General features: G+C 31.4%; 7 protein-coding genes across 7 annotated transcripts; 2 read left to right on the forward strand and 5 right to left on the reverse strand.

Annotated features, from left to right (window-relative positions):
* Positions 1-596: 596 nt before the first annotated feature.
* On the reverse strand, positions 597-13,008 carry LOC131855067 (uncharacterized). Its single transcript, XM_059206279.1, has 4 exons — positions 12,608-13,008; positions 11,732-11,913; positions 9,796-9,906; positions 597-726 (listed from the first exon to the last, which is right to left on the reverse strand). The coding sequence occupies exons 1-4, from the start codon at positions 12,764-12,766 to the stop codon at positions 597-599; spliced, it is 582 nt and encodes a 193-aa protein (XP_059062262.1). The 5' UTR covers positions 12,767-13,008.
* A 4,715-nt stretch (positions 13,009-17,723) lies between these two features.
* On the reverse strand, positions 17,724-23,379 carry LOC131855066 (uncharacterized). The gene is made up of 5 exons (XM_059206278.1): positions 23,202-23,379; positions 21,892-22,117; positions 21,122-21,319; positions 20,377-20,484; positions 17,724-17,856 (listed from the first exon to the last, which is right to left on the reverse strand). The coding sequence occupies exons 1-5, from the start codon at positions 23,377-23,379 to the stop codon at positions 17,724-17,726; spliced, it is 843 nt and encodes a 280-aa protein (XP_059062261.1).
* A 1,908-nt stretch (positions 23,380-25,287) lies between these two features.
* LOC131855045 (uncharacterized) lies at positions 25,288-30,535 on the reverse strand. The gene is made up of 5 exons (XM_059206258.1): positions 30,364-30,535; positions 29,021-29,234; positions 27,748-27,963; positions 26,097-26,201; positions 25,288-25,408 (listed from the first exon to the last, which is right to left on the reverse strand). Exons 1-5 carry the CDS (start codon positions 30,533-30,535, stop codon positions 25,288-25,290), a joined length of 828 nt encoding a protein of 275 aa, XP_059062241.1.
* A 1,804-nt stretch (positions 30,536-32,339) lies between these two features.
* Positions 32,340-38,308, reverse strand: LOC131855046 (uncharacterized). Its single transcript, XM_059206259.1, has 5 exons — positions 38,140-38,308; positions 35,060-35,264; positions 34,380-34,613; positions 32,905-33,015; positions 32,340-32,484 (listed from the first exon to the last, which is right to left on the reverse strand). The coding sequence occupies exons 1-5, from the start codon at positions 38,306-38,308 to the stop codon at positions 32,340-32,342; spliced, it is 864 nt and encodes a 287-aa protein (XP_059062242.1).
* A 1,663-nt stretch (positions 38,309-39,971) lies between these two features.
* On the forward strand, positions 39,972-43,185 carry LOC131855068 (uncharacterized). Its single transcript, XM_059206280.1, has 4 exons — positions 39,972-40,112; positions 40,563-40,723; positions 41,166-41,270; positions 43,071-43,185. Exons 1-4 carry the CDS (start codon positions 39,972-39,974, stop codon positions 43,183-43,185), a joined length of 522 nt encoding a protein of 173 aa, XP_059062263.1.
* A 4,888-nt stretch (positions 43,186-48,073) lies between these two features.
* LOC131855047 (uncharacterized) lies at positions 48,074-56,412 on the reverse strand. The gene is made up of 6 exons (XM_059206260.1): positions 56,379-56,412; positions 54,885-54,915; positions 54,706-54,781; positions 52,852-53,072; positions 52,052-52,159; positions 48,074-48,251 (listed from the first exon to the last, which is right to left on the reverse strand). The coding sequence occupies exons 1-6, from the start codon at positions 56,410-56,412 to the stop codon at positions 48,074-48,076; spliced, it is 648 nt and encodes a 215-aa protein (XP_059062243.1).
* A 2,607-nt stretch (positions 56,413-59,019) lies between these two features.
* LOC131855049 (uncharacterized) lies at positions 59,020-66,039 on the forward strand. Its single transcript, XM_059206261.1, has 4 exons — positions 59,020-59,163; positions 59,834-60,090; positions 64,106-64,222; positions 65,877-66,039. Exons 1-4 carry the CDS (start codon positions 59,020-59,022, stop codon positions 66,037-66,039), a joined length of 681 nt encoding a protein of 226 aa, XP_059062244.1.
* The last annotated feature ends 1,423 nt before the right edge of the window (positions 66,040-67,462 follow it).

Consider the following 67,462-nt stretch of genomic DNA (forward strand, 5'->3'; position numbering starts at 1 on the left):
CCTAACATACGTCTCGGCTGATGACGTCATCGCATATCATCGGAATATAAGTTATTTATCTCAAATGTGATTACTATGGTAAATGAGATGCCCACAATTTGATGGTGAAATCCAACGAGGCACATGCTTGGTGGTCTACCACCATCTCTCTTGGAGGAACAAAATACTATGCCTCCTGTAATTTAAATGCTTGCTGCCTTCTTGAATGGTGAAACCATTCAAGAAAAACACATCTTAAGCAAGATGATGGCCTCGGTGATCTATCGATTTAATTTACTTCCGATGTTCGCGGATTCGAGTTATCGATCGATACAAACATTTGTATTCATGAGTATGATTGTTTGTGTCGGTCTCCGTTTTTTTTATACATAGATAAAAAAAATCTATGTATTTATATCAGTCATCTAATACCTATAACACATACTCTGCTTAGGTTAGGACTAGATGGCGCTATGAGAATTGTTCAGGAATATTATTATTATTAATAACCAACTGAAATAACCATCTTAAGCGACTTTAAAAATCTCCCTCGGCAAATATTAATGAATAAAAAAAACTTTTGCATACTTATATTAAAATTATTTATTGCAACAAATCTATTTTGTTATAAGAAAATATAGCAGAGAGAAAGGGCAGTCGTTGATTTTGTCACAATAGTGTGGGTCCGATAATTCATCGTAGAGACAGCCCACTTCCCGCACGAACTCTTCCTCGAACAGTGGAGCCCTAGAAATAAAGATAATTTATTAAAGCCATCGCATGAAGGCAGTAGATTTTACGTCTGCAGTATATTTCATAAGCAGCGAGCGGAAATAATTAAACTATAAGCCATTTTTAACGAATTGGTCCGTCGATTGATAAAACAAAGATTTAAAAGATAAGTTTATAAAAGTCATTGTATGAAGGCCGTAGATTTTAGGTCTGCAGTGTATTTCATAAGCCGCGAGCGGATATTTTAACAATAAGATATTTTAATAAAGTTTGTCCGTCGATCGCAGATATAAAGATAATTTATTAAAAGCATCGCATAGAAGTCTATAGATTTCAGGTCTGCATTGTATTTTAATTTTCTAATTGGCCATTTCTACATGTTCATCATTGTCTACCTCTGAAGTCGATTAGCGTAAAATATGTCTATGTTTCATTACCTTTACATAAATAACTAACGTATTTTAACATATTTTCATTTGAAGATAGATTGTATCTCAAGTAAAATAAAAAATAAGTAATTTTTATCTCAATAAAAAACGAACGCAAAAAACGATTATTATAATTATTGTCTATTATATACAGGGCTACACTTTTGTATTTTATATTCTCCCTAATGATACACGCTGATATGGCAATAGTGAGAGATGATCGAATGAGCATTATGTTAAGTCAGTTGGCCAATTGTTGTTAGTTTCTGAACTCTAGATAAAAGATAGCCCTGACCGTCCTAGTAATAGTCTAAATTAATGCCATATTTGTTTAAGATCTGTTCTGATTTGTATATAAGTAAACAGACAGACGCTTTTACTTCATCATTACACAGTATAAAATAAAGTCGCTGTCGCTGTCTGTCCCTATGTACCTATGCTTAAATCTTTAAAACTACATTACGGATTTTGAAGCGGTTTTTTTAATAGATAGAGTGATTCAAGAGGAAGGTTTATATATATAATACCTGTACTGTGAGTAGCTATTTTATAATATTAGTAAGTGATATATTTTACATGATCTGCTTTTCGACCGATGGTGATTTGTATTATATAAGTTTTCTATGTATAATATGTATGTATTTACCAAAAAAAATATCTATGTATATGTATCAGTTGTCTACCCATAACACAAGCTTTAGCTAGCTTAACTTGGGTCTAGATGGCTCTGTGTGAATTGTCCTGAGATTATTATTATTAAAAAAGCAGAAATCCGCTATAGTCTTATGCTTTGCACCCCTTATATATGAACGTCTGTATGTAATGGCATAGTATTATTCTGTTACCAAACGCTGTAGTTTACGGACGCTCCGGAGGTCCCACTAGCCTTTTTTATACCCATTGTTAATGGATACCTATCTGTGTAGAGCCTAGGAAAACTGTAAATCTAGAAAGCATTGTATACGTAACTCGTTTGTTGCCAGTTTAATGATCCTTTTATTTTTAAATTACATTTCATATAAATTTCACGTATTAATATTTATGTTTATTCACTTTTTAATACAATACCGACAAAATTATTTTCATTTATTTATTTGTTTCCGTGACCAATAATTTACACTACATCTATTATATTTACAATTATTATTTAATTGCAAGAAGTTCAGGTATATAGTGTTATTGACTTAATTACTCGTTGCCGCGGCATGCTCAAATAAGAGATTTTTTATATATGTATATATTAATATTAAATCGTTATTTAATTTTAATTGTAAATAGGCGAGTTTGATTCATGTTTACTAATGTGTTTTCGAGAGATTTGAATTTTCTAAATTTCGAAACCACGTTAATATCCGAATGTTTCACTGTATTATAGTTATTTTGTATTACAATATTCTATTCTATTAGTGCTTGAGAAATGTCCTAAATTGTTTCTGAATAGATTTTTTATCATTTAATTCGTTACAAACTTTTATATCCTAGTTTCTTAAAGCCGGTTAGGGAAATCTAATTTATTAATATTTTTTAAGTAATTGGGAAGGCAAACAAGCTTACTGGTCATCTCATAGTAAGTGTTAATCTACTATATATACATAAATGGTCAGACAGCAAGTGCTCATACATTGTCATTCTAGTGATGTGAGAAGTCATGCCTCTTATGCTATAATTTCACTGCCCAATCAAATTCTATTATACCACATAGATCCTCCTAAATCATAAAAAGTTTTTGTGAGCCTAATGATCAATTAAAAGCAAACAAATCTATTATTTAATACTATCTTTTTTTATGCAGAATATCCCATTCGTACATAAAACACATTCTAGTTGTACCAATTTTACGCGCCATATCAATTGTGTCACTCCGGGAAAATAACAGTGTAATTCCGCGCATGTCAAATTAAAAGCGATTACGCGGGCGGTTGGCTGTCAATAGATTGTAACATGAATACTTTCACGGATTCTTAGCTGTGACATCGAGCTCGCTAGCTCACCATTTATTTTTATAAATCTTCTGTATAACATAATACTTTGATTGTTTAGAAAAATGTATTTAGTAATTTTCACATTGCTAAAATTTGTTAATAGAAAAAAACGCTAATCATTTGTTCGTAATGGAACTTCCACAGAGTAATTATATTTATTCTTATCTGTATATATATAATTGTAATAAAATTGTAAAAGGCGGTTGTCTATGCATTGTAGATATTAAAAAAAAACTCTTATTGGAGTTTTTATCAGCACACGAACGTTGTTACAACAGTTTTAAGAGTTTTTGTATATTTGTATACACACAGATCAAAATTACTATGTCAATTGTCAATTAAATGCAGTTTTTGGTAGAGAGCTAACTATATAATATATATATATACTAGCTGTCCCGGCAAACGTTGTTTTGCCTTAAAATAAAAAAATGATGATGAAAAATAGATGTTGGCCGATTCTCAGACCTACTCAATACGCTCACAAAATTTCAAACAGCACATTATTTTTTGCAAATCTTTTTAGCCTAATTGTCTGATTATTAATAGAAAGAACTTAATCATTCGTTCCTAATGGAATAACCACAGAATAGTTTTATTTATTTTTATCTGTATATACATAACATTATGTAATATAATTGAGTGAACATGTATGTATATACACGCAAGTTTCTAGATCAATCTTCTTGTAATGATGTGATTTGCGTTCTGAATGAGTGGTAGAATGAAAATCATGACTATTCAAAAGTGTTTCTATTATTTGAATAAAGGTTATTTCTATTTCTATGAATTTTATTGAGTGAATTTTCGAAATCTTACAGTATTTCAGTGCTGTGATCTTTCATTTCATTATGTCAGATGTGCATAACGTATATATTATGTATATTGTTCAACCCAAGTACGCGAGTAAAGTCGGAATGGGCCGTGAGTAGAATCATAAAACATATTAAACTGACATGATATGTATCACTTCATATTCTTTAAAGTAAGGAAATATAGTTTTCAGGCCAAGGAAAAACCGACACAATCGCATTTTTGAGCATAATACCAAAACTAGTTAGTTTATAATTTGAAATCTAATATTTCATGTGTTTCCATATCAGATTTCAAATTAACAATTTTTTTACCCAAGCTAGTCTTTTTTAAAAGTAACGCATATGGGTCTGTTTTAGTATCTCAATCTTATCTACTTCAGCTGCCAAGCACCTTTCTTTGTAAACTATATTTTAGTTGCAGTATTAGATAATAAAATTGCAGTTTGTTTGCCTTTATCAAGTACATTAAAAATAAAGAATGTAAGAAATTTTACTTTTGTTAAATCGGTTAAAATTAACGTCAACTGCAGAAAGAATAGAAATTTTCTTTAAACAACCCTAAATTGTGGTCAGGTTCGTGGCTGGGATGCCAGTGAAACCAATTACGTAAATAATTTATTAGTCTGGAGTTCTTGAGGTCTGTACAGCTCGGAGCGGTCCACTTAAACTCTAAGTGATGGGTTCCATAATTTTCCCATTGTATTCTGTGCAAAATATACCAAATGCAAGCAATAAATTATGCAATTATTAACTATTATTGTAATATACCATAATATGATACTATCATAAGGACCTCAGCCTCGTGTCAGCGTGATTTAGTGTTATTATTAATGTAAAAGATAATTGAAAGGTTAGCAGGGTAAACATATATATTGTTTTAATTATGTCTTCAAAAAAATTAATTCATAAGTATGATTCTTCGTATCGTTCTGGGTATTTTCTATGCATATTATGTATATATTTATGAAAAAACAATCTAAGTATTTATATCAGTTATCTAGTACCCATAACCCAAGCATTGGTTACCGTGGGACTACATAGCGCTGTGTTAATTGTCCAGTGCTTATTCATTTATTATTATTATTGTTAACAGGGATGAATGGAAGAGAAAAACATAGGCCATCCCCAAACAAATGGGATAAGCAAGAAAAAGAAATGAAAATTTTGTAAACTGTGTCTAAAAATAGAAATAATATATTTTGGCTATGATTAAAAAATAATTTAATTTTAAATATAAAGAGCAGATGCGAGTATTTCCTGTTACATAATAAATGTGTAGCCCCCGGTGCGCGGTGCGCTGCCGCGTCCTTAGGTGGCAGTATGATGCATTGTACTCCGCCATGGGATATTGCACTTATTTTCTATCTAAGGAAAGAATGTAACAAGGAACATTACTCATAATTGCTTCTAAAATACGTGTATATGTATAAATATGTATTGTATATTTCACCATTTAAGTACTATCTTACTAGTATTATAAACGCGAAAGTTTGTGAGTATGGACGGATGATATTTACTCTATCACGCTAATAAAAGTACTGAACACATTTTGATGAAATTTTACAAGCTTATACATCAGAAAATACATAAACTATAAATTTAAAAGTATTGCGAAATATAATGATAAATGGTAAGTAAGTGTGATGCAGAAGAAATTTTGCCTAGTTTTCTTAAATACGTGTGTCGCCCAATAGTGAAAATTCGACCATAAATATTTAAATAATATTTTTTACATTATTTTATTCTTTGATGCAAGTGTGTGTCAAATATCAATGACACACACTTGCATAAAAGAATAAAGGCATTATCAATGTTTTTTTTATTGACTTAAAGTATTTTTGTGCATGACTTTTAAAAAATATTAGCATTCCGTACTCTATCTATATATAACCTATCATCATTGCCTTGCCTTTATCCCATTATTTGGGGTCGGCGCAGTATGTCGTTCTCTTCCACTGCTCTCTATCGGTCGTCATATCTGAACATACTCTTCTTTTATTCATATCATATTTCACACAATCCATCCATCTTTTCTTAGGGCGTCCCCTCCCTTTACATCCATCCACATTCATATTATACAATTTCCATAAGACATGATCCTCTTTCCTCCGCATAACATGCCCATACCAGCTCAATCTGTTACCTCGCAACTTTTCTATAACCGGTGCAACTTTCAAACTTCCACGTATATACACATTCCTTATTCTGTCATTCCTGGTAACCCTACACATCCATCTTAACATTCGTATTTGCCACATGCACACGTCTTTCGTCCATCTCCTTTACAGCCCAACATTCAGATCCATACAAAGTCATCTATATATAACCTAACATCTATATATAACCTATATCTGAACGAAATCTCATTGTTCTGTTACGTAATTTTTATTAAAATAGTTAAAATAGTTTTTCTTCACGTATTAATATAATATTTAAAGTACCACCACCACCACAAGTAATAAAAGAGACGCCATTATAAAGTTTATAATAGAACTACATGATACTGATATGATTTATGTTATTGTTAAAAAAAAATACATAAGAAAAATTGTAATTTTAAATCCTAATAAGACAATATAAAAACACAATTCTATTTTTTGTAAATAGATTTCTAATATACTATACAAAACACCCAGAGTAATACAAAAATTGATACTTAAAAATGTTTATACCGGCGACGAAACGAACCCGCGACCATCGAAAATAAAGCGGTCTGCTAAACCGCTATATCACTGAGACCTTCAGATATTACCAAATTATATAATTAGATGAATATATACAATAATACATAGTTATTTTGTATATATAATAATACAAAATACATAAATGCTAATTACTTGCAGTATAAATAATAGAGTTGAGCTAAACACGATTTTCCGTTCAAATTACTATCAAGTACTACAATACTGAAATAATAGACAGGGAATTTAGTGATTAAAATGAGGCATGAAAATACACGGCGGCAACTCAATGCTGTGATATCGAAATACAATTAATCTGAACAAGTGGCAACACGTAGCAGGATTATAACGTTATTATACTGATACCAGGTAGAGACTGATAGATAATATATGGTATATGTAACTCTTTACATCGACGCTTGTTATGTTATTCTGATGTATCATCATTACATAGTATAAAATAAAGTCGCTGTCGCTGTCTGTCCGTCTCTATGTATGCTTAAATCTTTAATACTACGCAACGTTGTTTTAATAGATAGAGCGATTCAAGGGGAAGGTTTATATGTATATTACATGTACATCTGGGCAAAGCCGGGGCGAGTAGCTAGTAAACTATATTACTGTAAAGTTTCATATAAATCCATTTAGTAGTTTTTGCAATCAAATCAAAATATCCTTTACTCATGTAGGTCTAGTACAGATTCTTATGACATATGTAATCTACTGTCATTATCATTAGTCCACTGCAATCCACTGTTAGATATATGTAGGTGTTTTTGCGTGAAAGTGTAACAAATATCCATCTATCCAATTATATAAATATATAACCATATAAATATAACAATTATTCTCTGCACCACCCATGGTTGACTGGTAGATAATGCCGCATAGTGTTAAGTCCGCCATACTTTCAATTATGTGCATTTTTTTTATAGTGCATTAAAGTTTTAATAAATAAATAACCTAAAATGTTCAATTTCTACCATCATCATACTTTTATTTTTAATATTAATATTAATTTATAAAGTAAAACAACGTTTTTCCCGGTCAGCTGATACTAATATATTACTCTGGGACATGCATTCTATTTATTCTTTTGTTTAAAGAGGATATGTGCATATCGAGTTGGAAACTGAAAGTGCACCTTCCGCTTTTGAGGTTTACACACGTAATGATATAACAAGCATGAGAAAAGATTCTAATATAAGACTGTAAAAGCATAAATGGTATATTAATAAATATTATGTAAATTATGAGGTAAATTTAAATCGTATACACGTGTAATAGAAGAACATTTTAAAATACATAGGAATAAAATCATGAAAACAAGGTACTTAGTTAGGTACAAGGCATTTAGATAACTAGGACATGCTGAGTCTTAGTTATCACTATAATGCTACCAACTACATGTATTTTCAGAATAGTGGAATAATAATAATAATAATTTTGTTCTTGCGAACAAACCTGATATCGTGGTGATGGATCGGGCACTCGCGAGGGTGTTTTTGGTGGACATCACCATACCGCATGACGAGAACCTCGTGAAAGCCGAAACCGAGAAAAAGAGAAAATATCTCGACCTGACTCACGAGGTGACCGAAATGTGGGGGGTGATGTCCACCGAAATCATTCCAATCGTTATGTCGGTGAACGGTCTTATCCCAACCAGTCTGGAACAACATCTCAGACGGTTGGGATTCCGAGGCGGCTCACTCCCGGGAAAGATGCAGAAAGCGGTGCTCTTAGATTCTGCCCGCATTGTACGCCGGTTTCTCTCCCTGGGGCCCTGAACCCCGGCCGACTGTGCTTCTGCCGGGGATAAGTTGCCATCTCCTCTCCTTAAGAGAGAAGATGAGATTTTTTTTTAAGTTTAAGAAATAATAATAAGAGTGCGCAGCATAAACCGGCTCCTCCTGGAGCTGAAGCCGCCGCGTGCCAGCCGCGCCGCCCGCGCTCACTTCTGTCTGCGACACTTGCAACGCGATCCGGGCACACCGTACATTCTGCGCTATTTCTAACGCCTTATTAACCGTTTCCGCAATCAATTTCTCTTTCTCTCTTGTGTTTTCTAATCCCAATACAAAACGATCTCTCAAAGCGGTATCTAACTCTGTTGTCAACCCGCAATACTGCGCTAAATGTGCGACATTTAGCGCATTCGCACACGCTCTGCCTCCCATTCAGCCAAATCCTTTCCAATTCATTGTTCTGCTTTATAAAATTGATAACGTTCTGCAAATGTACTCTTTCTTGAAGCAAAATGAGTATCTAATTTCTCCAAGAGACATTTATATTCTTCACTTTCTACTGGCGTAGGAAATATTATATCCCTCGCTACGCGGTATGTGTCTTCCACCAAAGCCGTTAATAATAATGCACGCCGTTTTATTCCACTTTTATCATTCTCTTCATTAATATAATTTGCAATGCAGTATTGAATGAAATGACTTTTGAATATGCTTCATTCCTGGAGCGGTGTCAAAGTTGAGGATATCGCCGAACTTTACATTTCCGTAAATAGCCATTACATACATTTACAATACAATTTTACTAATGCAGATTTAATTACACACGTGAATTATTACTCATCGCCAATTTGTACTGTATTTAAATAAATAAAATACTAATTTGCGCTTCACATTTAATTAGGCCGTTCCCGCCATTTTTACAATCCAGACTATCAACTGCACAGAGTACGTTACAAATATCATAGACTATATTTATACTAAGTATATAATAATAATAATAATATATTTATTTTTCTCCACAAAATCATACATATTATAGAGTGCTGCAGAGCCTTTGAGGCATGTAAAATATATACAGATTTGTGGAGAACTGGTGCCTGTACTAGGCATCCGATGAACCTGTGTCACGGGTCACCAGGTCCCCCCACTAGACCTTACGTGTTAAAATTTATATGTAGGTACATTAGAAGAAGAATATATTGAATGATACAGAGAATATTATGTAAAGAATGCACAATAAAATTTAGTAGTACGTTAATAATGCAAAAGTATCCAACAGAGATTATATGATTATACCTTAGACATAGATTATACGTAAGACTATATATATTAGAACTGTATAGGTACTGCCGCTGTAGTTAGATCCTATATTTATTGAGAAGGAATTCTTCCTTCGTGTTACACAAATCTTTAAATATTTCTAAGATACTTACGCAAATATTGCCCTCAATATGTCATGAACTAATGATTTCCCTGGAGGCGCCAAATACAACTTCGCTTCGCATATGCTTTTGAGGATACAAGCGCGGCCGTTCAAGTTTTGGCTAAAAATAAAAATGATTATATAAATTTTTATAATAAACTAGCTGTTCCCGCGACTTCGTCTGCGTGGAATAGTGACCTTGGTTAGCTTTTTAGGCTAATTATTTTACAAACTTTCATCCCCTATTTTTTTTTCCCTCTTAAGAGTAAAATATATATAAATGCCAACTTTAAATGTCATATTATTTTTATTTAATCAACAGCCTAAAAAATAAGTTTCAGGCTTCTAGCTTTAAAATAACGATATTTCTACACAACCTTTCATCCCCTTACTTTTACGCAGTAAAAAGTTGCCTACATTCTTTTTCAGAGTCTACACTATCGCTGTACCAGAAATCATTTAAATTGGTTCAGTAGTTTTGGCGTGAAAGCACGAAAGAGACATTTACTTTTACATTTAAAACATTAGTAAGGATTATTGTACGGTAATTTATAACTGATTACCTAAAAAAATATTAACAAGAGAAATAGTGAGAATACTGAACTCTATACATACATTCGCGAATGGTAAGTTATATTTTAAATAAATTTCCAAAAACAATAAAATAGAATAACTAAAGACTATAAAAAAGTTATCTACATGGGTAATTGGGTATATTTGCCTCACCAATAAATTTTGCCGCCAACTAGCGCCCTCGTCTGATATATTCTGGTTCGCAAGATTAGTTATGACAATGAAATTTATGGATACTGTGACAACATTTACAAGTTACATGAATCGATAACGTCCGAGTGGATTGCTGAAAGGGAATTGTTAATATACTCAGGTTGACGTCCACGTGGTTCCTGGAAACCATCCTGATAAATTCATGGTGAATATACCACGAAGGGCTAACTGACCTGACCTCATGCTCATTTATCATCCTCTACTGGTGCCACGCCAGCGTAAACCGGTGCACCATTCCATTACCATCCATAAAAAAAGATATGGTTCCTCCTGGAAAAGATCCTGATAAATTTATGATGAATTTACCATGAAGGGCTAACTGACCTGACCTCATGCTCATTTATCATCCTCTACTGGTGCCACGCCAGCGTAAACCGGTGCACCATTCCATTACCAACCATAAAAAAAGATATGGTTCCTCCTGGAAAAGATCCTGATAAATTTATGATGAATTTACCATGAATGGCTAACTGACCTGACCTCATGCTCATCTTATCGTCCTCTACTGGTGCCACGCCTGCGTAAACCGGTGCAGCATTCCATTATCATCCATAAAAGAAGATAGCATTGGAGTCGTTACTCTATAAGTTATGATAACCGTCTATTTTCCGAGTAAGTACTAAGAAACAATAAAACTAGGTTCTAACTAATAATATATTAGGTTTAATCCAGACGAATGCCAATGACGCCGTTCGATTTACGCAATTTAAAGTAGAAATATATATAGAAATATATCAAATATCCACAAATCTACTGTAAATATTTTTCTATATATTTTTTCATTTTTATTCTGGCACGTACAATCATTAAAAAATACTTATATATATATATATATATAAAGATATGCATTAATACTAAATAAAACGCCATTGATTGTCGATCTTAACATAAAATTACTAGTAACAAAAATAATCGTTCGGCTATTATAGTTGAATATGATAATTAATAATATTGATTTAATATGCATACCGTATATTATATATCTATTACATATATTTATATTATAAATATAATAAAGACAAAATTTTAAAATTTCTCTCTTCTGTGTTAATTTTAAGACTAATTTTATATAAGTTGCAATTTAAACATTAAAATTATACATTAGATATATAATTACGCTTGTCATATCAAAAAAGGAGTTATAAAGTTATATTACTTACAAATTAATTGCATTCTCTATGCCCTCCCATAGCTGTCGTATCTGTCGATGATGTAACTTCCTTCTCAGATGTTTGAGTGTGAATTTCGAATCTGGCAGTGGGAACATGACATCTATTTCCAACGCTATATTCCAACCCGACGGTGCGTGAGTCATTATTGCTTTCACTATGGACATGGTGAGCTGTTAACATTTCAGATATTAATTAATTTATTAAATAAAATTAATATAAATATAAACGTGACAACATTTATTTATTATAATTTTATATATATAAATTAAAATAAGTATATATAAATAAGTATATAATTTCACACACACACAATAAATAATACACAATTAACTATTGTCCCATTAATATTCTTAAAAACAGATGCAGAATAAATATTGTGTGTATAACAATTTAAATTAGAATTATTTCACATTATGATATATATCCTGTTTTTGTAGTGGCATTGATAGTGTAGAATTTTTAAAATATGATTATATTTATATACTTATTCATATTTTAATATGAGGTATTGATAAATTATTATATCATTAAATTGGTTTCTATAATTGTATTTCTTTTAAATAATTGACGTACTCAATTAACTTAATTTTAAAGATAAACAAAAAGAATACTTGAAAAAACAGAATAAACGTATGATTTTACTGTGGCATGGATTTAAATTTAGTTAATATCATATTTTAAGATAATATAATAATAATTACAATTTGTCTTCAAAAACGACACATTTACACACATAATAATATGTATATATAATTTATGTAAAAATATATTACATTAATTATATAATGTCTTATATTCAATATTACATTTAGATAAACACCACACATAATTAAATATTATTTATTAAATATTAAATTTAATTACAATCATGTTGCTTTTATCTGGGAACACGAGATGTCGCCTTTTTCTTGACAAATCTACGGAATTCTTCACATTCGGACATGTTTCTTTGGTATCCACAGATTCACACACTAATGTCAGGACGCACACTGCAACCACCAGTAGTCCGATTCTGTCATGCATTGTGGCTTGTGTTTCATTTACATCTACGTAACACTATGAACATGTTGTACATAGAGTATAGTATCTATTGTAACACCACGTGGTGTCACGTGCATTCCATTAGAAGTTGTTCTGAACAGTGGGCTAATTATGTAACTTCGTTCGCAACGATTTTCGTATGTAACGTAGTGAAAATGACGTCATCTGTCAATAATGCGATCATATTGACGCCATTTGACGCTGTCAACTAGCATTGCAACGTAAACGCAATATATATAAAAAATATTTCTATCGAATGTCGATTTATATATACGTCACGTAATCGCTATTTTGCCGAAATGACAGCGTGGAATTGAAACGGTTTTTACATTATGAGAAACAATTTAGAAGGTGTTTCTTTTGGTTACAATCTTTAAAATATATATTATTTATCTTGTTTTGTAATTTTCAGTATTACATATTTTTTTATTATATTAAATATTACGTAGAAAGTCGTGAAAAGGTTTTAAATTTATTAAAATGGGAAAATTGTCCCGACTCACAACACGACATCAGTGTTGCCAATTCGATATTTTATTTTCGTTCCAAATCACATAGAATGTTGTATTAACTAGAGTAAATGTTTAATATAAAATTAGGGTTGATTATGATATTAATATGATTAAAAAACTATTTCAATGAATACGGTGCTCTGTGAACGGAATACAACGTTTATGATGCTCTGTGATTTGTTTAAAGTAAATAAATTTATTTGTTTAAAGTTTTTACAATTATGTACAAATTTAAAAAGATGTGCTGTATCATTTTAAATTTATATGGATACCTACGTACTTACCTAGGTATCTATAGCAGAAAAGAAAATTTAATTTGTAGGTTAGATTAATATTATTAATGATTATAAATAGTTTGTATAAAATATGCTTTTATATTCAAAATTATTAACCTTATTTTTTCATTAGAATAGAATAGACTTTCTTTATTTTATTTTATTAAATGTCTATTAATAAAATTAAAATAAAAGAACAAGTGAACGCTGCAGTATATTTTGTAATTTTTGAACGCAATAAAAATTGTTTCAAATCAATCAACTAGTGTATTAACCCAATAATTTAAAATGTATCCCTCTAAAGGTATAACTATCTAATGTACTGACTTTTTAAATTGGTCGGATTAACAATATTCCGCTGCAATTTCATAGTAGTGTTTTATCGATAGAAATGGTTTATGTTGCCGTCAGCATATTACTTTGCATTTCTTAAATTGAAATGATTTTATATTGCATCACAACTTCAACAGAAACAATTTCATATCGTGTTACATAATTAGCCCACAGGTCTTTGTTTATTAACGTTAGCGTGGTGTAGATAAACCGTTCCCACTATATATATAAATTATACATTTATATATATTTTCACTAAATATTATTATTTTATACAATATATATGTTTTTGTATTTTTTTAATATTTAATTTATGGTTGAAGAAATAAACAAAACTTAAAACTAAAAATAAGTTAAATTTTATTTGAAATTGAAATTAATTTTAATTATAACTATTCAAAATATACCTATGCATCAATTAATACATCTGTAAAATCACTATACCGTCTTTTTACAAAGAAACGGAAATATATATACTTGAAATAATTTAAGTACACATTTTATATTCCAGCATAAAAAATTTAATAGAAATAATATTTATACAAATAAACTGAATTCAACTTTTGTTGTCGTACACCCACTGAGAGAAGTTTCAAAAAAGGATGGATAAGAAACTGAAATTTAATTATGGCATTATTATACAATATTAAAATAGAATATGTATACGTACATCCGCATACGTATTTATTAAGTATGTAATTAAATTTATTTTTATATATTTAATTACATACTTTGCCTTATATATTTATTATATTTCCGTGAAAATAAACATCATCCCACAGAAATATAGGAGGTAGTAAATACAGTAATAATATAATCTAAAATGCGAATGAACTAAACTTACTATTTACTAGTTAATCCCGCGACTTTGTACAATACTGTTCGGAATAAACATATGTAGTTTGAAACTTTATTGTATCTAAACCAAATGGAATAAAAAACATAAAAATATTAAGTAATCTTGAATAACGGTTTTTATTTATTTTATTACAATTTTATACAATTAGAATGAGATCTTTTTATGTATATGTATATATTATAACTTTATTTCAATACAGATATAACAAAAGCTCAGACGAAAATTTAATCAGATATATCTTCCACTAGCTGATCGCGCTAATTCGCCTGCATCACACTTACTTGACTATTATCATTATATTTAATCCAATTTACTTTGTATCTTTTTAAATTATAGGCTATGTATTATTCTGATATATAAGCTATATTACTGTAAAGTTTCAAAATAATCCTTTATAATAGTTTTTTGCGTGAAAAAGTAACATTCACCCATCCATATTTATACTAACAAAATTTCGCATTTATAATATTAGAAGAAGTAAGATGTACAGACAGCAATCAGTTAAATTTTTATTATATGAAATATGTCATTGGACAAATCATAATATCCATACTAAAACAACCTTACGAAGAGATTCTTGAACTTGTTCAGTGACCCGGGATGTTTGATCAAAGAATTAGACTGCGACAGCCGCCTCCACTCATTAGCTTAGTCACGTTTCACACCGTCTTGGCATTTCTTCGTATTGCCATTCGACTTTCAATTCTCTTACCTTCATATTAGGTAATGATTACTTCAAAAAATATCACTCTAAATCTCTTGGATTGTATTGTTTTGCAGTAATACTTGCAAATCAGAATATTATATTACAAAATATTCGAAATTCCAGTAAGTGAATTGACGTCATTATATTTTTTTAAGCTATACATAAAAGAAACGTTTATGCCTCGAGGGAATTTTCTTTATCTTGTCCTTATTTTAGGACGCTTATTTTCGTAAGGAAATACTTTAATGTAAGTATATATAATAGCTTTTAAGGGCCATATAAATGTAAAACAACACTACGCTACTGAACTCTGGCTTTTACCTTAATCGACGTAATTTTTTTAATGTACCTACAATTTGAAAATATACTTACAGCCTCATTATACAGATAATATACTTTTAAACGTGTGTTTATGTGTGTCAAGTGACACGCCCTGGTTTTACATCCATATTTAAAAAAAATAGATAAAACTTTAACGAATTACACATCTAAATCTACCTTAGAGATCTATCTGTTGATGAATTGAAAGAGCTAGATAACTAGTTTAGTAGTTTTTGAAATTATCGTGAGGCGGACTTTCTTTTATAATATGGATTTTTTTATGTATGTAATGGGAATGACAACAACATATTCCTCTGTAGGTACATGAACTTTACCATGGGTATCATTTTATTATATTACAGTGATACCACTCATGCGTTGTTATTCCAGAAGACTAAGTTGTCATGCCTCTTCTCCAAATCTGTCACTACCTAATCTCACGCAAAAATACTAATATAATATAATCATAATAGCTGTAAACCAAAACACAGCGTACAAAGCAAACTGCTTGGTATCTGTGCAGCCTCTCTTCATATCGAGCCCCCTTCCAATTCAAACGGGGAAGGAAATTACGACGGCCTGAGCCAGAGTCAGACTAAACTCATATACGGCAGGCAGAGGTCGAGCTTCAGCTGCTCCATAAGTCCTTCCGCGGGTTTTGAGTGACACCTGCACACTCCCCCAATTTACAGTGTCACCGATTGTTCAAACTCTAAAAGGTAGAAAGTTCTAAAGGCCAGTTGCGGCATTAGAATAACTCGAAAAAAAAAAAAGATGAAATATATTGGACTGAAATTTCGTGGATGACATCACTTTTTACAGTATACCTCAGTTCAGAAACTATTACAATATATCTATAGGTAGCCGTTATCGTTCTCTAGCAAGTGTTTTGTTACAATACAATAGTTTCTACTTTCTATAAAGTTATTATACTGTTACTGCTTATTTTTATTATAAATGTAATGTACACAATACTATTCGTGCCAACGGTTTTACCCGCTATTTAATTAAAAAAATAATTTTTACGTGCTATTAGTTATTTTTCGCTAAGCGACGTTCCTGAGATTATAGCCTTCCACCAAACAACAAACAAACTGTTCAACTTTATAATATCCAAGCATTTTACATGCAATCACGCCTGAACAAAATTTCATCCCCTATTTCAGCCCTTTCCTGATAAAAGATAACCTACGTCAATTTTTTTTTTTTTTTTTTTTCTTACATTTGTTTAGGGATTTTTATCATAATATGATAATGCCAGTCCCATCGTATCTTATTACTAATCTTAAACAATGAAAATAAAAACTGGCGATGATACAGGATCAGATAGTATACCGTGGTACATACCAACATCAAGCCGATTCAGTCCAAATTTTTTTAAAAACAATCCCTTTTAACAGCGTCTCGGACACACTCCATTAATATGTGATGCAGATCTTCTATAGAAGACACTATACTATAGTATTGCATGTTTCGCCGATTTATCATTAAAAAGGCAAATGAATTTAATGGATAATGTCCGGAACGCAGCCTTAATGCTGTGACAATTAATTTCCTATTGTACTTAATGAAATGAAACCAGGGTACATGAGGAGGCTCACATTGTAAACTTTTATACCAAAAACTTTTTGACCTTTCATCAAAATAAGTTTTCCATATATAATGACTAATGCGTTTTAAATTTTCTAAAAATTTCTAGTGACTAGGTAAGATTTCAGTATTCTCGTCAATTTCGTGAAAGAATGTTCATGTCAAAATTTTATTTAAAAAAAATCTGACTATTCAATAATTATTAAGACCCAAATTTCAGTAACAAACAGACAACCCCATTCGCGCATGTAATATTAGATTAAATATAATATCATCCAGAAACATCAAGATTGAAATAACGAAACAGAAATAACAGCCGCGATATTCTCGTGTATTCTTTTTATTAGTTATCATACAATCGGAAACCGTGCATGTCTTCGCATTGTGGATACTTGCTCGCGCACTCCCCATCTGTCCCATGGGCGACATCGTATTGTCTGCTCGTAGAGATCGCAGACTCACCGCCTCGAGGCAATCTGAACAATAGAAAACACGCACTTATTTCTATTACCATTATACTCTATGATTTTGATTTCCAATTTTAAAAATAGAATAATGTTATTTAGATATTTTGTTAAATCAATTAATTTTATTTTAACACAATAATAATATCTAACAATAAACCATAATATAATTTTGGTTTCCAATTTAAAAATAGAATAATGTTGTTTAATTTTTTTTTAATTATGTAATTTCACTTTATCACTTAATAATAATAAAAATTCACACAACGCTTTATAGTATCTACCTATGTTGAGTCTAGTAATACACAATGTATTATTATTATTAATATAGTTAAACGTATAATTTTATGACAAATAAAGGTATTTACCTCTGGACGTTTCAACTAGGTTGTTCACAGTTTACAACGGCTATAGCATAAAATTATACGCATTAAAACCCATTTAACTATATTAATAATGCGTACTAAACGAGAAAATTTAAAAATAAGTAAGGTATTACTAGACAACCAATACTTAAATTCATATGAAACACCAATACAATTAATTACACTCTATAGTGAATAGATTTCTTTTGTGGAAAAGCGCTACATCCTTATAGTGTTACAGCACATGAGGTAAGACCAAGCTCAAATCTATTTATAGCAATAAAAAAACTCATTGTGCAAAGTATCGTACCCGCGACCATCGAATGTAAAGTGGTATGTTAAACCGCTACACCAACAAGGACATCAATTCAATAAAGTACCGATATTGTCTACAATATTCAGTAAAGAGACATAACGGAAGAATCCCCCATAGGTAGATAGTGATGCTCGAACAATTGTTAAGATAGTACCTAAACTTCATCCCGTCGCGGATTCTAGTCCTGAGCTTCGCAAAGTTATTAATTATTCATTGGAATAAACCCATTTTCCAAGCCTCATTGCACTAAGCCGCACCGTTAGAAGACAATATCACGGTAATAAAGTTCCACCTCTAGCGATCACTTACGTGAATTAATTGTATCAACCTAGAGACAAATAGTATATCATCTATTTTTACACAGAATTCTATTTGGACTTTAAAACTTTTTTTTTGAGTTAGGCTCCATGAAAATCAACTCTGCAGAGACATACTGCGTCACCAGCTGAGTTTAACCAACCCTAATATACCCTACATGAAAAACCTCATTGCTGCAATCTCTAGAAAGTTAACTCAGAAGGTAGATTCCATAATCTAAATGTACTCGGGAGGAAGCTCCTTTGAACCGCACTGTTCGAGAGTACTTAGGTTCCAGCGTGTGGGGATGAATTCCCTGTCGATGGCGAGCGGTGGCATCATGTCGAATAATTTTTCAAAACTTGCTTTATAAGCTGAACTTGAAGGATGATATATAGCAGTAGAATTACAGGGTATAAAGACAAAATATGTTAGACTTCAGGTACGTCATCGCATTATGATATAGCAGGTGTCACATAATAATATAACAATAATAATATCTCAAGACAATTCACACAGCCCCACTTAGTCCCAAGCTAAGCAGAACTTGTGTTATGGATTTAAACAACTAATATAAATATACAGATGCATTTTATTTTAAAATACATACATAATATACATAGAAAACATCCCGACTGATACAAGCAATCATACTCATGAGTAAATCTTTGTATCGTGCTAAGAATTGAACCCGCAATCATCGGAAGTAAGACGGTATGCTAAACCGTTAGATCACGAATGCCATCAAACTTATATCATGACGTTCTTGGTGCTATTTATATATAAATATAAAAGTTGGAGAGTATATATAAAAAACATTTAGAAACTTCTCATTAGGTGGGGCTATTTGCTTGTCTGCTATTGCAGTTAAAAATAATCAAATAAACATAATAAATTCTGAAATAAATCACATTTGAGAATACGTTAAATATACTCTAATATAACTATCGTAAGGTATAGAATGTAAAGAGTGTGGGAGAATCATTTGTTAGTATTATATCTCGCTTTAGGGCAGCGGGTTATGTTGTGTTTAGGGTATTATCAAATCGCTATTAGAACACGGCATTACCATCAGATCTGAGAAATTTACTATGTATATATCTGTAGGGTCATTTTTGATAGGCTGAAATCGGGATTAAATTAAAATAAGTTATTGGAAATGATATTTTGTTGTCATGTCCTTTTTATTAAAAAAATACAGTTAAACGTCAATTTCATCCATTCAGTGAGATAGGATTTAATACAAAATTCTAACTTTTTAAAAGAGCCAAAAAACTATTTTTTTAAACTTTTTACATAATAAGTAAATCCCAATAAATGTCGTAAAAGTAACGTTTTGTCCTTTTTTTACGATATTATTATTTGTAGTAATCTAAAGAATTAAAAAAATATATTATTATGCAAAAATTGCTCTAAGTTGACATTACAATGATTAAATTAGTCAAAGTTTTCTATGATTAATGATAATTTATAATTGATTAAGCCTTTAAGGTAATGGGAAATCAGCCTTCGTCATATAGGTATGTACAATATGTACAGTCTGACAATACTTACGTAAAAGTAGCCCTTATAATCTCCTCCAAAAAGGTTCCCTGTGCATTGTTTTTTTTGCCATATTCGCATAGAAACCGTAGAATACACTCTCTGCCATTCCAACCCAATCTGAAATATAGCATTCACTAATAGAATATAACTGGAGTATACGAGTCCAAAAAACCCACATTCACTTTTTGACTTTGTACAGTCTATCGGATACCTTTGCCTTACTATTACTTCGTAATCCAAGTTGCTGATTGAAAATTATAATATGATAATATATTGTAATGTAATATAAAATTTCATACCCTACATGGTACGAAGGCATGACACCTAAGTCCTAACGGAGTGAGGGATATCATGGCGATATATAGGAATAAGTACTATTCCCACAATAGTACTATTAATGTTTTATGCCTCTATTATTATATTTAGTTGATTATGTTTATGTAATATAGTGAAAAACATATTCACACGTATAGTTCCAATAGATACAAACTTATGGGCGAAGTAGATACGATAGATTTTTATGTTTTTGAAGGAACAATCAATCAGGCTCATCTGATGGTAATAACCGTAGCCTACTGACATAATAATATACAACACTACGGACATCACGTTATCATTATATCAGTTTCTTTAAGCTTCTTCCAATATATAAAGATTTCATGGTAATTTCTGTGAGTTTCATGTAGATGTAAAAGGCAATTGGTGTGTAGGATGAAAACACGAGGGATTCTTTAAACTCAAGATATGCACTCACCCGTCTAGCAGCGTCTCGAGTTTTTCATAAAGATCTTTTCGCCCCGCTCTGTGGAATTCTACGCTCGATTCCTCTATGTTGTTGAGGTAATCTCTCCTTTTTTGTACATTATGCATTTCGGCGATAGAAATCTTCATTTTATTTTCTTGTATGTTATCTACACTGCGCTTAGCGAATGCAGGATTCACAATAGGTTTCCTGGAATAAAATACATGGGTGAATGCGACAGAATTCCAGAACAGCAATTTTCCGGAATAGCTTAGGTGCGATTGTCTCTCTGTGGTTACATTTACAGGAATTTTATTCGATTTTTATATAATATGTAATATATATTTTCAATTAGTGCATGCTAGATTTTGTTTGTTATTTTTTTTATTTCTAAAGTCGCTAAAATAAGATTCTTGTATACATATATATTAGTGTTGGCTGTTTAAGTTACAAGGTAGTATGAACAATACAATATACAATACAATACAATACTTTTAATACAATTACAATCTTTCTATAGTCCTGTCTTCTGAACTTGAGTCAGTTGTATAACAAAAATAATATATAATTTTTAATTTAGCAATAAATATAAGTATGCAGAGTTAATTAATATTATTTTACAAAATAAGAGAACAAACGTATTCAGTTTCCCGCGCTAAACGAAGCGCCACAGATTATTAAAATTCACGCGGCGAGCCATTCATCATAACTGTATGCCCTTTAGTTCCATAGCAACAGTAGTTAACAGTCATTCATGAAACTGTTTTTGAATATTGTCTCACCTTTTACGAGTATATGGTGTTTTACCGATGACTTTACCATTTTCATCCAAATAGTATATGTGCTTGGAAATATCTTGCCGTCTATGAGCGTTAGAAACCTTCTCGTACTCTTTTAGTGCTAAAAAAAAATTTGGATCTGTAGGCAGCTCCCAGGCTAACGCAGCTGTGGTCCCAAACCACATCAAATGGGCAATAGGGAGGTATCCTTGATTTTGTGCACAAAAGACTGAAATAAATAGGCACTAGTGTAATTATACAAATATTAAATATTTTTAATTTCTATACGAGTAATCTTTACGGCAGTTGCTATTTTTATCAGTTATTTTGTCGATAGTATTATTAAAAATATACTCATATATATATTTAAACTTTACATAGTATGAATCAAAGTCGCCGCGGCTGTCTGTTCGCTTATATCTTTTAAATTACACAATAGATTTTAATACAATTTACAGCAATAGATATAGTGATTCAGGAGAAAGATTTATATGTATAATACATGCGTAAAACTTAAAGATTTGTAATGCTTCTGAAACCGACTCGGATCGCTAGTGTTCATATATGTACATGTCCGATTTTATAGTTGTATCATACTTTCTATAAGCAATTTAATAAAGCAATGTATATTGAATAAAAATAACTCGTATATTTTTTATTATATATATTGTACAAAATTATAATCTCCTTCATTGTAATACGGCGGGGGGTTATCAGTAGTAGATACCAGTGATCCCATAGCTGACCTCCACGTGGTCCCTCTAAGAACCAGTCCTTATTAATCCTTAATAAATTCTCTACTATGCGTTAATTAACGTGACTTTATAATCATCTAATCGTGGAGTGGAGGATACATGTAATCCGCCAACATATACCGCCGGCAGATGGCTGTACCATTCCATTATCACCCATAAAAAATAATCTATACATATAAATAAAATTGGAGTGTCTGTTTGTTATATAGAAATAACCGTTTTTTACTACATGCATATGAATATAAATACGATATATACACCAAAATAACATTATTTACAATTTTTGTCTGTCTGTCTGTCGGTCTGTTTGTTCCGGCTAATCTCTGAAATGGCTGGACAGGACTTTTAACCGCAATTTTTTTGGCAGGTTGCTAGCAGGTAGGTAGTAGAGTAACTTAGGCTACTTTTATTTTAGAAAAATAAAATTTTATTACATGCGGACGAAGTCGCGGGAACAGCTAGTCCCTAATAAATATGTGGATGTTATCAATACAATCGTTATGCCTGTAATTTTTCCACAACCTGTCTAACCACAAATACACTTGGTATATCACTTACTTAACTGAAATGAACTTCCATCAGGAAATGTCAAATATCTTTTCCTTCTTGACAATAATTTGGTATGTCCAAAACTTTCCAATTCTTTAGTATCAGTATAGTTTAAATTACACTCTTCTCCACTTACGCAGTCCAAGGTTACGAACAAAGTAATCCAAACGTACCACTTATTAACCATTGTGCTCTGGAAATATCCATTTTTTAATATCAGTATATAAAATTATAATCTATAACTTATACATAAATAAGATTATTTCAATCAATACAATTTTCTAATAATTATAAAGTAGAAATAGAAATGAAAATAATCTTTCGAATTAACTTAATAGATACATAAATTTAATAGAAGCATTTTAGAACAGACATATTTTTTAATTTTGTAAGTATACAAGTTTTAATTTACAGATTTTATTAAGAACATTTTAATTTCATTAATTTTAACAGTTCGAAATTTAAATCTGAAGTCACAACGTCATTAAAGACCTAATTTTGAAGAAAATATAATTAAAAAAAAAACTTTAAGAAAGTTATATTCTGTTTAATAATTTTTAAGTTATATATGGATTCTCGCTTACCTGTTTTTCCTAGATATTTGAAGATAGCAGTACAGACGTGTGACAATAGCAAGCACTTGAAACAAAGGGGGTCTTATTTACACAATTACTTGGTCCATACGAAAGACTTCTCTCTAAGATGCTAAATAGTGTACTAACACTAATTTGTAACAAACGGCTACATCAAATGAATAACCAATATTTGATGTGTTTGATCGACAGGTTTATAACGTTAGAATAAAAATATTAATTACATTATCGTTGTTATAAAAAATGCTTTAAAATATCGTACTTTATATTATTAGCCTAGTAATAAGAATGTAGTTCATGTAGTTATGAAATTATTGTTTAAAAGTTCGAAATTATAATTAAATTAGTTATTAGTACAGGTGTTAATAGTTATAATATATGATGTTTCGAGAACCTTTTACGTAGAACACAAATCAAGTTTAACTTATAACCTACTTTGTGGTCAGGCTGAAACATCTTTAAATATATTTTTATACTAGCTATACGCGTGACTTCGTCCGCGTGGAATTTTGCAACATTACTTTATTTTTCTAAAATAAAATATTTTTTCTACAACAAAGGTAGCCTAAGTTACTCTTTATTACATCAGCTACCTGCCAATAAAAGTCCCGTCAAAATCAATCCAGCCATTCCAAAATTAGCCGGAACAAACAGACAGATAAACAGACAAAAATTGTAAAAAAAGTTATCTTGATGTATTTACGGTACCTAATTATATTTACATGCATGTGTAAAAACGGTTATTTCAATATTACAAACAAACACTCCAATTTTATTTATATGTATAGATAATTATTATTTAATGAAAATATGAATGCAAAAGTACTTCTGTCTGTCAGTCTAATCTTTACCTTTTCGCCAATGAACGGCAGAACCGATCTAAATAAAATTTATATATAATATGTAATCCTTCTCAGGATGTTTCGGGACAACTCATACTGCGCCATCTAGTCCCAAGCTAAGCAGAGCTTGTGTTATGAGTATTAGACAACTGATAAAATATTATCAGTCTTTAATACATTATTTTTGTAACTAAATACATAATATATATAGAAAACACCCAGACCGATACAAACAATCAAACTCATAAATACAATTATTTGCATACTACGAGGAATCGAACTTGCGACTGTAAAGCGGTGTGCTAAACCGCTACACCACCGAGGCCGTCATAATATGATGTGTATTATAAAAAAAATATATGAAGCAGAGGATAAATGGTTTTCATTGATATAATTTCTAAGTATATATGTAAATATGAAATCGATTTTCAATTGCCGCTAAGTACCTTTCTTCGTAAAATGTGTTTTGGTTCATATTACAGGATAAGAGATAAGATCTATTCCTTTGGAATAATATAGTAGACACGTGATAACGTGATATCCGTAGTACTGTTCATTTATATAGGTCATAGTTAACGATTACCATAAGGTGGACAACCAGGTGGACATTCCAAAGACATAAAAAATTATAAATAAAAAAAAGTTTTTTTTTATATTTTATTATATTCTCAATTCAAAATTATCACATTCCGGGTACAAGGCCGCGCAGTCTTCTGCCGGCAAATGGGCTTGATCGTAGTCTCTGTGTTCGTCAAACATGAACTGCTTTCCTTTGGGTAATCTGTGAAATTAGATTATTTAGGTTACATGATACGATTATATAATTTATATGATACTAGTTTACAGATTCGGATTCGCACGGGTGCATTACAAATGATTGAATTTATTAGCTTTTTTTTCTATAATACACCTGATTTATACATATAAACCTATTTGAATGAATAAAATTTTCAAAAAAAATTGTTTATATTACTCTACAATATTAGTAATCTGCGAGTCAAAACCCCGTCGAAATAGATCCGATTTAGAAATTAACAAGAATAAATAAACAGACACTTCAATTTATTTACTTGTATAGACCAGCAACTTATCATATACGAGTGTCTATGATCTACCATTAAATGAAAATCCCATATTTTCATGATAATCATCGTTAATAAATTTGAAAAACAAATCAATCGAATTTCTTGACAGTTCTGCTCATACGAATTTGTAGCCTGCACTGGACGGTAGGAAAAAAAATTAACACAAAAACTTGTATAAGACGACTAAATAGTTCTGAAGTAACGTAAATAATATATTAAAAAATAATTTAATCATGTAATTAAATTATTTTTGAATAAATTATTTATTAAAATTACTTCTATAGAGTTGATATTACCACAGGAATATTATACATAAATGGCGCGGCGCGGCGTACACAGGCGAGTTTAAAATAAATTCCAAGCGAAACAACAATCCATACTCACGTGAAGATGACTCTCAGGAATTCCTGCAGGAATGTGCCTTGCTCCGCGGTCTGCGCCGCCTCGCATAGTTTGTAGAGCACGCATTGTCGGCCATCTTGGCCTAGTCTGTAAACAGATTTTATGTTTACACTAGTTGATTCACTTAGATTTGCACGCGTGGTTGGTCTTATATAAAGGTTCCAAAATTCATCTTTCTAAACTTACTGTTTGGTAGTTTATATATCATATTATATATTACATTTTGTATTGTCGTAAAATTAATATTTTCCAAGTCCTTTCCCAAAGGTGCAAAATTTAATTTTTATTGATTCTATTATGTATACATGTGCGAACTTAATGCCTGATGGCATTCGTTACCAGGCTACCATTGTGTTGATCATGTATAGTAAGATTTTAATAATTAATAAATATTTATTCTAAAAGTTTTTGACAAAGTAATATCAATAAGAAGATTTTATAAGTTCCCATATGTAATTTTTGTTATACGAATAATTTACCATCACAATTATATTGATAAATGGGATAGTTGATAATATGCTAAAAGCTAAATTTAATTCCATTGTTATGTAAACCAAAAATTTTATACTTTAAACAAATATTACATTTTAAATATAGTACAAGTATAAAGAGCTAATGTATATTTATAATATTTAAAAAGTTCATTATTTATTATAAAAACAATATTACACACGATATACATATGTACATATATGTATAGAATCCGTTTTGAACAATAGAGACTTAATATTCTCAGTTAATATTTAAAAAAGTGTCTTCGAATTGTCACACTAGTATACTATTTATTTTCCATCAGACACACAGACAAACACGGGAAAAATACATCAATTATGTTTTCTAACGTGAATATTTAAAAACAAATAGCACTAGGAATAGAATAGAATAAAGTATACACGGAAATACGAGATACCAAGTTCCAAGCGGGAAAAGTCGAGGAATTTTCTCCTAGAAAAGGTGGCTTTAAACCAAGCGAACCTCCAACTGGTGGACAATGAGGATATTAAAGATATCGTTAACGATAACGATATAGATATCGGTAACTAGAGAACAAATACGCTATTAAAATAAACGCGTTGTAAACATAAAATACTTTAAAATTAAATTTCAGAGAATGACTGCCAGGCTACTAGCAATTCCCATATCGATTACCAGTGTACTAAAATATGGTAAATGGCCATATAAGAGCACTAACAAGAGATTCAAAACAGATACCACATATCTCTGGATAACATTAAACACTATGTTATCCTTGATGCCAAAGACATAGACGGAGAAATATTATCCAAGGAAAAGTGATTCTACGGGGCAATTACGACCCTTAGTAATGGTAATAAGGACTTTAAGAGAAGGTTCAAGGAGAGAGAATACCTTTCCTATCCTTTTCCTAATTTCTACTCCTATTCACGCCTTAAACGACCGGGAATGCACTTGTAATTCCCTTGGTGTTGCGAATGCTCATGGGCGGCGGTAATCCGGTAATCCTTTGTATTAAGATGTACTGAAACTGGTTCGCCCATTATGCTATAAAAAAGTACATCGGTTTCTATTTTTATACTGTTTGTCCTTCTAGTCTAAATCCACCTTTAAACGTGCATTATTGGAACGCTTTCCGATTCAAATGCTCTCTACTTACGCCGTAAATAGAGCTTCTAATTTCTCATACAATTCCACCCGACTGTTCCTGTGGAAGTCGACGGTGTTTGCGTCCAAATGGTTCTTTTTCAAATAATCTCTGCCGAATTCTTTTCCGTGCATTCTCATCCGGTCTATTTTGATTTTCAGTTTTTCCTTGTATGTAATTTGTTCGTCGACGCTGCGCTTAGCGAACGCCGGGTATATTATTTGTTTTCTGGAACAATTTTCGCAATCACAACTCTGAGTTATATACGAACGAGTAATTTGCAAATGCAATTGTGCGATTTTAAATCTATTTGATATATTGTGTTTATTATATTTATTTTCATTTCGTATTAAATAAAATATAATTATATTGAATTTAAATAATAAACTAATTAAATTAGTTTAGCAAATGCCCGGTTTATTATTTGTTATCTGGAACAATTTTCGCAATCACAACTCTGAGTTATATACGAACGAGTAATTTGCAAATGCAATTATGCGTTATTAAATCTATTTCATATATTGTTTTTACTCTATTTATGTTCATCTGGTATTAAATGAAATGTAATTATATTGAATTAAAATAATAAACTAATTAAATTTGCGTAGCGAAAGTCGGGTTTATTGTTTGTTTTCTGGAACAATTTTCGCAATGACAACTCTGAGTTATATACGAACGAATGATTTCACTTGAAGATGGCGCTGTGATAATTATCAAGAGTTATGTATTTATTTATTTATTGTTATTCTGAATACCTCGCCGTTCAGATACGAAGTGGCGGCATCGGGTAGATACAGGATTATATTAAACTAGTTGTGCCCGCGACTTCGCATGTTATAGTAACCTTGGTCTAATAAAGAAAAATATTCAATAAGTCTAAAATCAAAAAAGTTATTGAATAAAGCTTTATCATTCTGGCTTCAAATATGATGAATTTACATACAAATTTTCATCCCCTATTTTATTTTACCCTCCTAACATTTTTACAAACTTTGAATGTCATATTTATTTATGTCTAATTAATAAAAAATAAGTTTTAGGCTTTCCTTTAAAAATGACAATACTCTCATACAAACTTTCATCTCACTTACAACCCTATTTAGCCATTAAAAAGTATATGTTTACGTCCTTTCTCAGAGTCTAGGCTATCTGTGTACCAGATTTAATTTAAATCGGTTTACTAGCTTCGGCGTGACAGCGAGACAGACAGACAGTCACTTTCGCATTTATAACATTAGTAAGGATAACAAACCAGAGTATGGAGGGTACTAAAATAGTTTCTTACCTCTTATACGGCACCTTCCCAACAACATGTCCATTCTCATCTAGATAATTTACGCTATTAGCCACATCTCCTCTCCGTAATGCTTCTTTGTCGAATTTCTTCAACATATATATAAATTGTGGGTCTGTGGGCAGAGACCAGGCTAATGCCGCTGTGTTGCCATATAAAAATATATCACCTATAGGTATTATTGCTGATGTTTGTACGCAGAGAACTGAAAATATAAATATTACAGTATCATTATCTCATTCAATAACTTCGACTTTGACGGCCTCAGTGGTCTAGCGGTTTAGCACACCGCATTACTATCTATGGTCCTAGGTTCGATTCCTCGCATTGTACAAACATTTGTATTTATGAGTATACTTGTTTGTATTGATCTGGGTATGTACTATGTATATTATGATTGTATGCATTTAAAACATGTATCTATATATTTACATCAGTTGTCTAATACCCATAAGACGTTATCTCCTTATCTTGGGACTAGATGGCGCTGTGTAAATTGTACACGTCTATTATTATTATTAATCCTCTAAAATGACCATGCGTAAATGATATCGTGATAATGTGATATCCGTAGTACTGTTCATATTTAGGCGACGGTTACCATTTACCATCAACAGTCAATCTGTTAGATATTTCACAAAAAAAATTGAGGACTAAACTTCATCTTCCAATAAATACGAGTTCATCAATAAAAACAGTTACAACATACAAAAAAAAACAAATATATATTGATGAACCCATTACCAACAGAAATTAAAGCGAGGAACTAAACCGCTAGATTGCAGAGGTCACCAATATACCAAAATCTATTTTACTCCTAAACACTATGTTAGCCTAAGTCGTCTTAAACTTAATCAAATCAAATCATTTATTTGCAGAATACAGTGCTTATAGATGTTTACAATATTAAATATTATGTCCAGTGTATTCAGCCTGCATACAGGAGTCCAAATTTTTATATATTATTATATTTATGTCATTATATTAGTCAATGATTAAATTAAAATAAACATGTCACTGGAATATTAAACATGTTATTATTAAGATTAAGATTCAGTTTAGTGCAAATGCATTATTTTTTTTACCACAGACAAAAGATTAGTCTGTGGTAAAAAAATAATGCAATCTTATTCGTTGTTTATTAATTGAATAAAGTTAAAAAAAACATAACACGTTTAACAAAATATAGTATTCAAAGAGTGTAATTCGTTAAATTTAAACTACGAATAAATAATTTGTGTTCATTCCTCGCTCGAGAGTCCACGAATAGATGTCTTAATTACTCTACAATGCTTTAAACGGAGTAATGCCCGTTAATGATATTATTTACTTACCCAATTGGAATGAACTGCCATCTGGAAATATCAAATACCTCTTTCGTCTTGAAAGCACTTTTGTCTCACTTTCTTCGGAATTTATTGTACAATTACCATTAAGACAGGTTGCTTCACTAACCACTATTTCAAACAATAATAGTAATATAAGAAATTCAACAGTCAACTGCATTTTCATTGCATTTGAATTTCGAACGAAAGAATCAACACAAATTAATTCAAATATTTTATATCACTGGCAACTTTGTATATTAAAAAAAAAGTATAATTCAATTTACTAGCTACACGTGTTTCATAAATGAAAATCGAATTTCGAAATTCAAAATTAACACATAGTTGACTGGTGGAAAACGTGAAACGTACTGCCCCAACCTCATCCCGTTCTGGGCACGTGAATGTGTATAAATGAAACATCAATTAACATGCTCCGTGTCAATGTATTTACAGTTATATTCGTGCTCCGAATTTGTACTTGGAAAACAAAAAAAAAAGAAAAATATTACATATATATTTTTGTAAGGTATTTCATAAATTATCAGGACTTTCAGCAGAATAAAATTTGGTTTCATCAACTCTTTTATTACACTGTATGGATTATATGTCATTCTTTATTCAAATTTTAATACTGTACCTACATAGTTTTGTATTATAGATAAATTTCATTACAATAAATTTATATGTAAAAACATAATGTGCAATAGAATTATCGTCGACTGTGCAAATACGAATTCTCAAGTATTTTGGTCACATTAGCCGGAACGAACACTGTATGAAGCGGCTAATTATCCAAAGTTCGGTTGAGGGCAGACGTTCTCGGGGTCGATCACCAACGAGATGGATTGACAGTATAAGATCGGTTACACAGCAGTCCATGGTACAATGTTCTCGTGCAGCCAAAAACCGTACCAAGTGGAGGCAAATTGCAGGAGCTCTTTCGCCAAGGATCACAACGATGCCATATCACAAAATATAACATCATGAAAGCCACGACCACTCTGCTAAGAGTGAACGACTGAAGAAGAAACAATAGAATACAGAATAGTACTCCAAGATGAACAGAAAGCAAATCAAACCAGTTCAAACCAGTTTTAACCCATACTTATAATTTCACATACCCAATCAGGCAACAGTGACAATCGAAATTCTTTAATTTCGATTGTCACAACAGTCATATATTTCTGACAGATATTTATTTTTAGGTATTATTTATGTATATTATACATACAAGGTACAAATGTTTCACCAAAACCAATTTCAATTAGATTAATCTTATATATTATATATATAGTATACTATATAATATATAGTATAATAACAAATATCAGATTTATACGTACCTAAACCAAGATACACTTACCTTGGAAATTTGATATCGTTGATTAAAAAAAAAACAATTTTATAATGAGTTTGTAATTTTTATAAAATTATCTTTAACTATTTACTTACCTAAAATGTATCTTTGTTAATTATTTATTATACTTCCAAATTACAAACATATACTTAAATAAACAAAGCAAGTTGAATCAAATACAGCCATACTATATTTTTATATACATTAGTAGCAAAAAAAATTTTAATTACATTATCACATGGCAAAATGAAAGTAACGAAAGTATGATATCTGAGTAAAAATAATCTATAAATATAATATACAGTACTAATACATACGCTTTGTGTATTTGTAATGGCAAACAAGGCTCATGATGAATGGCAATTCCAATTATGCTATGACATTACGTGACGCCTGTGTGAATGTCCATTTTGAAGGACTAAGAAGTCATTCCTCTCATCCTGTAATTGCACTGCATTACCATGCAATGGAGTAACATCTTGCAATCTTGCGTTATTCGACTGAAATAGGTAAGACAAAGGTACTCTCCCATACTGATAGGTAAAAGTACCTTGGTAAGTTCAATAGTTAAAACATATTATTAAGATATTTGGTGTCTAATACACAAGACAGTAAGATCTTTAATTTAATAATTATATTTAACAGTTTTTATGGCAGCTTCTTTAGGGTCTTCTGGGCATTCAGGGTACAGTTTCTCGCATGGTTCCGTAGAAGTTAATGCTGCATCGTATTCTTCATATTCCTCATCTTGAATGGGTGATTTAGGCAATCTGTTTGTTGATAAAAAAAATATTACTCTATGCTAGAACTGACTAGAATATTACTGGCAACTTTAACTATTAAAAATAACATCACATGACCCATAAACGAAAATCAAGCTCAAATAAAGTTATCGAAAATGCATGTCATTGGGGGCTTTATTTATTAAAAGAAAAAGATTTCAAATTATTATCTATGCATGTTCTATAAAAGGAAATCGAAATTCGAAATTCAAAGTTAACATATAGTTGGCTGTTGAAAAGGGTAGTACCATAGTAGAAATATTAATAAGTATCGAAAATTTATGTCATTGGCGACTTAAGACATTTAAAAACAATAACAAGATTTCAAATTACTATCTACACGTGTTCCATAACCGAAATCGAATTTCGAAATTCAAAACAAATAGAAGTATAAATTCAAACTCTTACGTAAACACAGCTCTCAGAATCTCTTGCAAGAAAGAGCCCTGCGGGTGATGTTGGCTCTGACCAACTAAACACAGTGTTTTCAACATGCACTCTCTGCCGTTTCCGCCAAGTCTACAAATTAATTAATAAACAATTAAAACTTAAAAGAGAAACACGAATAGTGTTTACTCCTTTTTATATAATTAGAACCGTAACATCAATTGTTGATTAATTGGAATATACAATTTAAAATTAGTAACAATAAGATATAAGAAAATTTAAGAAAAATAAATGAGCGTAATATTGTACTTTTGTTACAATTCATATTGTGAAAATATTTTGAAGTTTATATTGTTTAATAGTATAATCTTCTGCGTTTTCTTTCTATCTGCCAAGTTATTTCTCAAAAAGTCATAGTACTAATCTTATTGATACTTTCCTAAAATTAAGGATCTTTATATATATTTACATTTATAACATATATAGCTGTGTTTCATCCGCGTGAAATTTATTGTATGTGTTATTGTGATGTAGGTATAAGTTATATTATGGCAAAGTTTCATTAAAGTCCATACAGTAGTGTTTGCGTAAATCCATCCACACTCACAAACTTCCGCGTTTACAATAATAGTTAATAATAATAAATACATGATTTTATTATTTATTACATTTTTATAAATTACAGATGAATCGACTAGCAATATAATATGGACTCTATTCTCCGCATTTAGCCCTATTGTGCGTGAAAAATCGACTAGGACACTGCTACTAAAATTAATCTAAGATATAACTAAATGATTATACGTTTTGATATTTATATTAGGAAAGTGTATAAATCGATCGATTTTATCTTTAGAAATAGAATCTTTATTCAAATAAACTCATTACAAGCACTTTTGAATAGTTTACATAGAACCACTCATTCGGAATGTAGATTCATCACAAGAAGAATGAGCAAGAAACTTATATGTTGCTCTTTTGAATAGATGTTTTTTTATATAAATAATTACAGTATAAAAAGTAAGAGGCATGCGATAATCAACATAGAAATTGCTACGCACTCATTATTAGTGTAATCAGATAATATTGTATTTCTATTTCTATTTTCTATTTCCATAAATCGATTCATTTTATCGTTATTCGATGAACTACGTTTTACCTGTGTAACATTTCTTAAATCTACGCAATTTCTAATAGTTATTTATGTATGCGATCTCCTTAGAATTAGAACTTAGGAAAATAAATCTTATAATTTTATAACTTTTTGTATAAAATTATAAGATTTATTTTCCTATTTGAACTGGTTGCTATTAGTTTAGGTATTGTTCTTGTATTTAACAACTAACGAAATTCAACATAAGACTTGTAATATCAATACAATTTTGTTTGCATTAATTAAAATTGAACCTTTATATCAACGTCTTTAAGTAGACTATTGTTAATGGTATATTTGGCGTATAATGTAAATAAATGGGTACTCTTAAAAATACACACACCCTTGTAACATAGTCTCTATTTTTTTATATAAAGTGCCGCGACTGCTCCTGTGAAACTCAACGCTCTTTCCTTCCATGTGTTCGCTTTTCAAAAAGTCGCGTTTGTTTTTCAAAGCATGCATCTGTTTTCTGTCTATTTTAAAATTTTCTCGAATTCCTTTTTCGAATTGGCGCGCTTTTATACCGCCAAATTCTATGCTTCGCTTTGCAAATGCTGGATTCACTATGAACTTCCTGTAAAGTGTAACATGCCAGTATTATTTTATGCTGCATAGATACTTGTTATATACCTTTTTTTAATAGTTAATCATTTGGACATTGGACTAAATGGAAAGTATAAATAATTAACCATAGAAAGGTCTATAAACTGTTACTTTTATTTTAATTCTGATCTGTGCTCTAGGTAAACGATGTCGAAAAATCCAACACTTTTGTGACATGTAGAAACTAATTCAGTTTTAAAATAATTTCGTTTATAATAATGAGAATTAGTAAAATTTATGTGCATAGCAATTTTATCCATTGATTAGTTCCAGCATTCAGCAGATGAGCTTTCAGCTATCGAGTTTTTCTTTGGCTATATAGAAGAGCTAAAATAAATACTATAATTAAAGTAACAAATTTTTTTTTAAGATCCATGAACTATGATCTTAAAAATATACCTACTTTTACCTACTTACCTTTTGTAAGGTCTTTTATATATGACCCTTCCCTCTTCATTCGTATAGTAAATGGACTTGGTATCAACCCTTCGATGCAAGGGGTCGGCGTGATGCATGAAAGGAGAGTACGGATCCTGTGGTAGTTCATATGCCAGCGCTGCTGTGTAGCCCCACAGAACTATATCTCCTATTACATTTATATTAGGAAACGTGAGGCAAAATACTGAAACGACAGAAAAATATATGAATAAATAACTAACATGCTTTATTATTATTATTATTATTATTATTATAACACTTTATAGCACCAACATATAAACGACATGAACAAAATTACAAAACATAAAAAAAAATAAAAACTAAGTACAAAAGGCGGTCTTATCGCTAATGCAATCTCTTACAGACATCCTTTGGAAAGAGAGTATTTACAAAAAAAAAATAGAGTAGGTGGCGCATGAGTGGAAACATAAAAATTATATACACTTATGTAAACAAAATATAGTACATACACAAATTTACATATATATACATACATATGAATACATAATAATATAGTATACATCAAATAATTATACATAATCAAAGATTATATGTATAAACCAGAAAAAAAAATGCTTTATACAGTTATATATATTTCGAAATTGTAAAAGAATTATATGTTGCTTAGAAACTTGTTATGTTTTTGTTGTAGCTTACAACAAAAACGTAATAAATTTAAATCGAAGCAACATGTAATTGAGCTGATGTGGACATGTTTTGCGGAGGTATGAGGATCATGTCTTAAGGAAAGTGTATAATATGAACGTGGATGGATGTAAAGGGAAGAACGCCTAAAAATGATGAATGGATTATCTGAAAGATTATAAATAAAATGAGAGTATGCTCAAATATGATCAGAAGATCAGAGAAGAGAATGACATAATGCGTCGACCCCAAATAATGGGATAATGCAAGGCAGTAATGACGTTTTTGTTGTAGCTTATGTACAAGATTATGAATAACAGAAAGAAAGAAAGATAAATTTATTACAGTAAATTTAAACATCCCATACACCATAAAGTCATATTGTCCAGCAAATATGAAACAGGGGTTTATCTAATGAGTGTATTGAGATGTGTGTATAGTGACTAGATCCACTAGTGGAGGATAATAAGATGAGGATGACCAAATTCATCATCTATATAATTTTTGACGACCTCGGTGGTCTAGCGGTCTAGCACACCACTTTACTTACGATGGTCGCGAGTTCGATTCCTCGCACGGTATAAACATTTGTATTCATGAGTATGATTGTTTGTATTGGTCTGGGTGTTTTCTATGCACATTATTTATGTAGAAGCTTGCTAATGTTATAAATGCGAGACTGTGTGAGCATGGTAGGTGCATGGAAGTTTGTTACTATATCACGTAAAAACTACTGAACTAGAGTATCTTATACATCAATATTATGCGAGTGAAACCGCGCGCACAACTAGTTTAAATATAATATAAGCAGTTTTAATACTCATATTAAATACATAACATTGAAATTCATTTAAAGTATCTACTACATGTAAATAATCTTATTTACATGTTATTTCTCTGTAAATAAGTATTTCTTGTTTATCGATAACATGGCACAGAGTAGCTCCATTTGTACAGAATCTTATCTAACAGTTGTACCTATTCAGTTGTTCGTACACGTGCAGTTCATTTGCAATTCTATTGTAGTTGCTTAAGATCAAGACACCTTTAGGAGATACATATATATGTATTTATGTTAAGTAAATCGATAGTCTTGAGCGTTGTGGCCTTGTGATTTACTATTACCCCGAAAAGGTAGTCAGTTCAAATCTGGCCGACATTGAAATATCTTTTTGCGGCTAATTATATTTCGTACTAACTCTCTGGTGATTGCGTTGCGTTGGATTTATCAAAGAAATGTGGACATGTTAAGTATCACAGTTTAAATCTGGGTGACACCAAAAAGTCTTTATGCATCAAATTATGTTTCATACCTCTCCAGTGATGGAAACTGTCGGTGTTATCATCACCGGAGAGTTAACCATAAATTAATCCGACAGCCTCACCCCCTTCACGTAGAATTTATAAAAGAAACATGGACATGTCATATGAACATGTAATGGATATCACAGTTTAAATTCTACTTGTCCGATGATTAAAACCGTCCGTGATTCCATCACCGGACAGTTAAACATAAATTAATCTGACACCCTCACCCTCTTCACATTGGATTTACCAAGGAAACATGGACATGTGACGTATCACGTTCACCCTGACATCAACAATTGATCAAATCAAATCAAAGCAAAAATAATTTATTCGTGTAGGACATGTTAAAGTGCAACATGCAAGTTTCTTGCTCATTCTTCTTGTGATTATACAGTTTTGCGAATGAGTGGTAGATAAAAAAATTGTGATGACTATAAAGGATTTTCTATTCTATTCTATTCTATTCAATATTCATAATGAAATTGTTTAATATATACTGGAGAGATTTCAATATTTATACATATTATTTATCGCAGCCCATGGGACTTTAAAGGAAGTGTGAAAACAAGAACTAGAAACAAAATAAGTATTAGAGATGAATCAATATTACTTTGTTTCTGTTTGGCACCTACTTTTAAATGTCACACTTCTCAGAGTACTTATATTACTGTATAGTCAGCGCTTATGTTAATCAAAATGACTAATGGATATACAGGCTGTTTTACTATATAGATGTTGTTTTGTTACACTGCACATTTAATTTAATATAATTGAATTAAATTTGAATCTGCGACCATCCAAAGAAAGACGGTATGCTAAATCGCTAGAACTAGAGAACGTTAAATGTCACTACAACGCTTTATGCTCTCTGGATAACTTACAAATTTGAAAATTAAAGTGTTGTAGCTATTAATATCCATTCAGTTTTGTAAAAAATATCGCTTAACTTATATAAAAAGAATGTTTGTGCAATCTAATGCGGTAGCAAAAATAATGTCTATGAAGTCATATATCGGTATGGGACTTTACAATAAAATATACTAAAGATAAATGAGTATATATCAGGTACATGGTTATGGAATTTGTTACGCAATGATTTATCTTACCTAATTGGAGAGAACTGCCTTCTGGGAATATAATAAATCTTTTCCTCCTAGATAATAATTCACCGTTATCATGAAGTGTGACGTCACTATTATTAACTAAATCTATTGTTCTAATTTCAAACATTAGTAGAAATAAACAGAAAAATGACCTTCGATTCAGTCTGGCCATTTTAAACGCGTGATTATAAATTATTTTAAAAATGGAATGACTTCATTTCTTTTAAAAAATTATAGACTATGATACACGTTGGTTGAAGTTTTTCAATAACGAATCGCATATCCTCACCGTAGCTCAGGAAACCGTTAATCACGATTTACAAATAGCAGCTTAGAAACCGTTATAAGATTTGTACAGGTCGATGTAAAATTAGACCGGGCTGTTAAATTCTATAGATTTTTTCTATTGAATTGTAATTACACATCTGTAGATATAACTGGGTTATTATATCAGCTAATTGAAGTTATAAAGATGTAAAAAATCTTTGAAAGAAAAGATGTAAGAGATCAAATTTACTTAATACATTATTTACATATAATGTTAAAGCAATATTTCCGATAATATATCCGAAATGGAGTAATTATTAAGAGGATGGAGAATACTAAAAGTCCATTTTTCTACAACTTTTCAGTTACAACGGGAGAGTTATACATATACTATACTTGTATATATAAAATAGTCAGTTGTGTGAGTTACTCACTTCTACCTCTATACATAGGTACTAGACACTTATTATTAGTTAACAAAGAAGAAATGGGCTAGATTATAAATAAAACATTCCTTTCCCAGTCAATACTAATAATCTATCTATATCATCGTAAATGAAAATTAATTAATTCTATTGTATAATTTGTAAATTAATAAAATGTTGCATGCCAAAGCAATGGCGAAATATGTGTACAATTTTATTAATACTGCCATTCTTTTAATATTTATACCATATTTCATGCAAATAAATGCATTGTAACATTAATGTGTTGAAAACGAATAAAAATTAGTTTAGTAAAATAGATAATGAAAATAGGTACATTATAATACTATACAAAATCAACATCTAAAAGGATAACCTTCAATATTAATATTAAATTAAATTCTTGCCTCAAATAGAAATGTTTCCATGATATTTTCCATTCAACACTAGTCCAGTTCCGGAGACAATTAAATTTCCATCGTTAACAGTCCGATTATATTTAATATTGTACCTATTTTTTTTTATATACCTACTATACATAAATTTCTGTTAACATAATGATTCATAGCATTACGTAGTTACATCTAATATTAATTTCTATTTAGTTTACTTTTTACTATATGATTATATTATACTTATCTAGTGTATACTGAATGCGTCTATATAATGTAGCTTCTAGGCATACATAGTGTCGGATTACAAACCAGCTTGGTACCGAATTACACGCTTCTAATTATATTATTGTATTAATTGTAATCTGTTTTGTAAACTAATAAAAAATATCAACCTGTAGATATATCTCTTATTGTAAATCACTACATATCCGAACCGAAACGGTGCCGTGCAAAAAAAACAGGCCGTACAAACCAAAAAATGTACGGCGTTAACGAATACAGTAAGCAAAACCTAGTTTTGATGGAACAGACTCATCTCATTTTTGTATTACTTGTACATACTCGGATCAAACTAGTATTGTGGCCATATATGTAAAACTTCTATTGTAGAACAGCACATTAATTAAAAAGCTAATAATTTCTTTAACGTTTTGATTTCTCATATATATAAAACATCAATATCATGGAAGAAATAATCTTTTATTAACTTGTCTTAATTGATTTGTTTTATAACTTAATATATTTTAATATGAAGATATTATATCAAGTGGTCATAATTTGTTACGTTTGCTTAATAATGTTTTTGTTATTCGAATATAGTGATGCAAACAAAAATGAAGTGTCAAGACCAAAACGTTACTTAGCATTCAGAAACATCACACATTTTTTTGTAAGTATAAATATTTTAATTCTCTTACATTTCTTTTTATCTAATGGCAGGCAAGCGGGTCACTGTAGCGTTTGAGTGGATGACAGCAACACGTGGCCTGATCAGTGAAATGCGTGACCTGGTCACTGCAGCGTATGACCTGGTACAAGCAACGTGTCGTCTGGTCACTGCAACGCGTGACTAGGTCACTATAAATCTTGACCAGGTCACTGTAACGTGTAACTTAGTCACAGAAACGCGTGACCTGGTCACAGCGACATGTAACCTAGTCACTGCAACGCATGGTCGGGTCACAGTAACGCGTTGCCTGATCACAGCTACGGGTGATCTGTTCACACTATCGTGAACGGGTCACAACGACGCGTAGCCTAGTCACTGTAACGCGTGTTCTGGTCACTACAACACGTAGCTTGGTCTGCTGGTATATATATAAAAATCATTCCTTTTCAGATGCGTCTCAATTTCAAGGCCAATATGGTATGGTGGAATCAAATATTTGCACAGGCAATAGGATTCCGTATAAATTGGGATGACCCTCCGGACTCCTTCCACCCTTACCACCATTTGCACAGAAGAACTGTTTACAGCAACTTGGAAACATTATTGGACAAGTAACGAATTAATAGTACTATAGCTTTAAATAGTCTGTGGTCCAGCGATTCAGCAATATACCATTATAGGTATTAACGCGGATTCAATCCTCGCAATATACAAACATCTATAACCAACATTGTTTGTATTTCTTTATAAATTGTTTAATACCTAAAGTACAGTAATTTGAGACTTGATGGCGCTGTGTGAGTTCACGCTTTTTTAGCTGTACTATTGTAATTTAGTTTTTTGAATTATATTATTCGTTAATAGTAATATTATAAATGCAAAACTGTGCGTAAACTAATGAAAATGTAGATAACGTATATCTCAATAAAGGCAGTTAAAATTGTGGGAAACGGCTAATAAATATTATATATATGGTAGAGCGAAATTAATGATACCTAAAGTATTTTGGAATTATAAAAATATAAATATCACAAAATTATCAATCAATTTCAGTAACGGAATGAGTGGGTACCACTGCGTCCGGCGGGCCATTTGTGAAATGAGATTGATCGGCGAGCCGCGTGGGGTTTACTACAGAATTTTAAAAATGGTCTTCAGGTAAGCTATTAAATGTAAATATTTGAATATATTTATATAATTTGTTATTTACCAGAGGTTTTGTACACAGTGTGACCTCTGTCTCACCTAAATCAGCTTGTTTTAGATATTCCTGTTTTCAATATAGCTCTATAATAATTGCAATGTAGGGTAAGCATTACATAAGACAGTAAAATTACAGGATATGAAACATGACATCTTAGTCCTTCGAAATGGCAATACAGGATGACTCGATTTTCCACAGGCTTCTAAAGATAACAGGTGTGTGACCGTATTTACGTTAGCGGTGCCTGTTGATCAGTATTAAATGAGTCGTCACCTTAATTTTCCAATTGCTAGACTAAAACGGTTGTGACTGATTTATCCATAAAATGGTATCCTCATTAATTTTCCCGCAACCAGCTTCTCTCATTTTCCTCAATAACTGGGACGGTTTTTGATCTCCCAGGTTCATTTCTGCGAGCAGTTTTAAACGTCTTTGCTCGCTCTCCTCATAACAGTCGATCAATCTGTCTTTAATGACATTTATTCTCTGGTGGTGGAGTGGCATCGCTGACTTGGTGGACGACCTCAAGTTTGGATATTCTGTATTATATTTATGATTGTCGCAAACCACAAACGTGGCGAGACTGTCCAGAAAGGTAACCGTGACGGTTATTCCATCAGCTAGTGGCAGACATGGGAGTTGGCATGTTTGTTTTTATGGCATAGGACGAGCCATTGTTAACGTTGTGATGAGTTGAACCTTGGCCAGTATTATATGGCGGTCAGTTTGGACTTGCCAGTGTCTGCTCTTGAATTTCCGTACCTCGACCCCCTATGGAAAGTGCAATCGTTTGGTGAAGCATTAGAGATCTCTTGCTTGATCTCGTCGTTTTCCCAGCTTTCGTCTTGAAAAAATAAAAGTTCACTATTGCCTCTATGTATATTTTATAAATATTACGAAATAATGATCTATATTAAATATAGGTAGACTTTGTACAAATTGAATTTGTCTTACTAGACATTATTAAATGCATTTATTATTTTTGTATCTGATGTTCCCATATAGGGTAAGCATTACATAAGACAGTGAAATTACAGGATATGAAACAAGACATCTTAGTCCTTCGAAATGGCAATACAGGATGCCTACCATATAAAATAGCTAGTACATAAAATTCTAGACAAAGAAGTTCTCTATTTACAAAAAAAGACGTCTCTCTACCCCGTCCAATTTAAACGGGGATCTCCGACAGCCAGTGGCTATACTAGTGAAATGGATTGACCGAGTTGGCTTTTATGAAACTTGGAGTCTGCACTGCCCCCTATATTTTTAGCAGGTCTGAGAAAATAAAAGTTCACGTAAATTTTATTTTTCGAATAGGGTATTTAAATATAGGTAGACTTTGTACAAAGACTGTCTTGTCTAACCGGGGGAACTTACATATAAAATTGTTTCAACTCACAGATTTTTTTACTAAAATGACTTGACCGATTGTTATGAAACTTAGTTTGTATTTTTAGCAGGTCTGAAAATAAGACGTAAACCATTTTTCGTACTCTTAAATGATAACCGGGTTGTTTACCGATTTTTTTATAGGACACATTTTGTTATTTTATTCTTATAATACGTCATTAAAATTACATACAACCCATCTTTACAAATACCATCATTAGTAATTATTTTCTGCTCTCGGCGGTCGATAACTTATGCGTTATCTTATATCTTAGTTTGCCGGGTCAGCTAATATATGTATTTATACCTGTATATATCTACAAAAAGTAAAGGTATAGTTAAATATATTTTTTTTATTTCAGGCGACAATCTTCAGCGACAGACAAATGGCATAACGTCACAAAAGAAGAATGTCCAATGTCCATGAACTTGTGTCCATTATCATTACTAGACGTGTCACTTTATACAGACATGTAAATCAAGATCTCATCGCCTCTTAAATTAACTCGAATTTCATATATTATTTATAAAATTTTGAAACGATTTCGCAATAAAATAAAGAAGATATTGAAAATCTTTCAAAGACAGTTTATAAATAATAAAACCTTTTTTCTTAAACATTATTAAAATTTTCTTTGCCTATTAAACAGATGCTCTGTCGAGTCAGTTGGGCTTGTTAATCTGTGCCGATTAATCTGTGCTCGTCTTTGAGTGAACGTAGTCTGTTGACATTTTTCTGTACTGCCAGCTATGAATCTCGTTACGTTGAAAAATCGTGTTTCTTCAAATCCACAAAAATAACCTTAAGATATACCTACGTTATTCTATTTTACGGGTATGAAATATATTTATAACACACGTATTTGAATGGAATTTCTTTTTTAATAATGAAGTATATAAATATTTTTTATTTCATAATTCCATAAACAAATGCATGTAACCTATTCAGCTATATCATTGAAAGAAATATAATTATACTATGGCCGCAATATTTTCGAGCCAAAACAAAATTTTGAAAAGTTTTGATTCAAAATTTGTATACGACAAATAAATATTATCCGGATTAAAAATATTACGTACTGATAAAAGAAAGTACTCAAGATGTAATTAATAATCTTGTGCCAGAGAAGTAAAATTTTCATATGACTTTTAATGATAATCTTTAGGATATTGTAATCGATAAGAGTAGGTATATTAAAAGTACAACAAAGTCAAAAGTATACGTTATATATATGAAAAAATATTTACTGTATTTATTAGTATATATACAAATATACATATATACACAATAAACTCTACATACGTATGTACATATACGTATATACATATGTACATAGAACTAAAGTCTACCTCGTGAGATCGAGTTGCCCGTCACCAAAAACTTTTTTTTTATACAGGTATATACGATGGTAAACAAGCATACAGAAAACTTACTGAGGTCATATAGCACAGATAATTGTTATAGCAAGACTAATAAACCAAATTTATGTTGCATTCACCACCATTGATTGGTGATGATAATAATAATAATAATCTCAGGACAATTCACACAGCGCCATCTAGACCTAAGATAATCTAGCTAAAGCTTGTGTTATGGGTACTAAATAACTAATACAAATACGTAGATATGTATTTTTTTCGTCAATATATACATATTATACATAGAAAACACCCAGACCGATACAAACAATCATCTCATGAATACAAATTATTGTGCCGTGCGAGGAATCAAACCCGCGACCATCGGAAGTAAAGCAGTGTGCTAAATCGCTAGACCCAGGCTGTCAAATAATGCATCTGACTACCCCATCTGCGATTAGCCTTGAACATAAATATATATTTCTATCCTCATCATGCCGCAGTACTGTAATGAAGGATCAGCGCGGTGTAAGCACAAAATAAATCCAGTTAGTTACTGGCAGACTAGTCAATAAATTCCCAGAGCATCTAAATCGACCCGTCCTGAACTGATTGCCCATTGGGCCTCATATGGAGTTACCATCGATTCTCGATTAAGGTGAGGTGGTTAAACGAGAGATTTATATCGCAATATGTTAAAATAAAGGTACCCTTTTATTTAACGTTTTGTACTTCCTAAATGTCATCGGCTGGATTTATAAATGAAGATTTCAAAGAAAGTAAAAAAATGATTTTCTTAGAAATTAATCCTGTAATTAGGGGTATTTATATTGTTTTGATATAATCCATATTCCAATATTTTTTATGGATTATAATGGAATTGGTGTCTACCTATGCTTGCAGCATAAGCTTGATGGAGCTCCAGTGGAAAATATTAAGATGCGCATGAGGTCAGGTCACTTGGCCCATTGGCATGAGCACATATTATATACTATATAAATATAATGAGATACTGATCATGTCCTTGTACGCATATATTATATAGGTATATATACTGATTTGACACGACATGTAATATTATGTTATCTGTAACACTACTAATTTAAAATTTAACGTTCATAAAATGTCCTACATGAATAAATTACTTTTGAATTGTTCGGGCTATTGTCAGGTGCTAGTGCTAAGACCTCTAACACTGCGACCTGTATAGATCTATTGTGCTCACCCTTATTTTACACCAAAGTTCGCTACCTAGACCTACGAGGAACAAGAATTGAAGGATATTCTTAGGAGCGATGATTTTTATCTCCTCAGAATACAATGTATACTTTCCAAAAGAGATGTTTCGTTTATACATTTAATGCCTAACGTACACAAGACTGAAAATGTCCTAATTAGTACTAAGTGAATAAATGCAACAAAACAAATAACAAACAAAGCTGTGCTTAGCACAAAGTTGTACGCATGGGTACCTCTATCTGACCTATTTCTACTTCCAGCAACTTGCTTTGCAATCTGTAGTCTGGTTCCGGTCTAGAAATATAATAATAATAACCTAGGTCTATTCACACAGCGCCGTCTAGTCTATAGCTATAAAAATAAAGTTGTGTTAATATTCATTTCACAAGTTAAAACCTGCGACTTCGTGTGCTTTTTAGTAATACAATATACGTATGTATTTATAATAATAATATCATCCCTGGGCAATTCACACAACGCCATATAGTCCCAAGCTAAGCAGAGCTTGTGTCTTATTTTCTATACATACATATATTATGTAATATAGAAAACAACCAGATCTTTAGTTAATTATTAAATAAACTATTTTTGGAAAAAATCTCTAATACCGTACTATTCATTTAATAAGCAAATAAAACCCTTTCATTTTAACAAAACATCTTATATTAATGAACCCAGAAAAGTTCACACAGTGGCTCAGAGTGTTGTTTAATTTCAAAATAAAGAAAGTTTATTCTATGGGTACGAGACAACTGATACTAAAAAAAATACGAGAAGACTACCGGAGAAAAGAGAACAGGCTGACATACTCTGACAACCCTGGATCCGGGAGTTACTTTTACAATCTCCTAAAAGGGCGTAGAAGACCATGATCTCTAATAACTAAAACTGTTTTGTTGTAAATACTATTATCGAGAACCAATAGTAACTGCATTCTAAGCCAATGTAAATATTCTAAGCGAAAGATCGCCAGCACGTGACCTGCACTCTTTATAAGATTTACTTAATTCGTTCAAAACGTGAGGCGTCTCGACAAACACAGCATCCATTGTGGGGACACTTTCGACGGCTTCTGACTGGATATATTGCTTTACATTGCATTTAACAATGTTTGGTTTTACATATATATACAATACATTCATTTTTATATATAATAAAAATGTACTATAATAAAAATAATGTTGTGTTAATATTTATTTTTCAAGATGAAACCAGCGACTTCGTGTGCTTTAGTAGTGATAAAATTTATGTAAAATATTTTATATATAAAAATAAATGTATTATACATATATATGTAAATTATTATTATTTAGTTTTTAGTATGCCTTTTTTATTTCTCTAGACCATTCTTGCGTCATCTACTATTTTCTACCAAAGGTTGTCTGGAAGAGGTTGCTTACGCGATAAGATCGCCTTTTGTGCCTTATTATTTATTATGTATTTATGTTCTTTGTAATATTCTTTAAAGAGTAAATAAATAAATAAATAACAATAAATATTTATATAATAATAATATCCCTGGACAATTCACACAACGTCATCTAGTCCTAATCTAAGCAGAGCTTATGTTATAGGTACTAGACAACTGATAAAAATACTCAGATCCATTTTTTTAACACAACATAATATACATAATTAACACTATGTATATTATTAATTATTATTATTATAATATATTATACCTATTTCTTGTATTATTATAGTTTTTTTTATTTTAATATATTACTATTTATGATAATATAATAGGGTTGATTACAAGCTGTGGTCTTGTTACATGCGTCCTCGCGTAAGTCTCTGGGCAGTGCCTGAATATCAGTGGTTTGCTGCTTGTATGCTGCAAACAATACACTGAGGTGCTGCCTTCTTACGTACGGGCTATGCACACACACTACGTTACTCATACCGTTTTTTTGTTATCTGTATTGCATTTTATTTTAGCTGTATATTTGTTGTGTATTGTATTTTGTTTGACTTCACTAATGTAATGTGTATATCTGTTTTTATTTTTGTTCTTATTATTACAGTGCCTTGTGTGTGTGTGTGTGTGTGTGCCTTTAACGTGAATAAAAATTTTATCTATCTATCTATCTATTACATAATAATATTAACTAATACAAACAATCGTACTTATGATTACAAATTATTGTACCGTGTAAGGAACCGAAACGATGTTCATTGGAGTATTGTGCTCTTATTGTAATAAGTCTCTAGGAAATTCTTTTAGGAGGCTCATAGTTTTATTTTTTCTACTGAGAATGCTCGTTTCAGACTTTGTGTAGACTATAAAAAAAATATTTTTCCAATTCAAACGGGGATCGAAATTATGATGGCCTGACCGAGGTTCGAACTCCTAGCGGTGTTCTCGGACTAAAGTCGTATCCCTCAGTTGGGAGTTGGTCTTCAGCTGCTTCATAAGTCCTTCCACTTTTGTGGTGTCATCTGCACTATACTACACCCTATCATTCGGTGAAGCTGTGTAGGCCCGCTGCGGCCAACAGCATTAGAGTACTCCAAAAAAAAGTGTACTCACTGAACACCAATCTGTAATTTATTTTCTTAAAATATATAGACAATTCCATCCTTTTTTTATTTCCAGTACAAAAAAAATTTAAATCTTTTATTTGATATACACATTCCCTTAATAATTATAAATTAGAAAAAAGAAAATTATAAAAAAGAAACAATTAGCCAAAATGTATATACCCGTTCTGAAATAATGTACTTTTATACATAGATATAGATACAAAATGTTTGTAATTCATCTTATTTATTCATCTCTAAGTATAGATATTAGCTCCATCACGCCTTGACCTTCAGGACAATCGCTGTAAACTGCTGGGCAGCTGAACATTTGACGGCCAGCTGTCGCAGCATCCGTGTAGATTGCCATGGACTCCTCCCATTCCAAATCTTCACTATCAAACGGCGACTTTCCATAATCTGGCCTGTAATTATATAACATAACGTATATATATGTATGTAAGTATGTCGTAACGTATATATGTATGTAAGTATGTATTTAATTATAGGAGCTTGTTAGCTCCTATAATTAAATACATACTAATGCGCGCTGATATTCTGTTGAATATCAGCGCTGCAGATTTATCTGTATGATCTGTAGTTTCATGCTGAGTTTGCCTTGCCTCTTCATCATTGCGATACATAAATCCACTACCAGTTTTTAATTTGTAATATTTATATTCCTGCATTTTTAATTTGTAAACTTTATTTCTATTTATAAAACGTATCTTATGTATGCTATATGTTTGTAATTTTAAAAAAGCATTTATATATCTATCTAATTATATATGTATATATACTAGCTAAGCTAGCAAACGTTGTTTTGCTATATTTCAATTCAAATTCAAAATATCTTTATTCGTGTAGGTCTATTAAAGGCTCTTATGATATGTCAAATCTATCGTAATATAAATTAAAACCGCTATTAAAAAATAGGGGTTGGTAATTTAGAGCTGTATCTAATTTTAATGCGACATTATCAAGTATGTAAGTTCACCAATTCACCAATTTGGAAGGAAACAGGAAAAATGAAGTGAAAATATTCCGCTGAATGTTATTGCATTGGAATTACAACAAACCGTCCGACCTGTACTCTAATGCACATAGCTCGGTCAGTTGTGGCCATTAATCGTAAGATACAAGCGATTATGCGCCCGTTACCAGGGTTGCCAACCGTATGACATATAATATAATAATATAATATCCTTGAACAATTCACATAACGCCAAGAGAAGCAGAACTTATATGACGGGACTACTAAACAACTGATAGAAAAACTTAAATACAGCCCCAGTAGTCTAGCGGTTTAGTACACCTTTACCACCGATCGTCGCGGATTCGAGTTCTCGCATTGTGTAAATATTTGTATTCATGAGTATGATTGTTTCCGATACAAATAATCAGACTCTGAGTATTGTCTTTGTATATTATGTACATATTTACAATAATATATATATGTAAGTGTTTATATCAATTGTCTAGTATTCATAACATAAGTTCTGCTTACAGTGGGACTAGATGGCGCTGTGTTAATTGTCTAGGGTTATTTATTTAATATAATAATATCCCTGAACAATTCACATGACGCTAAACTAATCAGAGCTTGTTTTATGGATACTAGACGACTGATATAAATACTTAGATATTTTTTTATAATTTATACATAATTAAATAGAAATCTTTCAGACCGATTAGACAAACAATTATACTCTTGAATACAAATGTTTATACAGTATAAGGAATCGAATTTGTGATCATCTTAAAGAGCGTTGTGTGATATGTTCAGAGATATTATATATATTATTGTATATTACTGATATATATATTATTGTTAATAATTATAAACTTATATTTTTACTAGCTGTACCCGCGACTTCGTCCGAGTGAAATTTAACAAAAAAGTGAATTATAGATTTTGCTAAAAATAAAAGTAGCCTAAGTTACTCCTTATTACATCAGTTACCTGCCAATAAAAGTCCCCTTAAAATTGGTCCAGCTATTTTAGAGATTAGTCAGAACAAACAGACACAGACAAAAATTGTAAAAAATGTCATTTTGGTGTATGTACCTTATTTACATATTCATAGGCATGTAGTAAAAAACGGTTATTTCAATATTACAAACAGACACTCCAATTTTATTATATATGTATAGATTTACGCTATATAAAGCTAGACTGCTTTTTTACATGTCCCCCTTTAGTAAGGGAAGTAAATGGACTTATAAGTTTCTAAGCCAAATTGTGTCGATTTACGAGATATTTGACCTCTATTGTTAGAGGCTACAATATTTTTTTTTGTTGGCAACCCTGGGCGTTACTGCCTCACAACAACTTACGTGCGAATAACGAGGCGCACCAACTATTATTGTACTCTTTACACTTACCTAACACTGCAGTAAAGGTATTTTATACTTAAATAATAATAAATAAATAAATAACTCTGGACAATTAACACAGCGCCATCTAGTCCCACTGTAAGCAGAGTCTTATAGGTACTAGACAACGGATATAAATACTTAGATTTTTTTTTAATAGTTACATAATATACATAGAAGACACCCAGACGGATACAAGCAATCATACTCATGAATACAAACGTGTGTACCGTGCGAGGATTCGAACCCGCGACCATCGGAACTAAACCAATATACCACTGAGCCCGTCGTGTTTTAAATAAAATTCGCATATTTAATTATAAACCGCGTTACCTCAGAAATTACAATAAAACTTGACCTAAAGACCTGTTAACTGATAAATTATATAGTTTGGAGAAATCAACTTAAACACCAATTTCAGTTTGTTTTGTAATTTGTGTTCTGGTTGTAGGGTGTGAAATTATTGTATAAAGTGCATGAGCTCTTAGTCTTCTGGAATGACAACGCATGAGTGTTATCGCGGATGTCTCATGATAACGTGATGCTCGTAATGCTGTTAATATGCTGCTGATGACGGCCTCGGTGGTCTAGCGGTTTAGCACACCGCCTTACTACCGATGGTCGCGGGTTCGATTCCTCGCACGGCACAAAAATTTGTATTCATGAGTATGATTATTTGTATCGGTCTGGGTGTTTCCTATGTATGATAAGTATGTATTTAGAAAAAAAATATCTATGTATATGTATCAGTTGTCTAGTACCCATAACACAAGCTTTAGCTAGCTTATCTAGATGGCGCTGTGTGAATTGTCAAATATATATATATATATATATATATATATACATATACATAGGCGACAGTTGCCGCTTCAATGAGCCAATAGCTTGTTTGCAATTTTAATTACATAAAAAAGACTTTGACCGGCTGTTTGCTAGAGGAATATTGCAATGTTTAAGTTGTTATAATAATGAAATAAAAAATGGTTTGTACTGTACATTGAATATAATAGTGACGTCACGGAATGTTCGAGAAGAAGTGAAGAAATGTATATAAAGTAAAACAGAACAACATCGATGTTCCATGCGTGACGTTCCAAATTTGAATTTTATTTTTAAATCTAATTATACAGCTACTAGATGTACACGACTTCGTCCGCGTAAATTGTCGATACTTTCATATAACTTTCATCTCCCCTTTCAACCCCTTACAACCCTTTTTTCGGATTAAAAGTAGCCTATGTCTTTTCTCAGGTTCTAGACTATATGTGTACCAAATTTCATTTAATTCAGTTCAGTAGCTTTGGCGTGAAAATGAGACAGACAGACAGAGAGAGTTACTTTCGCATTTAAAATGTAAGGATGTGCGTACGCAAAAACACCGGCTACTAAACGACTGATGCAAATAATCTTATATATAAAATTCTCGTGTCACAATGTTAATTACCATACTCTTCCGAAACGACTTGACCGATTTTTATGAAATTTTATATGTATTCCCAAACCTACTGCATGGTCTGGGAATCGGCTACTATCTATTTTCATACCTTCATACATTTACATACATTTTTCATACATTTCGTAAGGGTTGTCCACTTCCGAATATTTATTATTTATAATGTGCCATTAAAAATATTAAATGTATATGGTAAAACAATGTTTGCCGGGACAGTAATATATAATACATAATATATATTTGTCATATATGTATAATATTGTCATCATACATCTCAATTCGATTTTTGAAACTATTACTGTCACAACAATTGACGAAAAACTATCACATTATCACTCATAACAAAAAACATAGTTGTTTATCATTTTTGCAGTAACACTAACATTAAAAACTTACGTTAGCAAAATATGTATTATCTCTCCTATCAGACCCTCTTCTTCTACAGGATATTGAGCAGCTTCACAGATTGCTCTCAGCATACATTCACGACCATTGAAACCTTTACTGCAATTAAAAAAAAACAAGTATATTTATATTTATATTAATATTTATATTTATATTTATATTTATATTTATATTTATATTTATATTTATATTTATATTTATATTTATATGTATATTTATTTTTATATTTATATTTATATTTATATTTATATTTATATTTATATTTATATTTATATTTATATTTATATTTATATTTATATTTTTATTTATATTTATATTTATATTTTCATTAATAAATCTTACTAAAATTATAAACGCGAATGCTTGTAAGTATTAATAGATAGATGGATGGATGGATTATTTTACTCTTTTACAAAAACTATTGAATAGATTTTGATGAAACTTTACAGTAATGTAGATTATACATCAGAATAATACATACAGGCTATAATTTAAAAGCTATTATTTAAATTAGAGTGAAATGTAATGAAAAATGTCAAGTAGCTGTGATGTAGACGAAGCGGGTCACCTAGGTAGTTAAATGTTATAACTATGTACAGAAGTTTAATGTATTCTTTTTGAGGCGGCTCTGACGACAGAAAAGAACTGTAATCACTTTATGTAGGTACTCTGAAGAGGACATCCATATGTTGTCTCGAAAGTATAAATATAGCAAATTCATTAAATTGTCCTGTTAAGTTTATTATGCACGAAACATACAAGAAGTAAGGAATTTAAATAAGTCTACTTACGTATCCAACATGTCGGACATAGCTCTGTAAAACGTCAACCTTTCATCTTTCCTGACCGCGAGATTGGCCGCCCTTTGCTCCCGGGATATATCTTCTATGACGTAGTACCGGGATAGCTCGGAGATGTTTTGGAATTGGACGTACTGGTATTGGAAGTTTGCGGCGAACGAGAGGCTGATATAGTCCGGCGTGGGTACAGGCTGACTAAAACCTACGATGAACTGGGTACAAAATGATTAAAATAAATAATCACCTTAGTAAGTATACTTATAGGCATAGTAACTTTTGCCCGCGGCTTCACCCGCGTTAATTTAACCCCTTAGGGATGGAATTTATCAAAATCCTTTCTTAGGGGATGCCTACATCATAGTAGCTTTATGCATGCAAAGTCTCAGCCCGATCGGTTTAAAATTGACAAACTTTCAACCCCTATTTTATCTTCTTGTAGGTAGAATTAACCAAAATTCTTTCTTAGCGGATGCCTACGTCATAATATCTACGTGCATGCCAAATTTCAGCCCGATCCGACCAGTGGTTTGGACTGTGCGTTGATAGATCACTACGTCAGTCACCTTTGAGTTATATATATTTAGATAGATTTCCTAACAAATACTTAACACTAAATATTAGGACCATATCTTAAAGAAAATATTCAAATAAATATGGATAGATGGAAAATATTCTCTGCTTTTAACCTCTCATCGGGTCGTTTTGCGTGTAGAGCCGAAACTATTAAAGTAGCCAACCAAGCTCCTCTCAGCAGCGCAGAAGTCTCCTGATATCATCACAGGATTCACGGAGAGACCTCACCATTCCGAGGATTTGTGTTTTTTATATAGCCACTGCTACACACTCTAGGATTACGTGAGCGTTTCTTCAGCTACAAAGCAGCCCCGACAAAGAGGCCTGTCTGTAGCACCCATTGTGTACAAGTGTTTATTTAAGGGACAGGATAGATGAAAAGGGAGAGGACGACCAAAAAAAAAGATGGATGCAATGAAAGATCATACATATAAAGAGTAAACTCAGATATAACGGTGGAGAAAGGCAAGGCAATGATGACTTGAAACTAAATATTGTACACACAATCAAATATGTGATACAATAATAGATTACTACGAAACAAATATTTACTAAGATTTTGTAAAAATAAAACATTTCAGTTATTAACTGGGTGTATTTTTTAATAGATAAACACTTGAATTCACTGTTGGACATAGCCACCTAGTAAGGAACGTTTTTGGCTATGATCTTCAATGCTTCTTTTCCAGTCATTACCTGCCTACATTGTTGCACCAATTTTTTATCACGTGGAAAAATATTTACCCACTCTTGATATTTGACCCAAAAAGTTAGTGCTGGTTGGTAGTTTGTATTCACACGTTTTGAGTTGTAAATGTAAACTTATAAGGATTATTTAAAAGAGCAACACACAAGTTTCTTGCTCGTTCTTCTTGTGATGAGACAGTTTTCCGAACGAGTGGTAGACAAAAAACAAATTATTATGACGATTCAAAAGTGCTTAAATTAAGTTTATTTGAATAAATGATTTTCAATTCTATTCTATTCTATTCTTCTTCTCGTCGCTTTAGATGCATACTACATTTGCCGGTTCGCGGTCTTCACTCTAGAACACATCTACGATAGATATGACTTACTGCATTGCTACTTCAGTTTGCAAATTCGCTGATCTATGCTGGTGACAATTACTCTGGTGAATTACTTTCTATTTGATCACTCAGAAGTATTTTAAAAATAACTCTTTCAATAGCTTCCTGGACGGATTTGAGTTGATGGACCAATAGTATCATAAGTAGAGACTATATATTTACAAGTATAAAATAAATTTCATACCTTGTAAGTACTTCCATATGGATATACAAGAGGTAAACTGTTTAACTGTCTTTTTGTTCTTAATTCGTCTTCCAAACTACTGAGATGTCCGGGTAAGACATTTTGAAAACAGAAAAAACACAGAAAAACTACCAAAGAATACCTGCAACAAATAATAACGATTACAATAATACCAGGACATTTCATACGGGCCATCTAGTTTGGGACTATCTAAGAATAGCTAATGTTATATGTACTAGACACCTGATATAATTACCTAATTAGATACATAATATACATAGAAATCACCCAGACCAATACAAACCATCATACATGTCATGGATACAATTGTTTGGACTGTGTGAGGAATCGGACCCGCTACCATCGGAAGTAAGGCAATACGCTAAACCACGTAGAAATAATAAAGTAATGTGTATGTAATATTTTTTTCATTAATTATATTTATATTTTAAGAAAAAAAGTTACTGATCTATTATTATTCTCTATATAATCTTTAAATGTGCCAAATATGATACTACTCGATCGTTAATTTTAGTAAAAAGGGGTTAATAATTTTAAGTTCACAGATAAATACATAAATAACCACATAAGGCTAGTTTACGTCAATGGTGGTCGACTAAACCGGATCTGAGAGCGATAACATCCAATACGATTACTGAAACATTATTTACATGACCTCTAATAAACCTATGCCTACAGCACACGTGATGACGAACGGTGATGGTGATTATCATTGTACATATAAAAAATTAAATTCTTCTTCTAACCTATGTTATATTCTCAGTTTCTTTTTTTATTTTGTAAGTTGACTTATTATGTTATGATTACATGGCCTCTTGTAAAACGATGCCTATAGCACACGTGATGGTTAACGGTGATGGTGATTACCTTTGTACATGTAAAAGATAAATATATGTTAAATTCAGTTTTTTAATTTTGTATGTTTACTTATTATGTTATAATTACATGGCCTCTTGTAAAGCGATGCCTATAGCACACGTGATGGTTAACGGTGATGGTGATTTACCTATGTATATATAAAAGATAAAAATATGTTAAATTCAGTTTTTTTTAATTATGTAAGTTGACTTATTATGTTAAAATTACATGGCCTCTCTTTTAAAGCTATGCCTATAGCACACGTGATGGTGAACGGTGATGGTGATGATCTTTGTATATATAAAAAATAGAAATATGTGTTTTTTTATTTTGTAAGTTTGCTTATTATGTTAAAATTACATGGCCTCTCTTTTAAAGCTATACCTACAGCACACGTGATGGTGATCGGTGTTGGTGATGATTGTGCATATAAATGGTCGAAAATGTTAACACAATAAATCTGAATAGTTTTTAATTTGAATCACTCAATCTATTAAAAAAACCGCTTCTAAATCCGTAGCGTAGTTTTAAAGATTTAAGTATACATAAGGATAGACAGCGACAGCGACTTTATGTTATACTATGTAATGATGTTCAAATTAAATTTTCAGAAGATTTCCTTAGAAGTAAAAAATTTCATAATTATGTAATTTAGGGGATTTTGAATTTCTAAAAATGTAAGTATAACATGAATTATTACGGTCCCTGAAAGTAATTTATACAGAATCCGTGTTATAGATTTATTATTTTTCAAAAATATGTATTACACTCATGTTTACTGAACCTAACCAAACCTCCGATTTGGTAGAGGACCAAATCGGAGACCATTTTTTGACAAATTGGGGTTATATGTAAAATTAAGTTAGACTTACTATAATTATATTTTACATCTATTAATATATCCTATTGTGAATTAAAAGTAAATGGTATAATAACAATATCATTTTTACTTGACAATTTTTGGTAAGCACACGTTCACAAACAATTGGCAGTCGGTTTTAGTGAAATATGGTATATGAAACGTTGTATTTTATCAATTATTTTTTCTACTTTTCCCGTTTGAAATTTAGAAAATAAAATTATATTTCCATTGTACATTCTAAATCCCAAATTGTAACTAAAATAAACGATTTAATACGAATATAAACAAATGATGTAATAAATTATTTCAATGATAATTCTAGGTCTGCTGGATGCTGGTCTATACAAAGCGCACTGTTCACCATCGCAATTAAATTTTAGACATCCGAATGTCCTAAAAATAATAATAGTATATAATAACTAATAACTAACTAACTAACTCTTGAGTAGTATAATAAAAATACTATTATTATTATACTAGTTAAGATCGCTGGAAGGCATTGGATGCGAGCAACGTAGGACCGATCGTCGCGGAGAACATTTGTGGGAGGCCTATGTCCAGCAGTGGACATCTTCCGGGCTGAGATGATGATGATGAAGATTATTATTATAAACTAGAAACTATAGATCTGCTTTCTAATCTGTAGATCTAAGCCTAGTTGTAGATATATGTATAATTTCTATATAAAAAGTAAATGTAACTGGCAACCTACAAACATGTGCGTTGCCATGTCTGCAAAACATTAATAAAAAAAGAAAGTTGAAAAAAGAATAAAATTGAAATTAACAGAGACATTATGCGTTCATGTCTCTGTTCATTAAAATTTTATTGCATTGCATTGCATTTTTATTTCATAAATATAATAAATATCTATCAACCATCCCTCAAATCCTCGATCAGGTTTAAACAATATACATAGAACATACTGTTCACCATCACAATTGAATTTTCGATATTCGAATGTCCTAAAAAATACAGTAACGTCACTAACCCAAGTCAAAGGATTAAAGTGAACATAAAAGTGCTTCTAAATCCATCTAGCTTCCATTGGTTTAATGGATCGACAATCCGTTTAGTGTATAGAAGCCTGAATACGCCAATATCTCATAACTTTCAATTTGCTTTGTAAACTCCACTAAAAATATTTCATAAGAAATATGACTTTAAAACACAAATATAATAAATTATTATTAAAAAATTGCATAAAATATGGTGTGAATATTTTCAGTAGTTTTAAATACATTATTGTATTGTATCATACATTTAATCTTTTCTGATTATGATATATGATAATAAGTGATGAAATATGATGAATGCTCTCTTATGTAACATTATTTGTAACTTTTTAAACTTTTAATTTTTAACTTGGGGTAAATTATCATAGTGACCCCCTCGCTCCCGGGGACGTATAACAGAATAACTATTTACACTCAATTTGAACAATAACTCTGATTATGAACAAAATTAATCCTAACCGGATTAATTTTGTTCATCTTTAATATTAAATGTTATAATAAACTAAAAAACGTATTTTACTTTTTATATAACATAAGCATAAATATTACATATTGTAACAAAACTCACATGTTTAGAATAACTTTAATCGCACCATGTATATATATAAAATAATTAATTTGTCCGTACTGTGGTCAGTTTGAGCATTGAGACTAATATGAGCACGCACTTATCTCCTAAATCTCCACTCACATGACTCCACTTAGTAGTGCACTAACAGGTTTTCCAATGATTTATGTATACACAAACAGACACAATGTTAGTGGTAGTCAACAACAGTAAGGTGTCTACTATTACATATTGTAATGGAGACTATTCCTTTTACGATAGCAATAACGATGGCTTATTTGGTTCATGTATTAATACATGACTTTTCAAATTTGGAAAAAAAATCTGAATCTTCTACTATATATAATATAGATTGAATTGAATTAGTTAATTGGACGAAATTGGCAATTAAGGGTAGTAAAGATGACTTCTTCACCGACATATTAATCAAAACTTAACACCTTTGAGAATAATTCTCTATATACGTATATAAAAGAAAAATGTAAAAAATACTGCATGAATGATATTACTTACGAAGGAAATTCTCTTTATTGATATATAAGAGAAAATAATGCAATAATTGGTTGAATGAATTACATAACTTACGAAGGATAGATCAGACTTTCATTACAATGATACTTAAAATTAAATTACATAAAGCATAATAATATAGTCTTTTGAAGTGACAACGCATGATAACATCACGGGTATCACATGATAACGTGATATTCAAGTGTATAAGCGACGGTTACCGCTGACCACCTGGCCGTTGCTGGTATGTTATTGTGATTACACAAAAAAATCTAATCATATATTAAGATAAACCAATTTTAATCCTAATTGACTTAAGAAAATCCATAAAAAAGCTCTGAAATTATGGCAATCATTGTTATTGATATACAATTTCCATGAGAATATTAGTAATCGCTACATGACACGTAATACGGCTGCGTGCCATTCATTCTAATACATTTACAGCTCATTTGTGGCTTAAGCTTCTATAAGGCATCATGTTTTCTGGCAAAAACGTATTAGTATTGACAAGCCTTCTCTTTCAGACCCTAATATGTGTGAGCAGAACAGATATATCAATCGATGACACGTCGCATAGGACACGCAGACAACTCTTATTTCCAAACTCTTCAGTGTTACAGGTAATTTGCTTTATTGCTATTAATTGAGAATACGAGTATCTTCATACTGAGAATTAATATATTTTAAATCGACTTTCGAAACTAAAATATTACAATTTCACTATTTTAAAGTAATATTTTCACAAAATCTACACTGTTTTTGATAATTCGTTTTGCAGTTGCACTTTGTTCGTGTCAAAATAATTAGGTTCCGATTTGACTCTGTATAGATGTGGTAGTCATTTATATGTATGTAACTTTCGTATAGGAAGAATGTTCAATTCATTTCAAGTCCAAGGTATTGCTAAATTTGATTGTTTAATTTTATTTTTTTAGGCCATATATCTGCAGTACCTATTACAAATTTATCGGATGATTCTTTTCTAATTGAAAGTATCATAGATGCTCTCTTATTATAATTTTATTATTAAAAAATATGTATGTCACAATATTTACAGCAATTGTATATATAACAAAACTTGTAGATTATACAAATTTTTGGGGTATACCTACAATTAACAATCATTACCTTACATACTAAGAAGATAGACAAAAAAACTTAATAACTATTAAAAACATTTAAATATACTTGAAAAAATGGGAAGTGTTACGTTAAAGGTGATTCTGACTACTTGACTACCTAATATCAGTAATTTCAGTATATTTAATTGATTTATATTTTTTATTCCAGTTCAACGTAGGCATAGGAACACCAACGCCAATGAAGTTGATCACTATAAACTACGCGTTTCAAGCTAACTTTCAATTACCCTGGAATCGATCTCAGATACCTATCGACCTGTTGGAAGCTAACAGCGGTTACCACGGGGACACCAGGAAGAAAAAGAGCATAGATGATACGTTAGATTTAAAGGAGAATCACAGCAATTATGAAAGCGACGCAAGACTTTATCATTTTTATAAATATGTTGAAGATTTTTTAAACAAGTAAGTAAAACAGACTTTTACTAATTCAATGCAGAAATTATATAACACGTTATATGCTTAACTAATGAAACAATTCCGCAATGCACACATGACACCCCTGGTGTTTCAGGCGCCCATATGCTACGGTAACCATTTACCATCAAAAAAAAGAATACTATTTAATTTTTGTTTCTTCAAAGAAAACAGCTCATATTACTTAGAGAAGTGTAACAAAACTAAATTAATATCATTAAAAATGGATCATCACATGGAAATTATTAAAAACAGCTCTTAACATATAAGAACTATATCTATCTACAGTCGTATAAAAGAATTATTTTTTAAGATTTAAAATTAAGTAAAACGTACACGATTAAAGAACAAATAAGACTAATCTCTCCTTTCACAAATGAAAAAATATAAACCATAATTTATGTAGCTATTCGTGATTTACTCACAATAGCTATGTTTTATTAATTGCAAATACAAATAAAAATAATAATTATTATTAGTGTCATGTATTTTAAAAGAGCTGAGATAACGAAAAGTGCAATTTCCCGCCTAAAATTTCGACGGAGACCGCCCGGCCGCGCCATATGCTGCTACACCGACTGTTTCTGCCGACATTTTTTTCGACCAAAAATGTCGGCGAAACTGTTTCCCGCATTTTCTATTTTACATACACGCATTTAAAATCTCAATAGAATATTTCTTTAAATGTTTTAATTTGGATTAATAGTGTATTCAACTCAACCACTGCAGGTATAATAAAAAGATAGGCTGGTATTACAATATGATAATCCATACTTACATATTTTGCTTATTTATGTAATTAATTATTTTTATGAGTATATATATCGGTAGGTATATATATTTATAATATATTATTTTTATATTTCAGTATTACTGATTAAATTTCACCGCCTTATTATCTTCGAATTTTTGTAAGTCGAATATTATTCATTGGGTCACTGGGCTCTGTAAAATATGGTCGAGCGCAGTGATGGCTGGCTCATACGTCATACACGTGAATTAGTGCTGCTTGTAGGGACTGTGCTGCTCTTATCACTACGACTGATTTAATCTTATTGTGTATTTATATTTGATCCTAATAAATTAGTGCTATTTGATGGTTTGTATTCACACGTTTCGACTTGAAAAATACAAGGATTATTTAAAACAGCAACACACGAGTTTCTTGCTAGTTCTTTTTGTGATGAGACAGTTTTCCGAATGAGCGGTAGGTTAAAAAAAATAATATGACTATTCAAAAGTACTTAAATTACGTTTAATTGGATTTTCTATTCTCTACTAATATATGTATTATAGCTCGCCGAAATTTTAACGTTCCCATCAAATATCATTGTCCATGTACCAATCAGCTAATAAAATTCAGATGGAAAACGACGAGTCCCGCGTGATTTATCACACCATGACAATTATTATTCCTCGGAAGCAATTTACGCATAAATTGCTTTTGTCAATTCCTATTTTCCAAATGTCATAGTATAATTTATTGCTGTTTATTGAAGGGAATAATAATGGGTTTTGTTACAAACAACACGTTCTCTTTTTGGGCATGCAAATACGCAATGTCAAAGTTCGATTGAGAAGCGTATAGATGGATTTTGAAAATAACAGAATAACCACAGAGATTATGGACAAAAATATATTATATTTCTTTATGACTATCGAAAGAAAATATTTTTCCCATATAACATACGTTAGCGTAATTAGATAAAAGTGTAAAGTGAAATAATAAACATTGTAACATAGTATAAAACAAAGTCCCTGTCGCTGTCTGTCCTAATATATGCTTAAATCTTTAAAACAACGCAACGGATTTTGAAGAGGTTTTTTTTAATAGATTGAGTGATTCAAGAGGATTGTTTATATGTATAATACATGTGTGAATAATAATAATGTTCATTTATATTCTCTGCAATTATACTGATATTTTTTAAAACTCATCAATACTTTCTTTTATTATGGACATAAACATATTGTGTCCTTCTGACTACTGAAAGAAAAACGTAAATGTTTTTCGCGTACAACATACTTATGTCAGCGAAAATAGGTAAAAGCACAGATAATATAATATTACATAGTAAAAGTCTGGACCAACAGATAATTAAATAATTATAAAACAAGTTACACGGATTATTTATGTTTTGTGATATCCTCGGTGGTCTAGCGATTTACACCACCATTGGGAGTACCAATGGTGGCGGATTTGATTTCGACTATTGTACGGTACAAAAATATTGTATCCATGAGTATAATTGTTTGCATTGGTCTGGTTGTTTTCTATGTATATTATGTATATATATTTCAATCTTAATAATATTAACGCAAAAGTTTGTAAGTATGGATGTTTGTTACTCTTTCACGCAAAAACTAGTGAATGGGTTTTGATGAAACTTTACAGTAATATAACTTATGCATCGGAATATATAGGTTATATTTTTTATTGAAATTTATGCTTATATATATGTGCTGGTAAAACCGCCGTGAAACCACAGCTAGTAGTAAAGTATTTGTATCAGTTGTTCAGTATCCATTACACCAGCTCTGCTTAGCTTACGACTGGATGATGCTGTGTAAATTATCTTGGGTTATTATTATTATGTACCTAATTGTAGTGACAAATAAAGTGAACGATCTCCTTATGGTACGTGGCAGCTGTCTTATATGCAAGAGTAGCACAACGGTTAAGTTAGTCAAGCGGTCTTGTTGCATACGTCCTCGCATATGTACCTGGGTCATATTTGAAAATTAGTTGCATTAGTGCTACATTACGCTAGTAAATAATACACCGAGATGCTGCTTCTTAGCGTGTACTATGTACACACATATGTACATGTAATATTATCTTATCTGTGCTTGTACCTATATTGAAACCTGACCTAAAAAGTTGTGTTTTTTTACTTTGTATCTCTTTTTTTATAGTACTATAGTTTGTGTGTATCCTTTTCTGCAAATAAAAGGTTTATCTATCTATATGTGTGTTGCCCATGATATCTCATGCGTTGATATTCTATGGAACTACATTTTTGCTTCCGTATTATGTAATTTTAACCTTAATCACAGCCGTCAAACTTATACAACTTTTTAACCATGTTCATGGCGGCAAAAAGAGGTGAGTAGGAAAGGAGGTACCCATGCAACTCAAATGTATCTTTATTCACTTGGGTCTATTTTTTTATTTTTTTTTATTGGGTTGTTTGGGCTATTGTTGGATGTTTGTAGCACCTGTAGCACTGCGACCTACATAGATCTATCGTGCTCGCCCTTTTTCAAAGTTCGCTACCTAGACCCGTCAGGGACAAGAATTGAAGGATATTCTTAGGAGCGATGGTTCTTTCTTGGGTCTAACTACAGATACTTATGATTTCTACTATCAGTTCTTAAGGTAGTTCGAGTCAAAAAACTGACACAAATCTCAGTCCCACAATAATGTAGAATAATAACAAGTTGGTTTTAGGCTGAATACTCAGATCAAGGTAATAAATTTTCATTAAAAAAAAATCAGTAGATATAACTTGAACTGGTAACGTGCTGCTTTTGATGACTGGTCTACGGTACAAGTAGCACCCATTTTTTTTTCTTGTATGATAATGGAATGTTGCACCCACCTGCACTAACGGTTTACGCAGGCGCGGTACCATTGGAGAATGATAAGAAGAACTTGAAGTCAGGTCAGTTAGCCCATCATAATAAATTCACCAGGATTTGTCAAGACGGTTACCAGGGGGAACCGCGTGGAAGTCAACCTGACATGGTACATTGGCAGCAATGAGTCATCAGTCCACCCCTTCCCCCCAGTAGCACCCATTTGCGAGTATGATCGAAGAGACGTGTATGACTTTACACAAAATATACTTCCATGCTACTGAAATTAATGTAGAGGTATCTATATTTAAATAAAAATATAAGTCAATATTCGCTTGCTAGTTCGGAATTCTATCGTTGAGCTCTAAGATTTTTTTATTTGTTATTTTTTTTTGTTATCAATTTATATTTTTTTATTTTCTAGTTTTGGCCACAACGGTACATCGTGTGTTCTGCGCACATTGTGTCAGCTTGGTGCTGATCCGTTGCATTCACCGAGTGAAGATGATTTACTTCATGAAATAGCAAATTTTATACTAAAGTAAGTATATGAAATTGTAATTAATAGTATTTGTAATGTACCTTACCCTGGCAACGAAATAACTACTAAAGCTAAACATTTTAGAGTAAAATAGTATTACGCATATACACATCTTACTTACCTATATTTTAAATGAAAATATTTGTGACGAGAGAGGTTTGTTGCTATTTTAAATAATAAGTACTGATCTGATTCAAATTAAATTTGATACATAGACTAGCTGATAGTCGACGTAACCGTTGCTATATAAATTAAAATCGCTATTAAATAATAGGGGTTGATGCTAGATGGATGTAAATTGGGAAATGATGGATGGGTTGTATGTATTTTTCAATCTTAAATAATAATAAAATGAATATAAAATATTATGTCGAAAAATATAAAATATTATGTCGTTAGGGGTATGAAAAATAGATCGTATCCGATTCTCAGACCTACTGAATATGCATAAAAAATGTCATAAAAATCGATCAAGCCGTTTGGGAGGAGTATGGTAACTAACATTGTGACACGAGAATTTTATATATAAGATAGATTGTACTGTCATCTAAGGATAGAGCACTATTTGAAAATTTTAATAAAGTAGTAATCATGGTTAATTTAAAAGAGCAACAGCAATGTTGTTTTTTTTTCGAACTATACCAATACAGTTGGCCGCAGCTGACCTTTACAGCTTTACCGAACAATAGGTGGCGAGTTCAAATATCACTCTTACCCCGCGAAAGCGCTTATGTAGCGGCTAAAGGCCAACTACTGTCTGACGGATACGACTTTATTCTGAGAGCACCGCTAGGAGCTCGAACCTCGGATCAGCGCCGCCGTAATTTCAATCTGAAATGATAGAAATTGAACGGGGATCGATAGGAGAGGAGTAATGTTGGAATGCCCGTAGTACCTTTTATATATCTGCAACCATAACGATATAATATGTAACGGGGTAAAAGGATAACTTACTAAATAATACTTATTAATGACTAAGTTAACCCCGTACCCTACAATTTAACTAAGATATCTTATTTCTTCTTCAACCTACTTATAATGGTAGTAGGTATACCTACTTATAATGTTTTGAGCCTCATATTATAATTAACCGACAATCTGGTCAAGATCGCTGGAAGGCATTGGATACGAGCAGCGCAGGACCGATCATCGTGGAGATCTTTGGGGGAGGCCTATGTCCAGCAGTGGACGTCTTCCGGGCTGCGATGATGATGATGATGATGATTGTAATTAACTCTATTGACTTTGCAATGCAAGTCAATGTGAGAGATATCAAACTATATGCATGTATTATACGAAATATAGAAACCCGTATGAAAATCCGTTGCATGGTATTTAAGTAAGAGTAGTTTAATACTGCTTCTATAAGCAGTTAATTAGGTTTTTTTTTATTATTATTAATGGGATTGCGCTTGGTCTTACCACATCTGATGGTAAATGATGGCAAGACCTAGGATGTAACGCGCTTACCCAGAAGATATCTATTCATCATAGACTTGAAGAATCCGGGATTGTATTTCTCCGGGAACACACACGATTCATACAGCTCAGTGCGAATGTGCGGAATTTCCACGGGTAAAGTTTCGGTGGTAAAGTGTAGTTAGACGAAATATTACCCACTTATTATTTACTGCATATTTATTTCATATTTCAGCCCCAAGAATGATCTAGAACTCGCTCCAAAGTATAGCCATGAAGTGCATCCGTATGTTGAAGCTTATGAACTTGGACAAAATAATCAAAATTGCATGGATACGTATAACAACTGTACTATATCTCTTTCTGATATGTTCTCTGTGGTAGAAGACTGTGTATGAATAATTATTATCATTATAGAAAGTTTAAACAATTTTAATAGAACAAGTGAAACAGCTTTTTGTTCATATTTACTATAAAGACTGACTAAACATTTATTATAAAGATGAAAGATTCTATATTTTGTATGTAAATTTGTATTAAGTTTAAAATATACCTAACTAATATTAGAAAATTCATTTTTCGATAACGATATTTGGTGCATGTACCATCGCCACGTTTAATTGGTAGGTATAATAAAACTCATTACTACATTTTTTTATAATGATAATGTGCATCTGCCATTGCTAAAGTTATATGCTGGCGGGACACTAGTAGAGAAGTAAAGGATGAACATGAAGATGGTAGCGAAATCACTGGGAACTAACCATAGTGGGTTTACACGTAGAACACGATCTGGCATGGTACATTGCTAGTAATGGACTCTCTTGTCCCCATTACTAAAACTTATCAGGCCCCCGTTGCCTGAGCAATGTACCATTCCAGATCGACTTCTACGTCTTCATGTCCCTTAAGATGCTTCTGTAAAAAATTATTACTTCGTAACTTGGTTTATTTTATTTTTTAAAATATTGATAAGTTCTAAAATAACAGTGGCAAAGGGAAATCGGGGCGGGGATGGATTAAAATAAGCTTTTTTATATATAACAGATATTGACTTAGTACCCACATCCACTCATCATCAGATTGTGTTAGGTCAGGTGGATTGCCATTGTAGTTAGATAAAAGATATTACTTATTAACTACTGTCTAGATGTAAAAATATACAGTAATATACTGCATACAACAGCATACAAGTTGAAGTTTCTGTAAAGTATAGAAAAATATCTAATTATGAAACAATGTTTTTCATTCTACTGTATTGAAAATTTTTATTGTTTAATTCCGTACCTTTGGTATAAATGAGGTAAGATATAGGTAGGCATTACAATAAATAGCATGAACATTTACTTGATAAAATATCAGGTAAATATTTGTTTACTAACTTTTGTAAAGCCTAAATCAAAACTTTTGTAATGTCAAAATTTTACGGATACAAAGTAAATCTGATGTAAATATTTTTTTATGTAACTGGAACGGCAAACAAGCTGACGGTCTACCTGATGGTGACCGTCATTAATATACATGAACAACACTGTCTGTAATGTTCATATACATAGGTGAGGGTTCAATCACCACATCATGTGATATCGGCATTCTACATACATAAACAAACTGCGGTAGATTACCGCCGTCAGTACCGTGATCACACAAACAATTTCTATATCTTAATTTTATATTATTTCATATGTATGTTAGTTTATCATCATCATCTGCTTCTTCCTTATCCCATTTATTTGTGGTCGGCGTAATATGTTTTTCGCTTCCTTTCATCCCTGTTCGCAGTCATCGCGTTATTTACTTCCTTTCTTACCATATCATCTT

The sequence above is a fragment of the Achroia grisella genome, unplaced genomic scaffold (genome assembly GCF_030625045.1).
Source record: "Achroia grisella isolate CSIRO2021 unplaced genomic scaffold, CSIRO_AGI_Agris_v1 utg1295, whole genome shotgun sequence".
Taxonomy (NCBI): domain Eukaryota; kingdom Metazoa; phylum Arthropoda; class Insecta; order Lepidoptera; family Pyralidae; genus Achroia; species Achroia grisella.

What these genes read in the sequence shown, in the direction of transcription:
- LOC131855067 (XM_059206279.1), bottom strand. Translation starts at nt 12,766, where the DNA reads ATGCATGACAGAATCGGACTACTGGTGGTTGCAGTGTGCGTCCTGACA. An exon ending in ATAGAGAATGCAATTAATTT is followed by an intron (nt 9,907 to 11,731) that starts GTAAGTAATATA and finishes TTTTATTTTTAG; the next exon opens with CCAAAACTTGAACGGCCGCG. An exon ending in ATATTGAGGGCAATATTTGC is followed by an intron (nt 727 to 9,795) that starts GTAAGTATCTTA and finishes CTTTATTTCTAG; the next exon opens with GGCTCCACTGTTCGAGGAAG.
- LOC131855066 (XM_059206278.1), bottom strand. Translation starts at nt 23,379, where the DNA reads ATGGTTAATAAGTGGTACGTTTGGATTACTTTGTTCGTAACCTTGGAC. An exon ending in CTCGAGACGCTGCTAGACGG is followed by an intron (nt 20,485 to 21,121) that starts GTGAGTGCATAT and finishes GCTATATTTCAG; the next exon opens with ATTGGGTTGGAATGGCAGAG. An exon ending in ATTATAAGGGCTACTTTTAC is followed by an intron (nt 17,857 to 20,376) that starts GTAAGTATTGTC and finishes TCTATTGTTCAG; the next exon opens with ATTGCCTCGAGGCGGTGAGT.
- LOC131855045 (XM_059206258.1), bottom strand. Translation starts at nt 30,535, where the DNA reads ATGCAGTTGACTGTTGAATTTCTTATATTACTATTATTGTTTGAAATA. An exon ending in GGGAAGGTGCCGTATAAGAG is followed by an intron (nt 27,964 to 29,020) that starts GTAAGAAACTAT and finishes AAATTGTTCCAG; the next exon opens with AAAACAAATAATATACCCGG. An exon ending in TTAGAAGCTCTATTTACGGC is followed by an intron (nt 26,202 to 27,747) that starts GTAAGTAGAGAG and finishes ATCTGTTTACAG; the next exon opens with ACTAGGCCAAGATGGCCGAC.
- LOC131855046 (XM_059206259.1), bottom strand. Translation starts at nt 38,308, where the DNA reads ATGGCCAGACTGAATCGAAGGTCATTTTTCTGTTTATTTCTACTAATG. An exon ending in AGGCAGTTCTCTCCAATTAG is followed by an intron (nt 35,265 to 38,139) that starts GTAAGATAAATC and finishes CTGTCGTTTCAG; the next exon opens with TATTTTGCCTCACGTTTCCT. An exon ending in ATAGAGACTATGTTACAAGG is followed by an intron (nt 33,016 to 34,379) that starts GTGTGTGTATTT and finishes ATTAATTTGTAG; the next exon opens with ACTTGGCGGAAACGGCAGAG.
- LOC131855068 (XM_059206280.1), top strand. Translation starts at nt 39,972, where the DNA reads ATGAAGATATTATATCAAGTGGTCATAATTTGTTACGTTTGCTTAATA. An exon ending in GAAACATCACACATTTTTTT is followed by an intron (nt 40,113 to 40,562) that starts GTAAGTATAAAT and finishes ATTCCTTTTCAG; the next exon opens with ATGCGTCTCAATTTCAAGGC. An exon ending in TTGGAAACATTATTGGACAA is followed by an intron (nt 40,724 to 41,165) that starts GTAACGAATTAA and finishes AATCAATTTCAG; the next exon opens with TAACGGAATGAGTGGGTACC.
- LOC131855047 (XM_059206260.1), bottom strand. Translation starts at nt 56,412, where the DNA reads ATGGTCTCCGATTTGGTCCTCTACCAAATCGGAG. An exon ending in GGTCCTCTACCAAATCGGAG is followed by an intron (nt 54,916 to 56,378) that starts GTTTGGTTAGGT and finishes AGCTATTCTTAG; the next exon opens with ATAGTCCCAAACTAGATGGC. An exon ending in CTAGATGGCCCGTATGAAAT is followed by an intron (nt 54,782 to 54,884) that starts GTCCTGGTATTA and finishes ACATCTCAGTAG; the next exon opens with TTTGGAAGACGAATTAAGAA.
- LOC131855049 (XM_059206261.1), top strand. Translation starts at nt 59,020, where the DNA reads ATGTTTTCTGGCAAAAACGTATTAGTATTGACAAGCCTTCTCTTTCAG. An exon ending in CAAACTCTTCAGTGTTACAG is followed by an intron (nt 59,164 to 59,833) that starts GTAATTTGCTTT and finishes TTTTTATTCCAG; the next exon opens with TTCAACGTAGGCATAGGAAC. An exon ending in ATAGCAAATTTTATACTAAA is followed by an intron (nt 64,223 to 65,876) that starts GTAAGTATATGA and finishes TTCATATTTCAG; the next exon opens with CCCCAAGAATGATCTAGAAC.